This window comes from Lactuca saligna, chromosome 2, assembly GCF_052625555.1.
Source record: "Lactuca saligna cultivar CGN05327 chromosome 2, ASM5262555v1, whole genome shotgun sequence".
Classification (NCBI taxonomy): Eukaryota; Viridiplantae; Streptophyta; class Magnoliopsida; order Asterales; family Asteraceae; genus Lactuca; species Lactuca saligna.
Window position 1 is genome coordinate 29,840,480 of NC_136418.1, and position 72,089 is coordinate 29,912,568.

Here is a 72,089-nt window from a genome sequence, read left to right on the forward strand (position 1 = left end):
AAGGATTGGCTTTAGATCTACAATTGGTGGTACTTTTCAGAGTATTAGGAGGTAAGAAGTCATTACCTTCACTCTTTTGCATAAAGTGTTACCTTTGTTATGAGAATTGGGGCTTTTATGGCATGATCAGGAGTCATTTCGAGTTAGAAGTCTAGATCTGAAGTTGCTACTTCAGATCTTGGTGTCTTTCAGCCTAAAGAACCATAAATTATCAGTCTTGGGGGTGTTAGTGAAGCATGCTTTTCTAGAACCCTAGCCCTAGAGTGTTTTGGGCTTTTAGCCTCTAGGTTTCACGTAAAGTTTGCAACTTTACGAGGGGGGTAGACTGTAGATGAGTGGAGCTATGGTTTGGAGCCCCTGCATGGCTCGAAAAGCCACTGTATGGTTTGAGATCTGAAGAGACTCGGCGATTTTTATGAACTTGAGCATGGACTCGGCGAGTTGGAAGAGCAACTCGGCGAGTCTGTCGAAGATTGCCTAGGACTCGGCGAGTCTGGTCGCATAACCTCAACCCTTTCCGGGTTAAGACTTAGATCGGTGAGTTGAATGGTGACTCAGTGAGTTGGGCAGGATAGGACTCAGAGATCGTTTAAATCAACAAGTCTTGGGGTGACTCGGCGATTTGAGTCGTATTATGGGAGTTTCGGAATTCATGGACTTGACGAGTCTTGGGGTGACTCAGCGAGTAGAGTCAGTCAAGTTTATCTTATGATTATCAGTTAGTAGAATAGCATGCTAGATTAGGACTGAGGATCCAGAGAGGATGCCTTATGTGCCTGTTATATGTGCTTTGAGCTAGATGATAGTGTTGATTAGAAAGTAGTAGGATAGCCTGTTTAGGTTATGCCTGAGTTTATGAGCTTATGTTGCATGCTAGTACAGATTCTTGATATGAGATTATGATTTCTTGAGTATGTTATGGTTAGATTTTCCCTTGTCTAAATTCTGCTTGCTTTGTGCATTGTGGGAATTCTGAGTGATGGGAGTTAGCCATTAGGTGAATACGTCACGTCACATGTGATCAGGGTTGAATAATCTCAGAGTGCTAGATTTGGCCCTATTGCGCAGCTCTTGTCTGAGTCCAACCGTTGTAGGGACGAGACTTTTACTCGAAGGATTATCTGAGCCTCATCACATGTGATGGTATTCAGGTGATGGCGAATTGGCATCGCAAAGAGGCCTTCAGCAGCAGAGGACTGGTTTGGGTGGAGTCAAAGGTTCCCTAGGGTAAGCCTAGGATAAGTTAGTGCTGAGAGCAATAGTAGTAGAAAAAGGGACCTGGTGGAGTCGAAGTAGTTCTTGAGGAAAGTACGGATAGATGTGGAAGGTAGTATGGGCCGTACTATTGAAAGCAGAGGATCTGTACTCGATTCAAGAAATGTCGAGATGAGATCGGGAAACTTATAGTGTGTACGTATGGTCCCTCAGTAGTGATGAGTATTCTTATAGTTATTGTGATATGTTTTCAGCATGGTGACATTGCGAGAGAGACCAGTGGGCAGATCAGGCGCCGAAGAGGGATCAGGCTCGGGTTCAAGGGTCGAGCAGCACGAGGAGCGGATGAGGGAGTTAATATCAGCAGAGGTTATGTGCAGTATCCTAAATCAGACTCCTCTGATCTTTGGCACGGTCAAGGAGGGTATACTGGAGAACTTGGATGAGAGTCTGGGAGCCTTTCGTACCAAGATAATAGCTTTGATGGAAGCACATACTATGACATTCCGAGAGTTTAGAGCTTGCGGAGCACCGGATTATCATGGGGCTAGGGACCCCATCGCTAGCAGCAGGTGGTTGGCCGATGTTGCCAACGCATTCTGTACGAGCAGATGTCTCGAGTGGGAAAAGGTCAGACTCACCTCCTATCTTCTGAAGGACAGAGCGAGGGATTGGTCGGAGGAGGTTGGTCATGCCATTGGTGATGATGACGCGTTGGATGCGATGACTTGGAACGATTTCTCAGACAGGTTTAGGGCTGAGTTTTCACCGATTATTGAGGTGCATAAGTTGGCACAGGAGTTTCAAGATTTGACACAGACTACTGAGACTGTGGTGGAGATCAACGCCAAGTTCAAGGAGAGAGCCCTCCTTGTTCTGCAGTATGTCGCGAACGAGGAGATAAAGAAGACCCGATATCATGAGATGTTGAGGGCTGACATCAGGGAGTTCGTGAGCAGGTCCGACTGTAAGATGCTGGAAGATATGATTTCTCGAGCTAGAGAGAGGGAGATTGATTTGGAGCAGATCCGGAAAAGGAAGCCGGATGAGGTTCGGGTAGCCACAGGTTCGGGCAAAAGGCCCAAAGGGTCAAATTCGAGATCAAGGGATTACAAGAGTCGCAGCCGATGAGGGAGGTGCGGCAGGATGCACGAGGGTGCGTGTAGGAGTGGTAGTGGTGGATATTCGGGCTGCTTCAAGTGCGGCCGGACTGGTCATCTTAGCAGGGATTGTACTGCTACCACCACATAGGGATCAGACTTGATATGTTTCCACTGCAGTCAGTGGGGCCACAAGAAGGCCCAGTGCCCCAGTTTGTTTTTGGCAGGACGGGTGATATCACCTGCCCCTGCAACCCTGAGGATCATAGATAGTCGTCAGGGCCTAGCAGAGGCGCCTGCGGTAGGAGGCAGGGCTTTTCAGATGACTACCATGGAGATGCGAGCATCTCCGGACGTTACAGGTGTGTGTTTTCCGTTTTCTGTTTTCTTTATTCATGATTATATTGCTATGGTTCTGCATCATTATTGGTATAAGTATTTTAGAATTGTGTGGCTTGCTTGTGATTTAGTTATATGCCATCTGCATACCTTGAATACTAAATGGTAGTTAGGGGTTGTGCCCTATGGAAGCAGGTTACTTAGGGTACAGTAACTATAGCATGCTTATGAGGACTCAGTAGTGTCCCGCTAGATTCAGGAAGGTGTCATCGAGTAACGGATCAGTTAGACCTCTAGCTATGGAAATCTTGGTTCTTCAGCAGATTGATTGCGGTATAGTAGAGAAGATTGGGAATTCATCTCAAGAATTGAGCAGTGAGGTATAAGCAGGATCAAAGTGGGGGAGAGCCCTCCGAGTGTACAAGGGTAAGAGCGCGCAGATCTAGAATGAGTACACGACCTCAGAGAAGGAAAAGAAGTAGCACAATGATTGAGTGGTTGAGGAGTTCAGCGTTGGGAGTTTGGGAGACTTCCCAATAGTTGGTTCATGTATTCGAGATGGTTAGTATCTGGTTGGAATTTCAGGATGAAGGATCGTTCGCAGAACATAAAAGAGTTTGGATGAGGATCTTGAGAACGGTTAGCATGGGATGCTTTCGTGCTAGTAGTCAGTGGCAGAGACAACATATAGAGCATGTTACGGCGGCAGGAGAGCCGAATCATTTTGCATCAGCAAGCCAGAGGCGGAAGGTGTTGTAAAACTACGGGGTAGCCGTAGCTTTCACTAGCAGTCAGTAAGTATGGAAGGTGTTGTAAGACTACAGGTAAGTCGTAGCATTCCGTAGCAGCTTAGTTAGCGGAGTTGGAGCGAGGCCCTTACTTCCTAATGATCCAGGTAGGATTTAGGAATGAGTAGTGGGTGAGAATTGTATGGAGCTTGCCTGCATAGCCCTAGAGAGGTGAGACCTTAGGAGAGGCCGCTCCAGGATGTAGTTGGGTAGGACCCGTGGGCGAGGCCCGTATGAGAGTAGCATTATAGGTGAGACCTGAGAGTAGGGTTGCTTAGTGGTGTAGTTGGGTGGAACCCGTGGGCGAGGCCCGTGAGTTTTAGTAGCACAGGTGGGACCTGGTAAGGACCTTAAGGTCGAGTTAGGGGGGATCGAGGATCCCAAGACTTGTAGCGCCAGAGTGGCAGAGTAAAGAGGGTAGTATTAGATAGCCTAAGTTTCCTCGAAAGTCGTTAGGAGCGACTATAAGTTCGTGTTGGAGCTAGCAACCGGTGGGAGCCGGTAATCCAGATAGTGATAGATCAGTAGGGACCGGGGTGGTCTCGGTTCATCCGGAAGGTGGATAAGGGATAACGAAAATTTTTAGTCAGCGGCAGTGATGGTAAGTAGTCTATGGTGGAATGTAGTTAGTTGACCGAGGGGTGCTCAACACTAAGTTAATAGTAGTGAGAAGTGTCCAGTGGATACTGGCGGTAATGACCCATACTGGAAGTAGTGAGAGTAATGGAGTTGGTGAAGGATAGGACCTTCACAGTGACAAATGAAGTAGTTGGTTATGGAACGTTGCCTTAGAAAGGTTAGAAATCGCAAAAGGAAAAGGGGGGGTGAATCCTTAGGGTGTCCAACATAAGTACTCGGGGAGTACCAGAAGGTTTGTCAGTTGAGTAAGTTGTGTTCCCAGAATGTTCAGGGTCAGGATTGACCCGAGATTATTATCCACAAGGATTAATGTTAGTCTGAATAATCGGGCAGAAGGCCAGCGAAGGTAGTCAGCGAGTGTTAGGTCTACCAAGCAGAGTGTTGGAAGCAGATTGGAGGACGTTGGACCGTAGAGAAACTTCAAGGACGAAGTTTAGTTTAAGTGGGGGAGAGTTGTAACACTCATAATCAAAAAGACCAAGAAAGGAAAGGAAAACCCTAAGTCAAAGGGGTCAATTCGTCGAGTCCAGGGTGGAACTCGACGAGTCCGAGCGGGATTCGAGTCGATGAGTAATTGACTGACTCGACGAGTCAGAAAGTGGACTCGGCGAGTCCGGTCTGGATTAGGAAACCCTAATTCCGGGGTTTGTGCACTATATAAACATCTCATTCTCTCCCTTATGGTTCTCTATAGCCCCTCTAATCCAGAACTCGAAACCCTAAAACTCCATTTTAGCACATTCAAGCTTTCTTGCCATTTTGGGTGAATTGAAGGAAGAAGGAGGAGGGGAACCTTTGGTGATTCAAGGATTGGCTTTAGATCTAGAATTGGTGGTGCTTTTTAGAGCATTAGGAGGTAAGAAGTCGTTACCTTCACTCTTTTTCATAAAGTGTTACCTTTGTTATGAGAATTGGGGCTTTTATGGCATGATCAGGAGTCATTTCGAGTTAGAAGTCTAGATCTGAAGTTGCTACTTCAGATCTTGGTGTCTTTCGGCCTAAAGAACCATAAATTATCAGTCTTGGGGGTGTTGGTGAAGCATTCTTTTCTAGAACCCTAGCCCTAGAGTGTTTTGGGCTTTTAGCCTCTAGGTTTCACGTAAAGTTTGCAACTTTACGAGGGGGGTAGACTGTAGATGAGTGGAGCTATGGTTTGGAGCCCCTGCATGGCTCGAAAAGCCACTGTATGGTTTGAGATCTGAAGAGACTCGGCCAGTCACATGGGTGTACTCAGCGAGTTTAATGAAGTTGAGCATGGACTCGGCGAGTTGGAAGAACCACTCGGCGAGTCTGTCGAAGATTGCCGAGGACTCGACGAGTCTATTCTTGGACTCGGCGAGTCTGGTCGCAGAACCTCAACCCTTTCCGGGTTAAGATTTAGATCGGTGAGTTGAATGCTGACTCAGTGAGCTGTACAAGATGGGACTCAGAGATCATTGAACTCGACGAGTCTTGGGGTGACTCGGCGAGTCGAGTCGTATTATGAGAGTTTCGGTATTCATGGACTCGACGAGTCTTGGGGTGACTCGGCGAGTAGAGTCAGTCAACAAGGTTGACTTGGATCGGGACTTTGACATTGGAAAGAGTGGACTTAGACGGTTTCTAAGAGTTCAGTTTGGGACTAAGTGTTGTATGATATTGATATTGATAGCTCGAGGAGCTAGTGGAGCAGCGATTCAGAGAATTATCGGTCAGCAGTCAGAGGGTTATCATCAAAAGTTCAGTAGTGCAGGTGAGTTTCCCTTTGTGTGAATGGGTCTAAGGCCATAATACCGGCCCATGTAGTTATGAGTAGGAAGACCCGAGGGTTAGCCCTAGGCACTGTTTGCTAGTATGATATTCTGGACCAAGGTCCAATATCGGGCGGGTGCCCAAGGGTTGGTTTGCATGATAGAGTATACTTGTTGTCTATGTGATGCATGTATGTGCTTGGTATGAAGGTGAGTGTGGGCGAGGTCCCGTATCTCACCAATAGCAGAGTATGGACGGTGTTCCATATCTCATTAGTAGCAGAGCAGGTGCGAAGCCCAACACAGGCGATGCCTAAGGACAAGAATGCAGTAGGGTATGTTCAGTTATGTGTTATATGATATTTTGTACTATATGTGGTTAGCAGGCGAGGCCCAGAGACAGGCAGGGCCTAAAAGAAACAGATTTGTATCCGAGCGGGGCTCGAAGCAAGGTGGGGCCTGCAGCGGCGAGGCTGTTGTAGCGGGAGGGGCCCGAGGTAGGGGGCGATGCCCGAAATAGTGGGCGTGGCCCATTATATGTTGTATGTGTTTGTGCAGGGTATGTGGTAGGTTGGGGAACTCACTAAGCTTCGTGCTTACGGTTTTCAATTTTGGTTTCAGGTACTTCCGGTAACGGAGGGAAGATCCCGGGATGATCGCATGGCACACACCATTGATTAGTCAGCGTGGGATGTTTTACTCTGATAATGAAATATGTTTTGAAATTAATACTCTGAATTCATGTTATGACTTATGATAATGATTTAAAGAAAAATTTTTGGTACGGATTTTTGGGATGTTACACTCACCTAATTCCTCTTGCATTGTAATTATCCAATCAGGCTCCAGAAGAGCTTATTTTGTAGTTCTAGGTTTGACCGAAGACAAGAAAGTTGCATAATGACAATGATTAGTTAAGTATGTAAAGGAACGAGTTTTAATACTTGTAGATGGATGTCACACCCCGAAAAGCGAAGGCGGAAACATTTTCGGGGCGGATTCCACGTTAGGTATCAAATCCAATGCACATAGTAAGTAAAGTAAACAACCATTACATTACGTATAGAATTTACATTTGTTTCAAAAGTAAAGTTATACAAGTGATATACATATGCATCATAATAACAAAAGTAAAGACGAGATCTTCAGTATGCTCCGTCTTCTCCAAAAGGATCGCTGGGTACCTGTCTATCGCTGACCTGAGAATACAAGCGGTTTGAAAATCAGCATAAAGCTGGTGAGTTCATAAAATGTTTGTTTTTTTGAAAATGTACTAGTTTCCTTTAGTTTTCCGAAAAAGGTTTGTTATCCAAGAAAATCCCATATTTTCTTATGTAAAGTTAGTTTAGTTATCATTTGTTACCAATTCGATTACGTGTTTTATTTTACCCCAGGAAAATCCCATATTTTCCTAATAGTTTAGTTACCCATTCTTTTCTAAATTTTGTTTACGAGTTGTTATCTTATCCCAGGAAAATCCCATATTTTCCTAAATGTAAGCTCGGTTGAATATCACAAAGTATAGTTTAATACACAAAACTATATATTGAAAATCATGGGATCACAATCCCGAACGAGATATAAGATAGGTTGATACATATGAAAATACAGATTGAAGACCATGGGACTACCATCCCGGACTAGATACAAGATAATGTGATATATATGAAAATATAGATTGGAAACCATGGGATTACTACCCCGGACAAGATATAGATTTAAACCATGGGATTATCATCCCGTACTTGATATAGATCGAAATCATGGGATTACTATCCCGAAATAGATATAGATTGAAATCATGGGATCACTATCCCGGACAAGATATAAGTGTAAACCATGGGATTACTATCCCGTAATAGATATAGATCCAAAACCATGGGATTTCTATCCCGTATAAGATATAGTTAAAAACCGTGGGACTAACATCCCGTACAAGTTATAGATACGTTATAAAAAGTAGATATGGTTTCGAAACAAAGTCAAAACCAAACCCAAAATGATACTGTGAACAAACTTATATTAATATGTGTTGTGAGTCGGGTAACCATGCTGATACAACAAAGAGACCTCCTTGACGCTTGTCAGACGTCGAATGATATCCAGAAATTTGTCACCCCAGGCGTGCCCGCCTAACTGTAGCTAGCAGTTAAGGTGTGGGATTGTCAGTCCCGAATAGATCTATTCACAAATTGCTGGCTCTCCCTCCAGGAGACTCTGGTTACACTTCCGGGGAGGATTTACTGATCATCCATAAAGGGTAGTGACAAACTCACAAGGTAGTACTAAACCATTCACAGGGTTCTCATATGATTTCAAACATACAAAAGATTATGGAACATAATACAGTGAATATAGATACATACAATGAAACTATCTGGCAATACATTGAAACGATACGAAGATAAACTGAATCAGACATAGTTTATCTAATAATTTTTTATACATATTAGTACATGATAAAACGAACACTAAAGAACCCCAAATTATTCCCATAATAATTTGATTAGTTTGGTTATTTTCTTAACTAAAATCCATTTAGTTGTAGTTGATATATCATCCCTTATGCTCAGCATAATACATAAGGGGTAAAGGTATTTATAAATTTTCCAGATATTATTTGAAACACATCAATGTTATGTTTTGAAAACAGTTATAGTTTGCTTGTATTCCCCCCCCCCCCCCCCCTGAAAACATTGAAAAACAGTGCAAATGGGTAGGGTATGAACTCACCGGACGAGAAATGTGACGATTTCGAATGCTAAACGTTGGTTCGAGGCTTGCAAACATACGAGATTCCTATGTAAAATGAAAAGATACACATTTGTATCTAATTAGAACTTATATTACTTAATTGTTAGGGACAAACACTTTTAGTCGCGGAAACACCCCATTTCAAGTGTTTGGAAGGACCCGAGTGGCGTTTAAGGACGTGTAATGATGTGAGGGACTTGGGAAATGAGTTTACTCCCCAAGAGTAAACTCCCTAATGGAGTTTTCGGCCATAACACCCATTCCCCATGAGTTTACGGCCGTAAACTCATGGTGGGGTGGTTTATGGTCCAAATTGGCTAGAAACACTTAGGGGAAAATTTCTAGGGTTTGCTTTAAGGCTTGGAATTGATTAAATTCATCAAATAAGACCAGTTAAGGGAGTTTATGGCCTTAGCATGGAGCTTACGGCCATAAACTCCTATGAACCCTTGAATAAGTGTTTTAATGACTCCAAATAAATCACATGTGATTCCTAAAATTGTTCCAAGGCCTTTCATGAATTTTTAAGGGACTTTTGATGTGTTTTTGGAGTTTATGGCCCATGAGACCCCCTCATGGCCGTGAACTCTCCTAGGGTGAGTTTGGTTGTGTTTAAAGCCCCTAAACTATTTTTGGTTGGTTCTATGATTTATTCCAAGGCTTTTGGTGGTGTTGGATGGCTTTCTAACACCTTGAAAATGAGTTTACACCCATGGTTGAGGAGTTTACGACCCAAGCTCATGCCTTGGCCGTAAACTCATATAAATCCCCCAAAATTTATGTTTAAAGTGTTCTAAGTCCATTACCACATTTCTAAAAGTCATATCTAGGTCTAGTTTGAGTCATGGAAGGGTTTAAGGGCTTAAAAACCCTTTAAATAGGTGTTTACGGCCTAGGCTCCTTCCAGGGCCGTAAACTCATATACAAGGCTCTAAATTATAGTTTAAGGCATTCTAGGTCCATTCCATAAAGTCATCTAGCCATATCTAAGGTCCAATTGTGGTTTGGAAGGGTTTTGTTGCTCCAAAAACCCCCCCATTTAGTTGAGTTTACGGCCTAGGACTATTCTAGGGCCGTAAACTCATAATAATGGTCCTAATCCATTGTTTAAACTCGAATTTGAAGGCTAGAGAGGTTGCATAACAAGTTATGGAATATACCTCAAAGATTTGGAGCCTTAAATTGATGATTTGGACCCTTAAACTTGGATTTAGGAGAGAGGTTAGAGAGAGAATAAAGAGAGGAAGCAAAAGATTCAAATGGATGTTTAAACATGTTTATATATGTCCTAAAACTTGGATACAGTGGAATTCTACCCGATACCGGCATTAAACAGAGCTTTAGGTTGCACCCGATTAAGTTTCCGTCACCCGGCGGGGACGTTTCTAAACTTTTTGAAATAAACATTTTTGGGCTAATTTCATGAGTTCCTAAATGGTTTGGACACTCATTGGATTATTATAAACATATAAATTTAAATAATTTAACCCAAAACGAAAACGGAACAGATTGACAAACGGCGAATTTTTACGGGTAGAATGGGTTTTTGACGATGGAAAACTTCGGGTTGTTACAATATCCCCCGTTAGAGGGAATTTCGTCCCGAAATTCAAAGATTAAGATATAGATCATCAATTGGAATGAGATATGGATGGATTTGTTGCCTCGGATCTTCACGTTCTCAAGTGGAATCCGGTCTCCACTGAGCGCTCCAGCGAACCCTCACTATCGGGATGTGTCTTTGTTTCATACATTAACTCTCTCAATCCATGATCTCAATCGGTTATCCCATGGAGGTTCCGAACCTTGATGACTTCGATCTCCTCAAAGGAATCGCTAGGGTTTCGTCGGGTAGGCACTTCTAAGGATTCGAGAGGTGAAGTACTGGATGTATGTTACTAAGTTCTGAGGGTAGCCGAAATTTGAAGATTGCGGAATCGATTCTACGAGGATCACGAAGGGTCTGATGGTTCTAGAAGAAATTTATGGATATGTGGGCGATAATAATCAATGGGACCCAAGAATCGACAGGTTTCTATGGGTATCTCTGGTGCCGACTAATTCCCTATCGCCTTAGTTGTTGGAAAGGTTCACGAGTATGACTGCTTTACTTAGCTATATGATCAAGGAGAATGATTTGACCGAAAGGGTACCATTACTAACCCGTAGTGATCATATTAATTCTTGGTCACCGCTTTGAACATGTCATTCTCACTGAGGTTCGGTCACGAGATAGATCCAGAGATTAGGCCGATGTGGAACTAAGCTATACGTTCGAAAGGAATTCTTGGGAATTATTCGAGAAAGACATTAAGGAAAAAGAGTTGTAGACTTCTCGTTTTCCGATGATCACAGGAACGAGGGATACGTGTCAATTCTTATCAAGAAAACTTTTCGATCTTTAAAGCATGAAATGATATGAAGGTTTGATGTCGAAGATCACGAGAGTCGGGTCGGGGAAAGATCTAGACAGGCGACCCTTTCGAATTCAAGGATAACAACATGAATAAAGCTCGGTCATTCCATGTCAAACATAGCATCAAAGCATTTCGTGAAAAATTTCCCATTTAATCGAATGGAATAGAATGATCCTTCGGACTAAGAATACAATCTATAGGTACGAAGTTAGTGTTCTCTATCTTGCTGGTTAGCCATCTTGACGGTATACATTTTCGATTACCAGCAAAAGATTAAGTTTAGACAGGTGTTCGAATAGATAGATAACAGGTTACCCTTTTTGGTACTGGAATCGAAAAGAGTTGCAGGTATAAGAGTTGTCAAAGAGGAGTATACCTGCGGTGACAGTGGGATCAGCGGTTGTAGCTGCTTTGGGGCAATTTCTTTTGAAGTGCCCTACTTCACCACAATTGTAGCAGGCTGGACTGATTCCCGCTCCGGATGATTGGTTCGTTGATTTGGCTGGTTTTTTGCAGGTTCGAGCAAGATGGCCCTTCTTGCCACAGTTGTCACAGATCCTTTCGCGGCATGGACCAGGAATGCGGTGATGGTAGCTGCACTTACTAGACCAAGGAAGGGTACCAGTGTATCCACTGGTGGTAGTTTGGGCTGTGGAACCAACAACCGAAACATCAATAGGGGCAGTAACAACATGGACTGCTACCGTTTGCTGTTTCTTAGAGGAACCTTGCATACTCTGGGCCTTTCGTTTGTTCCAGAATTTCTTTTTACTTCCACCTCCACTTGTGACTTGCTCAGGAGTAGTGGCTTCCTCATCAGAGTTGTCTTCGTGATCGATTAGGATTTGTGCAAGACACTTAGCGCTATCGTAGGTGTCTGGATTTGCAGCCAAGACATTCCCTTTTGTTGGCTGGGTCAACCCCCAAATGAACCTCTCAATCTTTTTACTCTCCGGGGTGACCATTCCCGGGCAGAGTAACGACAGATCATCGAATCTTGAGGTATAAGCGGTTATGTCGGAACCCTTCATCTTAAGGTTCCAGAGTTCGTGTTCTAGCTTCTGTATTTCGCCCCGAGGGAAATACTCTGCAAGCAGAAGCTCCTTCATAGCTTCCCAACCCATAGCATTTGCTACAGGTAGAGTTAAGGACTTGACTCGGCCGTTCCACCAAGTCAGGGCTTTGTCAAGGAAGGTGCAGGCGGCGAACTTTAATTTGTCAGACTCCAAACAGGCACATATTTCGAAGATTGATTCGATTTTCTCGAACCATCGAGTTAGGGAAATGACACCTCCAGTGCCATCGAAGGATGTGGGTTTCGCGTTCATGAAGTCTTTATAGGAACCCCCTCTTCGGTGTTCCTGGCTGTCTTCTGGGTTTTGGGGCTGGGGACCACCTCCGGAGCCACCGGGATTCATTTGTGACATGGCTGCCACCATTGCGGCAGTCAGAACTGTCTGAAGTGATGTGAGATCAAATTGAGGAGGAGGTGGTGGCGGAGGAGGATTGTCGTTGTTCTTCGAGCTAGATCTCTTTCTTGGAGGCATCTTGATCTAAAAAGATCAGGAAAGAGAGGATCATAAGTCCTCTGAATTGAATCAAGAGATATAGAATAGTGGATATCTCATCAAGACAGATATAACATTATATCAAGCGATAAAGCAGGAAAGAGTTATCAAGGCAGAACATTTTATCGCTAGAGGAATGATAAAGTAACAACGCGTATGCGGGGATTTTCTACGAAGGATTGGCTCGAGAAATACTCCTATAGTATTTCTTGTCTCGTTGCAACGACGACTCATTGTTTGGGTATTGGGTAAGTTTTAGGCATGCCGCACACCACAGTCACTTCCAAGCACATGTTGGTCGTGTCTCGAATGAATATAGTTGGCCAGGCTATATTGATCCTAGACACAAATACATAACTGCCCAGGTTTAACTGCAGCACACAACACCAATTTACTTATGTTTTTTTCTACTTGTAGTTACGGATCACGATGGTTCGGTATACTTGTATACTTTTGAAAATACTTGTAGTTCGAAGTTACTTTTAATTCAGAGCACTTAGGCCCTTTAGTGTTTATAGTTTTCTACCATGTAAGGTTTGGTATACTTCATTCACTATAAACAAGGGCTCTGATACCAATCTGTCACACCCCGAAACCCGAAGGCGGAAACATTTTCGGGGCGGACTCCACATTAAGTATCAAATCCAATGCACATAGTAAGTAAAGTAAACAACCATTACATTACATATAGAATTTACATCTGTTTCAAAAGTAAAGTTATACAAGTGATATACATATGCATCATAATAACAAAAGTAAAGACGAGATCTTCAGTATGCTCCATCTTCTCCAAAAGGATCGCTGGGTACCTGTCTATCGCTGACCTGAGAATACAAGCGGTTTGAAAATCAGCATAAAGCTGGTGAGTTCATAAAATGTTTGTTTTTTTGAAAATGTACTAGTTTCCTTTAGTTTTCCGAAAAAGGGTTGTTATCCAAGAAAATCCCATATTTTCTTATGTAAAGTTAGTTTAGTTATCATTTGTTACCAATTCGATTACGTGTTGTATTTTACCCCAGGAAAATCCCATATTTTCCTAATAGTTTAGTTACCCATTCTTTTCTAAATTTTGTTTACGAGTTGTTATCTTATCCCAGGAAAATCCCATATTTTCCTAAATGTAAGCTCGGTTGAATATCACAAAGTATAGTTTAATACACAAAACTATATATTGAAAATCATGGGATCACAATCCCGAACGAGATATAAGATAGGTTGATACATATGAAAATACAGATTGAAGACCATGGGACTACCATCCCGAACTAGATACAAGATAATGTGATATATATGAAAATATAGATTGGAAACCATGGGATTACTACCGCGGACAAGATATAGATTTAAACCATGGGATTATCATCCCGTACTTGATATAGATCGAAATCATGGGATTACTATCCCGAAATAGATATAGATTGAAATCATGGGATCACTATCCCGGAAAAGATATAAGTGTAAACCATGGGATTACTATCCCGTAATAGATATAGATCCAAAACCATGGGATTTCTATCCCGTATAAGATATAGTTAAAAACCGTGGGACTAACATCCCGTACAAGTTATAGATACGTTATAAAAAGTAGATATGGTTTCGAAACAAAGTCAAAACCAAACCCAAAACGATACTGTAAATAAACTTATATTAATATGTGTTGTGAGTCGGGTAACCATGCTGATAAAACAAAGAGACCTCCTTGACGCTTGTCAGACGTCGAATGATATCCAGAAATTTGTCACCCCAGGCGTGCCCGCCTAACTGTAGCTAGCAGTTAAGGTGTGGGATTGTCAGTCCCGAATAGATCTATTCACAAATTGTTGGCTCTCCCTCCAGGAGACTCTGGTTACACTTCCGGGGAGGATTTACTGATCATCCATAAAGGGTAGTGACAAACTCACAAGGTAGTACTAAACCATTCACAGGGTTCTCATATGATTTCAAGAAAAAGGAGTTCAAGTTGATTTTCAAGATGAAAAAGTTTTTTGCTCAATTGGAGTTCAAACCGATGATATTTTGGGTTCTTGTGATTCGTTTGAAGGAATGATTCCTTATCGGAAGCCGGTGATCCAAGAAATTCACAAGTATCAAACTCCAAAAGATTTGATTCAAATTCACAAAGTTGATGTTGTGAAAAGTGGGTTTGTTCATGAAGTCAAATCTTCAAGATGCAAAAAGATGAGAAAGAAAAAGAAGAAGAAGATGAATCGGAAGAACAAGCGGGTTTACTCACAAAAATCGTCAAATGTTGTGAAGCCAAAATCCGTGAAGCAAATTTGGGTTCCAAAGCAACAATCTCCAAAGTTTGCATTGAATTTGAAGTCAAAACCCAAATGTGTTGGTGGTTCTTTTGAAGATGTTCTTGGATCATTGAAGAACACGAAGAACGAGTTGTACATCTCGCATGGTGGGTGGTACAATGTTTGATTTGGAGATTTTCTCATTCCGACAAAAGAACCAAGATCTTCCAAATTTGATTCGTTCGTTGAAAATGGATCTCGATTCGTGAAAAAGGTAACTCAAATTCTCAAATGGATTCCAAAACATCCATGATTTTGATTCGTGCTTTGCGTTTTTCATTTTTGATCGATTTGTTTCGTTGGATCTAATCCGTTTCAACCTCATTGTTGATCCAATTATTTTTTTTTAGATCAAAATCCTAAAAATCAAAATCAAAATCAAAATCCAAAAATCTTTTTACTGTTCATTCAAAAAGTATAATGTTCGCATTCGGTTACTATTCATTTGATTTCTAAGCCCATGTGTTTTCATTTGAATCCAATAACATTGAGTCCACATATTTTTTTTAATCAGATTTCATTAAGAGTGGAGCCCAAAAAGACTGATTAAATCAGTTTGATTCATTGACTGTATTCTATTTCATCATACGTATAAACGAGTTGTACTTTCTCGTTTTTGTGTTCATCGTTCATGAATTCAACTTTCACTTCCTTGTTCATAATAATCGATTCAAGTTGATCAATATTTTTTTAATCATTTGTTTTGAGTATAAGATGCTTGATTGATATTTTTTTGTTCTTTTCACACTAATTTTACCGATATTGGTTTCGATTTTGGAAAGTTCGTATTGCTTGGATGATTGTTGAATCTTAATTTGAGTCTTAGTCGAAATTGAAGCTGTTATCAATGGAATTAAGTTCAAGTCAAGTATTAAGTTTGAATGATAATACCTGTTCTCGTTAGAATCGATCTGTGATTGTTCTCTTGGAATCGATTCAAAAGAGAAGTCAAACTTGAAAAAGTCAAAATCAGACTTTCAAGTGTTGCTTCAAGGGATTAAAGTCTAGATGTTTTCTTGGGTTTGATATTGATGAACAAAAAGCAAAGTCGACAACCTGGATTTTGGAATCGATTGATGAATCGATTCGACTTGGAAGATGATATTCGCAAGTTTAATATCTGTGAGTTTGATCGATATTAATTTTTGATAATCTGGGGACGAGAAAAAAATTAGATTGGGAATGAAATGCGAACAATCGAAAGATTAATAAATGAATAGAAGTCGATTGTTGATGTTTGAGATAGGATTCGCATGGTTGAAGGATTGAAAAAATTGTGTTCGCATGGTTGGAGTCGAAGAACTGAATCTATAAAATGCGAAGAGAATTTAATGTTGATATTTTGTTCGCATTTGGTGAGACAAGTATGTAGTTGATGATTTTTGGTTGGTTCGCATTTAAAATCAGTGGGTTTGCATCTGGGTTTCTCAAACAACTGAAATGCAAATCTCATACAACTGATTAATTTCTCAGTTAATGCGAATGAAGACAACTGAAATGCGAATGAACTCAAAGACGGATGGATACAAGATGCGAAGAAAGAGGCATGAATGAAAATGCGAAGTTTTTACTATATAAATGCGAATTGGGGAAGAAAGCTAATAGTTTCGCATTTGGTTCCTGATTTTTTCACGAAATGACCAAATTGACCCGACTTCGCATGTTTGGAGAACAAAAGGGAAGAAGATTCGAAAACAGTCCCTGGAGTTTCGCATTTTTGGAAATAAATACCCAACTTCGCAAATAGCAATAAAAGCTGAGAAATTGCAACATTTTCAGTTCTGGTCCTTGCAGTTTGTGCGAAATAATGCTTTATGCCCAGTTTCGCAAATGGGCTAGAGTTTCGCATATTTGACTGTTTTTCGCGCAACGGGTCCCTACAAGTTTCAGAAAGTGACAATTTCTACCCGGTTTTTGAAAAATCTTGCAACTTTCACTCAAAAAGTCAAAAATTTTCATAAAGTGAAAATTTTTTTGCGGCTTTTTCGTGATTGTTTTTCCGTGCAAGATTTTTGGTGATTCATTTTTGGTACACATCAAGGGGGAGTATTGTGAAGACTATTCCTCGGGCGCTTCTCAACCTTAGTGGGTTTTATAATCAATTTTTGATTATAAAAAGGGGGAGAATGATGGGTATTCGAAGCTTCTCGGGTTCGTCGAATATTCATTTGCAGATTTGAAGACCGGTGTTACTTCGAGGGGGAGTTTGGTCTTGATCGCGCTAGCTCGTTGGAGATTAAAGCCGGACATCCAATCCTAACTTTGAGGGGGAGAATGTTAGGGTGCAAAGTCATGCTTGGATGTAATGTTTTAGGCTTTCCTCTTTGTATGTGTAAATGGGTTGAGTCTTTTCCTATAAATAGGAAGTGAGTGACTCCTATTATGTAAGAGTCCATTTTGGAGTGTTAGACTAGAGAGAGAATTTGTATACAAGACCCATTTGTATAATCTTTCTAGATCTAATAAGAGCTTACAAAGATTTATTTACTCCTTGTGTTCTTGAATTTGTATGATGAATCACTAGATCATTGTAATTCTGCACATGCCATCAGAATCTACTTCACATCAGAGCTTACGGCCGTAAACTCCTATATACCCTTGAATAAGTGTTTTAATGACTCCAAATAAATCACATGTGATTCCTAAAATTGTTCCAAGGCCTTTCATGAATTTTTAAGGGACTTTTGATGTGTTTTTGGAGTTTACAGCCCATGAGACCCCCCTCATGGCCGTGAACTCTCCTAGGGTGAGTTTGGTTGTGTTTAAAGCCCCTAAACTATTTTTGGTTGGTTCTATGATTTATTCCAAGGCTTTTGGTGGTGTTGGATGGATTTCTAACACCTTAAAAATGAGTTTACACCCATGGTTGAGGAGTTTATGACCCAAGCTCATGCCTTGGCCGTAAACTCATATAAATCCCCCAAAATTTGTGTTTAAAGTGTTCTAAGTCCATTACCACATTTCTAAAAGTCATATCTAGGTCTAGTTTGAGTCATGGAAGGGTTTAAGGGCTTAAAAACCCTTTAAATAGGTGTTTACGGCCTAGGCTCCTTCCAGGGCCGTAAAATCATATACAAGGCTCTAAATTATAGTTTAAGGCATTCTAGGTCCATTCCATAAAGTCATCTAGCCATATCTAAGGTCCAATTGTGGTTTGGAAGGGTTTTGTTGCTCCAAAAACCCCATTTAGTTGAGTTTACGGCCTAGGACTATTCTAGGGCCGTAAACTCATAATAATGGTCCCAATCCATTGTTTAAACTCGAATTTGAAGGCTAGAGAGGTTGCATAACAAGTTATGGAATATACCTCAAAGATTTGGAGCCTTAAATTGATGATTTGGACCCTTAAACTTGGATTTAGGAGAGAGGTTAGAGAGAGAATAGAGAGAGGAAGCAAAAGCTTCAAATGGATGTTTAAACATGTTTATATATGTCCTAAAACTTGGATACGGTGGAATTCTACCCGATACCGGCATTAAACGGAGCTTTAGGTCGCACCCGATTAAGTTTCCGTCACCCGACGGGGACGTTTCTAAACTTTTTGAAATAAACATTTTTGGGCTAATTTCATGAGTTCCTAAATGGTTTGGACACTCATTGGATTATTATAAACATATAAATTTAAATAATTTAACCCAAAACGAAAACGGAACAGATTGACAAACGACGAATTTTTACGGGTAGAATGGGTTTTCAACGATGGAAAACTTCGGGTTGTTACAATGGGTTTTATTGATCTGGCCTGGTGGGTGATCTTTCGTCCAGATATATAGATGAGATTGATGATGGTCTACTACTGCACTTGAGGGAATACCTCTACTTCATAGGTGTCTTCGGTTCTATTTGAAGAAGGTATTTCCCCCATCGATTTGAGAGCACTCCGCGGATGAATCTTGGACTGTTGGAATTGGTTCTGCAGCTGATGATGGAAGTTCCCCTGGACTGAAGATAAGACTTCCCCCTAAACTGATTATGGTTCCCCCTGAACCAACAATGAGAGTTCCCATTGGACCGATGAGTGATTGATTATCCTTGGATCCACTTCGGTATCAATATTTTCAATTTCTTCGTCCTCGTAATCTTCATGAATATTTGATTGATTAATCATTTTGTGGATAGGTACCGAAACAACATCTTCAAGTAATGGAATCTCGATGGTTGTGACTTCCAAAGAATTTAAACTTTCCCCCCCAACCAGCAAGGTGGAACTATTGAACGAAGTTCCTTCATAAATGGTTGGTCCACATACTTCTAGGTGTTGTTGTTGTGCTACCGGAGATATCAATATCTTGAAAGATGTGCAGTCTCTGCGAGATCAAAGAGGTCATCATAGTTGATTTCAACTATGTTTAATGGACTCGAGGATGGTGGGATATCACTCTCTAAGATAAACTTTGTTTCGGTAAGGGGAGTCAGGTTGCAGACATAATAGTCATCGAATTTGACATCGAAACTTTCGACTATTATTCTTATTCGCCTTATAAGCACGCTATATGTAACCTTGTTGGTTAAGTAACCTCAGAAGATGCCTTCATTAGATTTTGATGCAAACTTATTAAGATGATCCTTGTTGTTGACCATAAAACACCTGCAACAAAAAAGGTAAAAGAAACGTACATTGGGTTTTCGATTGTTTAGACCTTCATAGGGAGTCTTGTTGAGGCATTTGTAGATGATACTTTGATTTTAAATAAAACATGCAGTTGCCACTACTTCAGCCCAAAAGTAGAGAGGTAAGTTGGCAAAGTTAAGCATCAATCTAGCATCTTCAACCAATGTTCTATTCCCCCTCTCCAGTAATCCATTCTACTGTGGTGTGTAGGGCGCTGAGAAGTTATGACTAATCCCTTTTGATACTAAAAAACAATTCAAGAGCTTATTAGTAAAATCTGTGCCATTATCACTTCTTATTCTTCTAACTGGAAGTTTGATCTGAAGCTCTATTTCTTTGATGAAGTTGATTAAGATCTGCGGTGTGTCTGATTTGACTCTTAGAAAGAAGACCCAAGTAAAACGGGTGTAGTCATCAACTATAACCTGAATGTATTTTTGTGATGAAGACTGACTACAATTGAAGGAGTGCAGAGATCTATATGAAGGAGATCTATAGGTTCAGTAATCGAGGAATCAATTATCAATGGATGAATTCCCTTGGTTTGTTTACCATATTTACACATTGGGCACAAAGTATCATTATTGAACTTTAGAATTGGTAGTCCTCAAACTAACTCTCCAGTCACCAAGTTGTTGATATATATTATAAATTAAGTTGTGCAAGCTTTCGATGCAATAACCAACTCACCTCGGACACTGCTTTTTACAAGAAACATAGCTGCGGTTTGCTGATGATTAGAGACACATCTAGTGGGTACATTTTCCATTTGGCTTTGGATTTGATGAAGCAAATTTTTTTGTCATTTTTGATGATATAGCAATACCCATTGTCAAACACTACTCTATGACCAACTTTCAAATATTAACCAACACTGATCAAGTAGTGTTTTAGACCTTCTACGTAAGTTACTCATTGGATTGAGAAGCTACTCATAGTTAAAACACCATATCCCCTGATTACCCCATTTGCATTGTTCCCGAAGGTAATGTGTCTGTCACTCCTAATCAGCTTGAAGTCACGAATGTATTATAACCTTCCAGTGATGTTCAAGGAGAAGGCGCTATCAATTAACCATTCTTCTTCATGGTCCTCCTTGCACATAGCCTACATGATCAGTTGGTTAGTTTGGGCACCCAAACTAGTTTGGATCCCGTGGTAACGTGGTAAACAATTATGTTAAGAGTATCCATGTAGGAGTCATGAAAAGATTTCTTTTTCCATACTTGTATGTGTCCATGATGTTCAACTTTATTTTGAACATTTTGAGGTTGGATTTAATGTTTCTCTTTTGATAGTGGATAAAAACACGAAGAGGGGTTCTTTTCATTAATCCACAGACCATACTTGGTCAACACTCTGTAGAGCATGGTCTTCTTCTTTGGAATGGTCCTTAGGTTGTGTTTTACCGAAGTGTCCATTGAGTTAGAAAAAGGCTTGTTAAAAGGCTTGGACGTAGGCTTTGGATTTTGATTGACGGAAGGGTTTTTGAAGAATGTGAAGTGTGTAAAATACCCTTGATTTTCGATTATTTTAAGGAGTTTTATGAAAATGACTTGACTCCTTTTTGAGAGGTTACAATGGTGTTGGTTTCAAAAGATTTTTTTCATTGTACATGCTTTTTTACATGATCCATCGACTGTAGTTTGATTTTGAAAAGTTTTTCCAGTGATGGTTTTTCGAAATTCCTTTTGTATGAAAACTTGGCCTGAGTTTTGAAAATTTTATTTCTTCAATCAGCTTCCTGCTTTTGAAGTTGGGATCTGACTTTATTTTTCAGATCCAATTTTGCTTCAACTTTTGGTGGAACAACATCATAAACATTTAACTGAGGTTTTTTGAAATTCTTTGATCTAGGTATTGACCTAGGAGTTAAATCATTAGAACTAGAGAGTTCATGATTTTGGAAGCATTATCCAAACTCAAATTTATCAATGGGCATTTCATGCTAAATAGGTTGAAGATTGGTCGTGAACTTGACTGGGGTCTGCGGTAACGAAGACTGGAGTGACATAGAGTAAGTTAAGGACTGATCTTTGTTGGGACTTGTCTTGGTTTCGGGTTCTTCCATAGCAGTTTCTTCGTCCACAACTGAACTAGACTGACAACTGGGACTAACTATACCGATGATGGGCAAGAAACTATCTAAATTTCCCAAGGATTCAGGATGAATCTCTTCAATGACACAATTGTTGCTTAGATCATGAAATCTACCGAATTGACATCGAATGTGTTCGGGAAAGATCTTGTCATTAACTGGATAATGAAAGGCTCGTTCTAGTGGGATATAGGGACGTTCAACATCAAATCGAGGAGGAGAGTTCTCGTTGGTAGAGTACCCATTGGACCATCCCCAATTATACATGTTATCAACAGTCCTGTTATTAACTATGTTTTCAATGGCCTCACTTTCATTAATCTGTTTTTCAATTAAATGATTCAAGCGTACAATTTCTTTTTAGGCAAGATCCTGTTGATTGAAAGCAGCATCTAACTGGGTTTCACTAAGTGTTCCAGCATCCTTTTCTAACAACAGATCTTTTTCTAACAAAATAACCTTAAGCTTTTTGTCTTTCAGTCTTCCTCTCACATGATATAGCTCTTGTGTCGCTATGTTCTTTTCATTTAAGGCCTTGTTGTAGTCTGGAAGGATGGAAACACATGTTTCATTAAGTCTTTCTAAATGAGGTTCACAATCATGCATGTTATAACCACTAGACTAAATCATAAATTTCACTTGTTCGATGATGCTTAGGGTCCCTTCCCTTGTCATGTAGCAGTAATCCCTCTGCAGGTTGGTAGATCCATCATTTTTACTTGCTGCTATCATGCATATCTTCCTTCTTTTCCTCTTATATTCATGCTCCTCGTCTTCATCACCCGAAGACCAAACCTAATGATCCCTTCAAACTTGGGTTACACATGCTCTTGTCTTTTCTTTCTCCCTATCCTCCATTTCTTGAGCCATTCTGAGATAGAATGCTTTGTCCTTTACCACATTTGCTTTACAGTGTCGTGCAAAGTGGTTTTCTTTGTGACACTTGTGACAGACCAAAACTCCATCCTTTTTGTCTTTGGTGGTAGCACCAGAGTCTTGTGATTTGTTGGTATGTGGGTTTTCCTTTATCTGGGTAGAATTCTGAGGCTGAGGATTGTGGTGAGGGTTTCTGAGATATCTTTGGTGGTTGTTCTGCGGGTTGAAGTTTCGGTTGAATGGTGGTTTATTGAACTGTTGGTTTTTGCGAAAAGTAGGTGGTGCGAGTCTGTTGAACTATTGATTGACGAGGGCAATGGCATTTTTAAATTCTTCCTCATCAACTAGCTTAACATATGCTTCATATAACTACAGAGAGTTTCCATATGATGGTTGGTATGATGACTCTCCGGGATAAGGATACTGAGGAGATTTGAGTGCAAACTGATGGGTTTGAGATATTAAAGCAAGTGATCCACCCAAGTCTACACATTCTTTTAACAACGTGGACTCTTGAGCCTAAAGTTCACCATAGAGTTTGAAAAGTGAAAGAGTTTGAATCTTCTTGTCTCCCTAAACTATCATCTTTATGGTCGTCCAGTATTTTCCTAGCCCATTTAGGAACTATAGGTTGGTTTCATGGTTTCTTTTGATAGTACCAACATTTGATAGCTTCATGATTATGAGGTCGAACCTTTTGAAGGAATCGTTAAGACTCTCATCAGGAAGAGCTTTTAAGTTGGTAATTTCGTTGAGGGTAGTAGTGAGTTTCTTTTCTTGAGCTTGTTCAGACCCTTGGTAGATATTTTTTAGTACATCCCAAATCTCTGTGGCAGATTCACAGTTGATGATGATGTCAAAGTTGCCTGAAGCAACACCACATGAAATTTCATAGAAGGCGATTGCATCATTCTCCGTCTTTTCGAGATCATCGTTGGTGGGTCTCTTCATAGCAGCTTGACCAACTCCAAGTCGTGCGGGAGCACTATCAATTATGATAGGAGTGAGAATAGGGATATGAGGTCATTCTTATATAGATATCCAAACATCTCTTCCGAGTCTCTTCAAATATCTTTCCATTCTTTGGGACCAATGATGATATTCACTTGCAACAAGTATTGGAGCTCTATTAGAATCTCCAACGCTGTTTGAAACGTTTAAAGAATAAGATTGTGCCATCTTTCCTTGTTTTTATAATGAGCTTTAGTGGTATAAAAGGCCTTTTAAATCAAAGTTTGTTGAAAGGAGTTAAAAGACAACCACTTTGGCTCTGATACCAATTGTTGAGAGAAAAACTTAATAAAAGTTAGTAACCAGATAATAAGTTGCAGAATAGTTAGTTAATCTCAATTAATATTGTTAGCTCAACAATAAAATTAAGTTAGATTGTGAAAATGTAAGGAAAGTAAATAGCAGCATGTTTATATAATAAGCATTAAACAAGTAGACACTTGGTTGAATCATATCTTGGTTTGCATGCAAACACAAGCTAGTATATGATGAACAACAAAAGTGAAGAGGGACTCGGTTTAAGTATCAGTAAGATAACTTGAGATATAGAGATGAAATATCTTATATCGATAAGCTCTGAATTGGTAAGTAAACATGAAGTGGGAAGCTCTATTTATGGAGTCCCAAAAGTTACACGAAAATAATAAACTAACATAAAGTATATGACTTTGGTGACCCTGAATGGTACATCGGATAATATTGTGATTACAAGAAAAGTCAGTAAATATGTAACTTATAACAGTCTTCATGTTGTGTTCGTCTGCAGGTCTTCTTCATGTCTCCGATTCCATATGATGACAAAACAGTCTCCAGGAAAGTCTTCTTCGATTCACAAGGCTTTGAGGTCTTGGGGTCCATCTTAGCTGAAGAGGGTCACTTTCTTGTTTCAACAGAATCTCTTATGGCTTGTTTCTCTTGATATTATGTTATATATTTGCAGGTATAATTTTATTGTCAAAATGTGAAGTCGTGCGTAATCTTTATAAGGATTAGAAGGATTCAGTGACTAATTATTTTTATAACTTTTTACGTTATAACGTAAGACACGGCTAATTTGTAACTATAAGTTGTAAACTATTGTTGTAGATATACTTGTCTCCTTGTTAGAACAATGCACACCATATGTTTATGTTAAAACCTTTATACCAAGAATTGCTATTATTTTTTGGGTGCACTTTTACATAAATACAACTGCATTATTTTGTTCCTGCATGCTTGTCCTAGTGTTAAAGATGTAAAATTGCATAACCGATATTCAAATTTAATTGAATATACAACTTTATACACAATTTTTTTTTATAGAAAACTCAAATACAAAATGACAAACCTAACAAACAAACAACTTGATGAATCGTTTCTATAAGTACATCCAAATATCAACAAATATGTATCTTTAGGAACATATAATACATCACAAAAATACAATGTGCTTAATTACATACAACCACATTTTACTTCATCTAGTTAATCAACACAAATGCAAGGAATAAGAACAATCCCAAAATCACTCGAGAGCTATATGCATAATGTGAAGAAGATAAATCTCTGGCAAAAACTTCATACACATTCCCAGACTCTTCATCTTTTACTTTGATGCTTGAAGAGCCTAAAATGACACAAAATCGGATGTTTAAAATTAGGGATAATTCGGTAATTTACATTTCTCAGTAATTAGTTTTCTTGTAGGTACTCTTGATCTGATTGTCGGATTTTGACTCTAGATAATCAAAATACCAATTTAATATTCATTTTACCCGAAAACTTAAAAATAGTAATGGACAGTTAATTAGGTAATTTTAATTTTTTCTAAATTTCTAGTTTTCTTTTAGCTACTCTTTACTTGAATATCGAATTTTGATCCTAGAGAATCAGAAAACCAACACTCAAACAATATTTTTCCGTATCTTCTAACTATCATAATCATATGTTTAAAGCTAGGGACAACTTGGTAATTTTACATATATCTCAATAATCAGTATTTTTATAGACATTCTTCACCTAATTATTGAATTTTAACCCTAGATAATAATAAAAAAGTTTATTAGTTTAGCCAAACATTTAAAACGTTATTGCAACTCCTTCCAATGATAATAGTTAAACACTTAAATTTAGGGACAATTAGGTAATTTTACATTTGGCAACAAAATAAATACATTAAGAGAAGTGTACTTACAATTATAATCGGTCCATCCAATGACCTGATTATCTATATCATACGTAACTAGTTTATCTGATAGAACAAGATCTGCATAAAGAAAAAAAATTGGAAATTTTCAATTTAGTCCCATTAATAACCCTTACTTCAAGTTATTTAATGCTACTCAAATATTTATAGAGTCCCTATTTGACTTCTGATAGTCAAAAGTTTCTATTTTGACTTCAAAAATAATAAGAAGTATGTTGATTGTTGTAGAAAGTACTAGCGAAAAATTTTAAATATAAAATGTATTAAAATGGCATGAATTTGAAGCTAAAATGAAATTTATATACACTCAATTTTAATTTGAACAAACTTGGGTTTGAATTTCAAAAGTCAAAAACCAAAGTAATTTTGAAAATTTCAAGTTAATTTCCATGCGTAATTTAATATAACTAATTGCCAATAAGTTAAATGTATAAAATAACCTTAAATAAAATAATAGTCTTGTGGACCAAAATGAATACTATGAAGAATTTCCAATATGAAAATGGGTAGATAAGCAAATTTAGCTAGGAATTATGTCAAAAGAGAAAGTGCTCAATGCAAGAAACAGAAACATAATTTCATTTATTTATTTATTATAGTAGCAATTTTTCTATTAAAATATTGTACTTTTAACTTTTTAATATTAAGGCATTGTTCTTTGAATTATCTACCTAATTCTAGAATTGTATGTCTAAATTTTTTCTTATAATTACTTAGATATTTTGAGAGTACAATGTTGTAATACGAAAAAAAATAAAAATATAATATTATAATAAAAAAATAATTGAAAATATGTCGCCTTTTCTTACATCACATTTTAGTTCCACAACGTGTTGTAAATCTACCAAAAGGGTTTAGAAATTGATTACAATATTCTTTTGTGGAACAAAATATATCTATTTATGATTTTATACTGAAACTTTTAAAACCTTTATCAAATACAAAAATTTAAGCGGCGAAAATAATTTAATTTATTATTTTATACTGAAACTTTATTATAAACTACCTCCCAATAAAGTTAGATCTCCTCCGTCCTTCCCTTGAACATTACTGTTCATAAAACCGATGCACCATTCGTCCTGAAAAGTGAAGATAATACAAATTGTTAATAAATTTTAAAATTCAAGGAATAAACAAGATTAGATTTTTATATAATAGAATAGAATTTATACCTCAACTGCAAAGAAGTATTGATGGGGCACAACTTTCAATGGGAGTTTGTTTGCAAAATGAAAAGTGATAACGGGAAATCCTTCATCGATGCTGCATTACGAGACAATAAGACGAGATAATAAGTCATTTTAGTCAAATTTGAAGTTAGGAAATCTTTGATAAAGTTCCAATATTTTGGATCGGTTTAAGATTTAATCCCAACATTTAATTTTTGAACAAAAAATCCTGATTTTCTAATTTTATAAAATAATATATCATTTTCTATTGAAAAACAAAAATAAAAATTGTTTCCTTAATTTTGACAAAATATAAAATAATCAAGACTTTTCTATTTAAAATTAAAAGTTGGGATTAAACCATAAACTTATCCACAATATTATGATTTTATCAAAGATTTTTCTTGAAGTTAAAGTAAAAAAGATAACTGTTAGAAATAACAATGTACTTTCATTGATTTGTTTATTTTAAGTTCTTTTTATTACAACATTGTACTTTGAAGAATCTCTTGTAACGGCTACAACAATGTCTTCTACATATTAAACAAATATTTAATACTATTATTTGTGTAGACTTTTTCAAGATATAATGTCCTAATAAGAAAAAAATTTGAAGTACAATGATACAAATGAGTAGAGTTTTCAAGGTACAAATGCAATAATAAGAAGAAATTGAAAGTGCAATGTTTTAATACAAGGGAATTAGAGAAAAATGTTATAACGACAAAATGAAACTACGTTGCTATTTCTTGAATATAGACATAAAATAAACAACTACTCTACCATTCAAAAGTCAAATGTGAATCTATTGAGGAAGGATGTGAAAGATAGTATGTGTACATGGAAACTAAACATTATATTGAATATATCTTCAAGATTTGTGATATTTCATTTAAATTTAATGAACTATATATGATTTTTTGAGCTAGTGCAGAAAGACAAACTTAATATAAAAATTTAGGAAAACGATGTTAACACTAAAATATTTATAAACTTTCCATCAATTATTTTTTCTTTCCATTTCCACAAGTGTGATGTCATGTATCATGGTCCTTGTTTCTTATTTGAGAAATTAAATATCCTACTATTTTTCTTCTTAATTATCTTTCTATTCATTTGAAATGATGATAAATATATTCAAATATAATTAATATTTTCCAAATATGACACTTGTAGGAATATTAATAGGAAGAAAATGTAGTAGGATATTTAATTTCTCTTCTTATTTCTTCATATACGTGTTTTCCGCATAAAGTGTTGTGTGGATATATGATGCTTAAAATTTTGAGAAAATCTCAACGATTTTAAGGAAATGAAAGAAAAAATAACAAAGGGAAATTTTTGTAGAACAGTAAGACTTAATAGGCTATTAAATCTTTATTTCTATATTAAGTTAGAAAAACCTATTATGTGAGCTATATAATAGTCTTTCCTTTTTTACTTGATGCAAATAGAATAACGATCGTAGCAAGAAAGTAAGACTTTATATATCAAGTCCTAATTTTTTAAAGATTTTGCCACATATTCCCAACTAAATTTAATTAAATGAAAAAAATAAGTGAATGAAAGAATTCATACTTGCCGGAGTACTTGTAACATTTAAAGAACTCCTCAACCGTGTGAGGCTTGTTGTTAGGTTGTGCGGCCATGATCTAGGTTAGAAGGATAACATCAATAATTATAAAGTAAAAGAAAATTATATAAATATAAGAAAATTAAATGATCTTAAAAGTGGAAGAAAATAGGGTATGCCTTTTCCATCAATTGCTTGTAAACATCATCTGGAAAATAAGCCAAAGTTGTACCACTATCGACAACAGCTCCTTCGTTCTTCATAAAGTCAAATATACTTGTTGGGAGTTTTAAATTATCACCGTTTACATCAATTGACTTCAATTCAATGTTATAATGGGTTCTACAAAGTATATATGTAACAAAGTCAAACCAATGTTATAATGGGTTCTACAAAGTATATATGTAACAACGTCAAACCAGGAGAAAACAATACAAAATAGTTTGCAATTGTAGTGACAGTGACAATGATTGAGATAGATTTTCGTCACGCCCAAAATGATACAACAATATGGGACATGAACTCATTTTTTATCTTATACACATAAACACACACACGTGGTCCCCTCTTCTCACTCCCTTCATTAAAAATAGGCCTAGAAGAGTATACTTAACCCCTAAAAGCATGTTTTCCAAAATATAGGGTGTGTTTTGCCAAAAGCATGTTTTCCAAAATATAGGGTGTGTTTTTGGCGAAAACTAGTTGATAGCATGTAGCTAGCAGTGGATAGCATGCAGCTGGTAGCTAGTAACGTTTTGTTAAAAGCTACATAAGATAGCTTTTACATTTGGAGTGTTCTGTAAAAACTAAATGCAAAAGGCTTGTACTGTCAAACAAGGCACTTTGTTCAACACAAAACGTTTTGTCAAACGCTAGAAGCTAAAAGTTGTCATACGCTTTCAAACGCTCCGTACCAAACACACCCTTAGGTACCGTTTGGTTTGCAGAATGTTTTGAAGGAATTAGAATCTGTTAAGGAATTGAAATCTGCCAAAAATTGCAATCTAATTCCATATAATGTTTGGTTGGCATGAATGAAATTTGAATTCAATTCCATAATGGAACTTAAATAATATGTAATGACAAAATTGCCTTTTTTTTTGCTCATTTTTACTTTGTTTTATAACTTATATGTAAAAATATATTATATAAATTATAAAATTAGTGAATGATGATGATAGTGGCAATGATGTTGACGGTGACAATAGTGGTGATGATGGCGACGGAGGTGATGGTGGGTAGTGTCGGAGTTGATGATGGTGGTGGGGGTAGTAATTGTAATGGTGATGGTGATGGTGCCAGTCATGAGTAGTGGTAGAGGTGAAAATGGTGGTGTTGGTGATGGTGGCGGAGGTGATGGCGATGGTGGTGGTAATGATTGTATGGTCGTAGTGGTGAGTGGTGGTGGAGGTGAAAGGTAGTGTCGTGGTATAGTGGAGACGGTGGTGGTGGTGGTGGGTGGTTATTGTGGTGATGGGTGGTAGTAGAGGTAGTGTGTATCGGGTGGTGATGGCGGTGATATGTGGTGGTGGTGGTTGTGGCAGAGGTGGATAGCGGTGGCAGTAGTCAATGGTGGTGGAGGTGACGGTGCTAGTGGGTGGAGGGTGGTGATAGCGGAGTTACCAATGATGGTGATGGTGGGTGGCAGTGGAGGTGATGGACCTGATGGTGGAGGTTGTGGTGTGTAGCGGTGGTGGTGGGTGATGGTGGCAGTGTTAATGGTGGTGGCTCAACAAGGGGGTTTCATATGTAGTGTTAAAAGTAAAATGAGTAATATAGTAAAATTCAACATTCTCACTATAAAGGAATTTTAATTCCTTAGGTTTTTTGGATGAAATTTATTTTCCCTCATTGGAAGGAAAATTTGACTCATTTAAGAATCCAATTCATTTTGAAAGCTTGAATCAAACATAGGAAAATGATGGAATTAGATTTCAATTCCTTCTCATTCCAATGGATTTCAGCGAACCAAAAGACGCGTTAGTCTCTGTAACCAAGCTACAACGGATATTTTATTGACTTTATAACATTTGTAATTTTGAAGGTCATTTATGTAATTTCACTCCGATAACATCGATTCTAGTTCAACAAAGAAAAATAAAGAAACATAACTTACTTGTCATCTAGAATTGGTGTCGTTTTTACTTTTGGCTCCACCACTTCTCCAATAGCAAAGATGCCACCACCTTTATTACCATCCAAGCAATGTGAAAAAGTTTTTTTTATCTTTTTAGATGAAGCAAGTTGTGAAAGCACCGAAGTTTTTGCCTGCCCAAATCCTATAATACCATCTAAAGCTTGTTCTGTTGAGCTTAGCTCCCCGGATTGTTTAGCTCCACAACTATCTTGGATCATAAAGTTATGCTTTTCGATTAAATGTTGTTTCAATAAATGTTTAAAAAAGATTTGACAAAAATAAATGAGTGGCAAAACATAGAATTGAACTTAATTGGAAAAATCTTATTTTCGTGACTTTCTGGTATTAAGTAATAGAACTCACATATATTTTATTGTCCCCGTTAAGTCGTTTTTACGCAAAAAAGAAATATCATTTTGTGGTAAGTAGATGCATTTTAATATTTTAGTATAAAATCATAAATCAAATAATTTTTGGTCCAATAAAAATATTGTAATCAATTTGTAAATTTTGCATCTACTTTATAGATTTTTTGGTTCCATTAACAATTCATTTAAGTCTTGTTTTTACAAAATTGGCAAAATATGGAGAAACACTTTACTTTTACAATTTTACCGATTTACACAATTTAATTATTTATAAAAGTGAGTAAATCATCGTGTTTTTTAACCGTTTAAAAGAAAGCATTTTTCCTTGTTATCGTTTTTCGATAATAGGGAAAAAACAAAAAATAACACTATGTATTATTTGTCTATCACTTCAACCACTAAACTATTACAATAATAATCATTAAAAAAATGGTATTTTTAGTGTGTCAAAAAAAATATAATGATTTAATCACTTAGTCGATAAAATGATGAAAATAATTTGTTGTGATTTTCTTTTTCCTTTAAAACTTTATGTTTTCTAATGCTTAAAGAAAACATAAAAACTCACCCAAATGTTACATTCCCATTCAAAATAGTCGTTTGACCATTTCCAGACACTTTGGCAAGATGTATATTATCACTAACAAAATATCCAGCAGTTGAACTCCCATCACCATATTTACATGCATATTGACAAGGCATTCCAGCCTTACAATCACTATTTTCAGGAGCATCAAATGTTTTTGTGCAAAATTCATCATCACAAGGAATCTTTTTGGAAGTACAAGAGCCCTCTGGATCATAAAGTAATAGGGGTACCTATTGATAATAGCATGGTGACAGTTTTTAATTGAACAAGAATTTGTAATTCAAATGTAATGTGTTGTTTAGTTTTAGTTAATCTGGTAAACTATATATGGGTGTTTCTTTTTCATTTAAAGTAGGAAAAACGATTTAATAGAGAAAAACCGGGAAATGAGACTCTCCCCATTAAGTCTTGACGTTTACCAATTTAATTTCGAGTTAAATGAAATTAATAGCAACATACTTTGATTTATTTGTATACTATAGCATCCTATTTTAAAATCTTTTGTACTACAAAATTGCACTTAAAATTTTTTTTAAGGCATTGTACATTGAAAAATCTCTCCCGTTATAGCATTATATTTCTTTTCTTATTATGATATTATATTTAGAAAAATCTACCTGATTACGAAAGTAAAATGTGCTTTGTATTTGGATGCTCTTGTTATAATTTGGGTAGATTAGAAATGAAAGTCAGATGCTATGATAAACAAATCAATGAAAATAAAATACGTTGCTATTTTTTTGAATTTAGCACTTTAATTTTTCCTTCCATTTCCCCAAGTGTGCCTTCATTTTCTCAAATATTTTTTTTTTAAATCATTTATTTATCCAACCAATACTTTCAAAAAAAATGTTGCCTTAAATTGATACATACGCCAAGGTCACTTCTTGTTGGGCATGTATCACATTCTATACAATTCACCCATAGAAGGTCACTCCCAGTATCGACTTGCACGTGATAAGGATTTGGTGGTTCTCCGAGTGTAATCTTAGTGTAATACAAACTGCAATTGCAAAACATACAACATAATCAACAACGTGAATTGAATTATATAAAACAATAGATGCAAGAAATAACAAAGTGTTCTCATTGATTTGTTTATTATAGCATCATACTTTTATTTAAATACAAAACAATGTTCACTATTATAATAAACAAGCAATTCAAAGTGCAATGCCATATAACTGGATAGATTTTTCAAAATACGATGTATTAATAAGAAAATAAATAAAAGTACAATGCTATAATAAAGAATATGAAAGTAGGATGGTCTAATACACCAATATATGAAAGTACATTGTTGTTTTGTTGAAAAATAAATCGACTAAAGAATGGTGAATTTGGTAGGATTAGTATATATGCTCGATTAAACAAACAAATATACTAATAACTATAACTAATAAGCAACATACTCAAGGATGCATATTAAACAAACATATATGTATATCTATTTTCCATATGTGCGAATAATGTTATAAATTATATCATCGCATTCAATACAATATGCATTATGACAATCGGCAATTCACAATTATGAATTGAACTTTGAGAGGAAAACGAACAATTCAAATAATGAATTAGTTCAACATTAATCCAAGAGAATTATTAAATAACCAGATTATTGTATGAGAGAGAGAGAGAGAGAGAGAACTAACGCGGCGGAGGTGGGGCTGCGGTCGCCACCAATAGGGAGGTCAGCAGCGGCAAGTAATCTCCCATGGCGTTGGGTGTCGTGAGATTTGAGTTGATTCAAAGAAAATTTTTTGTTAAATTTATGTTGAACCTGGAAAACCATATTGGCTGATGCTAAATTACACAATTGAAGAAGAACAACAACAAACCCAATCACCAAAACAACTCCTCTTCTATTGAGATCCATATCTCAAAATCAATATCAAAATCAAAATATATGTAATCTTCAAATGGGATTTATTGAAATCGAAAAACTTAACCTATTCGTGTGTGTGTTTTTTTATTTGAATGTTGTATATTCTCTCCTATTATTCAAAGCATATAATCAGAACGAAGGAAAGAATGAAGAAAAAGAAACCACCTCGGTTTTGACCGGCTTTGAAGAAGCAGAAGAGAGAAAGGGCGCGCGGCTTTAACGGCAAACAGACGATCCCAACGTTTTAGCTTTGCTGGCAAGTGGCAAGGTGGTGGAGATCGATAAACATTTTTGGTTCACATTTGACTTTGCTTTAGGTTTTTTAATTTGTCTCATGTGATCCTTATACTTCTGCATTATCATAAATTCGGTCCTTTTAGTTGTTTTCATTGGGAATTTTTTTAATGAAACTTTTATATTAGATAACAATGGTATCATATTATACATATATATCATTAAATATAGTTATTATGGTAATCATATAAATTGTTGATTGACCAATTTATAAAATGTTTACTTATGTTGTGGGTTGAGTTTTCGGTTTGATTCAAGATCCTCAAGATCATTTTCATCTCTCACATTAGGGTTTATCTTCATCTATAAATACATGTGATGAGGAGCAAATCAAGATATACTGACATTACATAAACAAATTTGTGAGTCTCATTATGAGGGTTCTTAAAGTGGTCTTGAGATCAACTAAAAAACTCAATCCTAATTCTTCAGATCCAAAGATCATAATGAAATTAGGTATGCAATCATCCTTTTATGTTTAAGTTTTCCTTTAATCAAATTCGAGATTAAAGATTCAAAGTTTATGCTTTCACGTTTATGTTCTGGTTATCAAAATAACCAACATTTTATGGTTAATTTTTTGGGTTGTTGCATGGTTATCATAATAGGAAATTCATTTGTTGCATCAAATTAAGAGTTCGAATCAATAGACTAGTATTTGCATTTTGCAATCATAAGTTTTTTTTAATATCTATATATAATATATAGGCTAAATCACGATGATCCAAGATAGTAATACATCTTTACTATATTAATTTGATGTTTTTATAATAAAAAAAACAAAATTGCAGAAAACGGGTTCAAATACCAAAATCATTGGTTCGAGAAATGTTAAAACAAGTTTTATAACCCATCATAATGGTTCTTTGGATTTTGAACTAATATCTAATTTTTGAACTAAGTGTTGCTTTTTTTTCTAATGATATTTGTTTGTTGTTCCAAAAAATCTAATTTAACATTGAAAAGAAACATAAGAATTATTAGTTGGGAAAAATAACTTAGGAGGCTAACTACCTCTTATCCGTGTTCACATATTAGCAACTTCTTCTTTTTTGTACATAATAAAGCAACTAACTTGTTTTAACTGTTTAAATTACACAAATATTACCGGCTATACCTGTTTTAACAGGTAACTCAAACGGAAAATGACTTAGGAAGGTAACTACCTCTTATCCGTGTTCACATATTGGCAACTTCTTATTTTTTGTACATAAGAAAACAACTAACTTGTTTTAACTGTGTAACATCCCAAAAATCCTGACCAAAAATTGTGTTTTTAATTTAATACTAAAACCATAATTGTCAAACCATTAATTTAATACTCCGGCATCGGGCCCCGCCTGGCATCGAGCCCCGCTCGATATACATATCTGCATCTCTTAGGCCCCGCATGTCTACGGGCCTCGCCCGCTAAACACATACAATCATATAACATGCTAACACATAAAGAAACATACTCTACTGTATCCCTGTCCTAAGAAACATACTCTGCTAATAATGAGATACGGAACATCGCTCGTAGTCAACAAGTATAATCTAACATACAAGTATCACACAGACAACAAGTATAATCTAGCAAACAATGCCTAGGGCTAACCCCTGGGTCTTCCTACTCATAGACTATATGGGCTGGCATTGTGGCATTAGACCCATTCATACAGTGAGGAAACTCACCTTGCACCACTGAAGCCCTGTCTGGAATTAGCTGAGTACGGACGAAGTTCCGTATCTCATTATTAGCAAAGTATGTTTCTTAGGATAGGGATACAGGAGAGTATGTTTCTTTATGTGTTAGCATGTTATATGATTGTATGTGTTTAGCGGGCGGGGCCCGGAGACAGGCGAGACCTAAGAGAGACATATTTGTATACCGAGCGGGGCTCGATGTCAGGCGGGGTCTGATGTCGGGCGAGGCCCAATACCGGAGTATTAAATTAATGGTTTGACAATTATGGTTTTAATATTAAATTAAAAACGAAAATTTTGGTCATGATTTTTGGAATGTTACATAGTTAAAACAAGTTAGTTGCTTTTTTATGTACAAAAAATAAGAAGTTGCCAATATGTGAACATTGATAAAAGATAGTTACCCTCCTAAGTCATTTTCCCTTTGAGTGACCGGTTAAAACAGGTATTAGTCAGTAATATTGGTGTAATCTAAACAGTTAAAACAAGTTAGTTGTTTTATTATGTACAAAAAAGAAGAAGTTGCCAATATGTGAACACTAATAAGAGGTAGTTACCCTCCTAAGTCATTTTCCCTTATTAGTTGATATATCTTAGAAGGTTCTTTTAGTTTATTGGAAACTAGTTGTTATTAAAAAAAGTTGAATATTTTAAATTTGTAAGAAAATAAGAAAAATAATGATTTATTATAATGGAAATGTTTTTTATCTTTTAAATTCAAACAAATAATTTAAATAAAAAAACTATTGAGTTTTAATTTTAGGAATTTTGAAATTAAAATGTAAGTTTATTACTGAAATTAATATCCATTTATTATTACATTTATTGCAATTATTATATTAAAATATTATGTGGATTTAATAAAAATAAAAACTTATAAAATGACATGTAAAAAAAAATAATTAATTTATTAGAGAAGATAGATAGTAGATGAACAATTTTTTGAGACATGGATTTTTTTTTTCGGAGGTCCCGTGTGCCATATCGAATTGAGAGTTGGAAAGAAACCGATTAACAAAAATTATAGAGTAAATTACAGTTTTGGTCCCTGAGATTTGATCATATTTTCACTTTCGATCCAACTTTTGAAAATTTGACAAGATGCATCCATTTGGTTTAAAAAAATTGCACTACTCATCCTCAGTCTATTTAAAAAGACTATTTTACCATTACTTTTATATTTTTGTTTTTCTTTTCTCTTTATATATATATATATATATATATATATATATATATATATATATATATATATATATATACACACACACACACACTAACTGTTTACCCGCGCAAAGCGTCGGGTACGAATCAACAAAATGACATAAAATATTTGTTAAACAAAATGACGAACAGATAGAGATTTCTTATACCTGGGTTAGGATTAAACGTAAGATATTTTTGGGATTATTCGATTTTAATAGAAAGAAAAACAAAGGAGGAGGTAGCGAGCATGAGAGAGAACCAAGGTTTTGCGGTCAATGACAAGGCATTCATGATAGACGAATGCTACATCAATGCGCCTCTTCCAGTTTATATGAAATGCTTTATAACGTGGATCGTATTAGACCGATTCAAATGGATATGAAGAACAGTTGGTCAAACTTTGACCCATTCAAAATATTATCATCATCTTATTTGATTTTTTCATTATTATTAACAGATTCAGTATTTAGCGATTCAATTGGATATGAGGAACACTTGGTCAAAGTTTGACCCATTCAAAATCTTATCATCATCATCTTATTTAACTTTTTCATAAATGTTGACCGGATAAAATTTAGTATTTACCGATTCAATTGGATATGTGGAACACTTGGTCAAACTATGACCCATTGAAAATCTTATCGTCATCATCTTATTTGACTTTTTTCATAAATGTTGATCGGATAAGATTTAGTATTTACCGATTCAATTGGATATGATGAACACTTGTTCAAACTTTGACCCATTCAAAATCTTATCATCATCATCTTATTTGACTTTTTCATAAATGTTAACCGGATAAGATTTAGTATTTACCGATTCAATTGGATATGATGCACACTTTGACCCATTCAAAATCTTATCATCATCATCTTATTTGACTTTTTCATATTTAACCCATTCAATTTGAAGATAAGCTTAGAAGACCTATTCAAAATCTGTCTTTGATCAGATAAGATTTATTATTCTCCGATGCATAAAATTATTGTATGTGATGCTTAAAAGCTTGTACCTCTTAAAATTCAGCAAAATCTAGTAAATGCTTTTTAAGGTATATATATATATATATATATATATATATATATATATATTTGATAAAACCGTCTATGAGATGTGATTATCCTCTCTTACTTAGCGTATGAATGTATTGTTTCGTATGTACAAGAACATACTTCAAAGTGTTCGCTTCAAACAAGTTATACTAGTCTCTTTTTTTTTAAAATCAATTCTTTGTATCAAGTTTGTCAAGATCAAGATTAAGATGCAGATAGTGAAATCAAATTTAACTTGATGTTGATTAAGATGCTGATAATGGAATCAACTTTAACTTTTCGAGCATGAATCATGATTTTTGTTGCTTCAAACCGTAAAAATTAAGAATAAAACATCTTACCTAGAAAAAAAAATCAATTTGATCATATATAACGACATAAGATCACAAAGGGATTATTATGAGTGCATTATGTCTAATTCGAAATGAATTGATGAAATAGTGATGCTTAAAATGTCTTCTTGCAACTTGCGATGTTCGATTACAAGTTGAACAAACGAAATTTTGAGACTCAACTATATAATAAAGTATAGAGGTGAGATCGGGATCATAATGTGATTTAGAGGGGGTGTTTAGCGTAGCTTTTAACAGCCAAAAGTTTTTTTTGAAAAAGAAAAAAAGTAAAAGATGTTTGACAAAATTAGTTTTAAAAAATTACTTTTGGAGTTTTTATACAAAGAAACTTTTTGGAAAAGTTAGAAAATCCTGACTTTTTGTAACTTTTCCAAAAATGATTTTTGGGCTTTAAAAAGTTAAGCCAAACACCCCCTAGATAGTGTTTCACTTGTAGGGTCTTAAAATCTTAAGATCTTAAATGTTGTCAATTTTTGAGACTCGGGCTAAGATTGATAATTCAACTATATATGTCTTCTTGCAACTTGCGATGTTCGATTACAAGTTGAACAGACGAATTTTTGAGACTCAACTTATAATAAAGTACAGAGGTGAGATCGGGATCATAATGTGATTTAGGAGGGGTGTTTAGCTTAGTTTTTCACAGCCAAAAGTCCTTTTTGAAAAAGAAAAAAAAACAAAAGATGTTTGACAAAATTAGTTTTAAAAAGTTACTTTTGGAGTTTTTATACAAGGAAACTTTTTGGAAAAGTCAGAAAATCCTGACTTTTTATAACTTTTCCAAAAATAACTTTTGTGCTTTAAAAAGTTAAGCCAAACACCCCCTAAATAGTGTTTCACTTGTAGGATCTTAAAATCTTAAGATCTTAAATGTTGTCAATTTTTGAGACTCGGGCTAAGATTGATAATTCACGTAAGATCAAGATCAACAACCATGCTTTGTATTATGTAGAAAAGCATTAATATATAACATACTAGATTAAATATTATCCTATCAAATTAAAACTTACATAGATTAAAGTGGAATAACACCCTCATTTCTTAAACATTATACACAAATGTACCATAATCATGTATATATCAACTTGATCTAACCTCCTCGATTGCACCAACTAATTTATCAATCTTAGCCCCTGTAACCTCTTTTACAACCTTATTATCTTTGAGAATCTTGAAAGTAGGAACCACTTTTATTCCTAACTCTTTTGCCAATGCCTGTTATTCATCAATCGATATTCACAATATTCAGTATATGTGTGATGGGTCTTGGTTTATATCCTTTAGTTTATCATTTTTTAAAACAGTATTGATAGATTTTCAAAATCCTTAAAAAAAAAAAAAAAAAAAATCATTCCCGAAGGAATGGTATGTTATTCCTTTGATTTTTGTTTAAGTTAGTTGAAAAGCTAGCTGATAACTGAAAAGCTAGTTGCTAGCTAATAATCTAGTTGCTAGCTTATAAGCTAGGTGATAAAAAATAACGTTTGGTAAAAACTAGCTGAAAGGTATAAAATGGCGTAAAAGGACATTTAGAAGAAAAGGTTTTTATAAATAATTAAGGGTATATCTGGAAAATTTTAAAAAAAAACTCCTGGAAAGCTACTCAAAGTAGCTTTTTAAAAAGTTAGTTTATCAGCTACTTTTTGGTTTGTCAAACATGACAATTTTAGAAAACTCAAAAAATAAGTTAGCTTAACAAGTAGCTGTGGTGCGCCAAACATAACCTTAGGCTGATGTAGCTTTTTAATGACGCGAATTTTTTTGAAAAAATAAATCAATATTTTAATTTAAGTAAAATTTTGTTTTTCTAAATAACTAAATGATAGTATTTGTGTTTTAACTTGTTTGAGTTTTGAATAAGCTTTTATTATCTTTTAAATTTTTTATTTTTTTAAATATATTGTTTGTTAACTATCATTATTATTATATAGTATTTCATAGGGTTAAAATTATACATTATATTTACATATAACATAAAATATTTACATGTTCACCATGTCAAAAAAGCTACTGTGTTTCAAAGCTTTTTCACATTGCTTGTAAATTTACAAGCACAATGTATGCATTTTGGTATGATAAATGATGAGCATCAAAAAGCTTATTTTGGATCAGTTAAAAACTGACCCTGTTATCTTGATTGCAGTCAAGCTTTAGGAAGACCACATCAAGGTACTTCTCAGCTAATTGTTTGTATTTTGGAGCAATCACCTTGCAAGGACCACACCTGTTTAAGTTTCACGAAGAATTAAATCCACAAAACACCTTAATTTCGCAAGCAATCGAGTAGAAAAAATCACTATGTTACACGATTCAATTGTATAAATACAAAAGAGTGATGTTGAATGAATGAATTTAAACAACAAATTTTGCATAATTTCGAGATATCAAAATTGAATCAGTGGTTGATAATAATGAGAACGAGAGTACGAGACCTTAATTTTTTGAAGTTTACTTTACTGGATCTAGAGGATAAGATGATAAGAACAGTAATTCAATTTTAGGAAAGAAAGAGTACGAATTTGAATTTGAGTTTAAGCTGATTTACTAACCATTGAGTGTACATATCGAGAACGACCATCTTATCACCGGCGGCATTGACCAGAGGCCAAAACGTGTCTTGACTAACCTCCGTCACCTGGCCGACAACCACCGTGGGACCGGCGGTTTCCAAACTCGATCTCACCGTCAACGACGAGCTCAATCCTTTCCTGTTTCCGTTTTTCTTATTTGCAATCATCAGAGACGTAAACTGATGAATGTCTCCGGCGACGATGGATTGTTTTGCGAAACATGACGGCAATGAGCTAATCGACGACGATGTCGATGGAATTGGCCGGCAGATTTGATGAATTTGCAACGCCATTGTAGGCTTGGAGCAAGTGCGTGTAGTATCGGAGTGTGTGTGTGTGGGTGAGAAATGTGCAAGTATTTGAAAGCTTTGGAAGGAAAACTTGATCGTACGATTGAGATGTGAAAGGACGAAAATATCCTTGACATTGATTTGTTTGATGCGAATATCTTGAGGGCAATTCTGTGATGTTTTTCTTTGTGAGAAATTTCTTGTGGCTAAAATGCATCGTCAATAATGATATGCTAGATAGTAAATAGTATATTCTTAAATAACATGTTAATATTTATCAAGGGGTATATAGGCATATGGGGACCAATTGCAAGAGAAAAGCCCAAAAAGGAAAAAAAGATAAAACTATCAAAAGTGGCAACCCATTTGGCTGACAAGCCTTTGGTAGCAACCAATTGTAAAGAAAGTTAATTAAAAACAAAAATGGTGCTACTAATTAATTAAAAGAAAAATAATAATAATATCATATATTTAATAATTAATTTATCCATATTTATGTGGGTGTGTTGTTATTAAATGGTAAAAAAAGGTTTAAAAATAAGAAAATAATATTTTAAAGAAAAATAATAATAATATTTTATATTTAATAATTAATTTATCCACATTTATGTGGGTGTGTTGTTATTAAATGGTAAAAAAAAGGTTTAAAAATAAGAAAATAATATTTTAAAGAAAAATAATAATAATATCATATATTTAATAATTAATTTATCCATATTTATGTGGGTGTGTTGTTATTAAATGGTAAAAAAAGGTTTAAAAATAAGAAAATAATATTTTAATAAAATATTTGTTTGTTGTTGATTGCTGATAAACATAGGTAATTATTCTTAAAATCTATTATTTTTAAATCAATAAAGAAAACTATTTTTACAACATTTTTTAATACATCATTTTATTTTTGAAAGTTTTTTAATATTAGACATGTATCCTCATTTGTTTGAAACGTTTCATAAAATCTTCTTCTATAGTTTTTTTTGTTTAAAAAAGTCATTCATTTGTTATACCAAACAAAAAAGTCATTCATTTGTTATACCTCTAGGCTCCACTGTTATTCAAGTGATTTAGATAGAGGTAAATGGGAAATCAGTAAAAATAAAGAGCATAGTTTTAATGGAGGATATTTAGGGTATTCACACCGATTAGTTGTTGCAATTGATTAGTTGTTGCAATAAAGTGCTTATAAGAATGTAGGATGGAACCTTTAGAAGAGATTTAGACTCTAGAAATTCTAGCAAGCATTGGGGTTATTTTTATTATCTTGGTGTTATATTGAGTTTTTAATCAATATAATTAAGCTTTTTACTATTGTTTTTTATTTTAATTTAAGATCTAGTTCATAGCAATATCAATATCATACTTCACATTCATGTTATTACATCATTTATATAGCTAAAAGAGTAAAAATCAAATCAAATAAAATGTTATAATTTTAATTTACATATTTAATAAACTATATTAATTTGTAAAAATAATAAATTTATAAATACACAATATATCATTATGTCACAACTAACATTTTGGCTAGGAAATTATGTATGTATGTAATCAATTCTTGATGTATCTTGTAACTTCAAGTTTAAGGTTATATATATTACTCATTCAAAAACAACTATTCAAATCAAAAACTCACTCGTGAAGCCCAAAACCTAATTCTATACATTTCATACACTCTACTTGGGGCTGTAACCCTAATTTCCCGGTTCAAACATTTATTGGGCCGGGAATCATTTATTGGGCCTAATGGGCCAATAAACCCACAACTTGGTTATTTTGGGCTAAGAATCCTCATTTGGGCCCTAAATGGACCCATATTCATGAAATTATAGCATATTGGGCTTAAAATGTCTTATTTGGTTTTCATGGGCCTTGTTGGGCTGAAAACCATCTCTTTTGATCATAATGGGCCCAAAACCCATTTCCTTTTATTATATTGGGCCGTAAATACCAATGTGGGCCCAATGGGCCAAAAACTTCCTTATTGTACAATTTCGGGTATATTCAATACTAGCCCAAACATCCAAAAATTCTCACCATTCCCTATCCAATTCTTGACCCATACATATGTATGTAAAAAAAAGAGAGAAATTCATAAGATCCAAGACTTAACACTTAATCTTTATTCATAAGTAATCCATGCAATTACCTCACATGTTTCCAAGGTTAAGTACCGTAATAACCATTCCGTTCTTCTTCTTTTTATTCTCGGCCAAAGGAGAAAAATATCCACTCTCCATTCAAACTTCCAAACACACTAAGACACCTCTCTAAATCCTAAAGAATTCTCACTTTTCTTCCAAACTTTCGTGTGTGCTTGTGCGTGTGTTCAAGAATATTTCATCAAGGTTCATCATTTTGGTAGGATACTCTCTATTCAAGTGTTTAACTTCATCATAAGACAAATCTTTCACTCATTAGCACTCCAAACCGTGATTCATGCTCTTGGAATCTCCTAGAATTCAAAGATCTCATCAAGGAGTAAGCTAGGCCAAAAAATCCTTCAAACTCTTCACGAAAACCGAATCCAACACCCCAAAGTGAGTTGATACCCCTTATTTTTGGTTTTTACTATGTTTTGGGGGAGGATACATGTTGCTTTATGTTAGATCTATGTGTTTGTGCATGTTTATGTGTGTTTTTCCATGTTATATGTTGAGACTAAGTGTTAAATCTTCATAAATGTCGAAAGATCTACAAAATTTTGGTGATGTTTGTAAATCAAAACACTTTATGCAACTTGTCATGATAATGAAAGAGATTAAACATGTTATGGATGTTTGAAACTATTTAAAAATCATTTAAGGGGCCATTTTTGACAAATAAAAAAAAAAGGTGAAGCCTTTAGGGCATTCACGGTTTTTCAAGGACCAAAAGAGTCATCTTTATATAAAAATGAGTCTTAAAGATATTTATGGTTTTAAAAGGGCCAAAAGTGTTAATTTTCACAAAATGGGCTTATCATTGGGCCTTCACAGTTTCATGGGCTTAATTTGTAAACTTTCGACTTTTTGGGTTAAATTTTCATTTTAAACAAATTTGATCCAAAAATGTAAATTTTTGGTTATATGGGCTGAAAATGTAAATTTTATTAATCTTGGGAAGGTTAAGTTTCTATACATTTGGGCTGTAAAGGTAAAATTTTCATCAAAAAGGGCTGAAAATGTAATTCTAACAAAAAGTGGGCTAAAATGATATTTTATTTAAAATAAGCCCTTAAATGTAAACTTTTGGTCTTAAAGGACCTAAAGTGTCATTTATACCAAAAATGTGCCCTAATTGTAAATTTTCGGTTTTATGGACCAAAAATGTCATTATTAAAAAAAGTGGGTATTTTATGTCATTTTGGTAAATAATTGAATTTAAATAACCAACGTAATAATAAACGGACTAAGTACGTCAATTACACTTTTAATTGGGCCTGGAATATACATTACATGTTTATTGGGTATTTGTGGTCCATTTACATTCTTATTGGGCCTAGAATATACATTACATGTTTATTAGGCCTTTGTGGTCCATTTACATGCTTACTGGGCCTGGAATATACATTACATGTTTATTGGGCCTTTGTGGTCCATTTACATGCTTGTTGTGCCTAGTAAACTTAAACATACTCTGAAACATTATTTATTGCGTTACATAGTGTAATACAATGTTCGCGTAAATTCAGTTAAGGCTCTTGTGAGACATTTCATTCATCCGTACCTATCTAGTGTACAACCTTAAGCCTTTAGTTATAACCAAAGTCTTCTTGAGGGAGAGCGAGAGTTTGTGTATAGATCTATACGGGGTTGACTCCCCTACACCTGAGTTGTTCGCTACAATTACACTAGGCCAGTCTAGGGTGACAAACCTTACCTTAAACAAGTCGGCACCTAAAAATGTCATGACAGGCGAAGCAGTCATTATCAAGTATGGTTATAACGACTCACATAGAGATTAACTCCACTGTAAAATTTACAAAATACATATACAGTTTTGATCATACGAAAAAATACATACATACATTGGTATCCGGTCTTAGGGTTTTAAAACCACAACACTTTTATAAATAGAAAATATCAGAATTTCCTGGGAAAACATACAATTATACGATACCTTCTACTTACAACAGAAAATATAGGATTTTCTGGAACACTCTTTTTATACACGTTCAAAACAGAAAACACACATGCTTTACACAAGATTTGATACAAAACTTTCAAACCATTGTACATAAAATATCGGATTTTCTAGTGTTTACTAAATGATACAAAACCTTTCATTCAAACATGCTTATGAACTCACCAATGTTATATATGTTGACGTTTTCAAAATAACTTGTATTCTCAGGAAATCGTTAAGCAAGTGGACATCAAGAACATGTGGATTTTTGTTGCAATTTGTTGCTATCATACACTTTATATTTTTGGGATGTAACTTTTATAAACAAGTACAATGATGTAAACTCAGTACTGTTGTAATATTGTATGTGTGATGATGATGTCTCGTTTTAATTATATACACTGTGATGATATTAGAAGACAAAATCACCCAACCTCCGGACGTTTTCGCCGTTTCTCCGGTTCGGGGTGTGACACATTAAGTGAGTAATGAAATGTTAATAAAATGAAAGGATAGAAAGTAGAGAATAGATAAATAAGTGGTTGATAAATATTAAGTGATTAGTATGACAGTAAAAGAAAATATGCACTAAATAATAATATATCGTAAATCAACTATCATTAATCATATACTTATAATTTTCTACTGTTATTTTTCCTATCTAGATTATTAAATATTTCTTATATGCATGAAGTTATTCTAAATATAAAAAAATCTAATAAATACATCAAAAACCTTCACCTAGTGACTTATTTTCCATGTTGTGTTTCGTACGTCATAACTAGGTTGCTCCTTTTATATTTTGGAATTTTTGCTAAGAAAAATTGGCATTGTAGCACAATCAAGTTTCGTTGTTATCACGCATGGACCAATTATGTATTTTTTTCGCTCATTTACCATTAACGTTTCAATTTACATTTCAAATGTGTAATTATATGACCTGGTGTGGGAATTAGCAAGTTAATTACGTGAAAGGTTGGAAAGAAAACAAAATGTAAACATATGATAGTTATTTAACTGACTAATTCCCACATCATAAAATGGCACATCTGAAAGGTAAATTAAAAAGTTAATGGGTCGTAACAAAAAGAAAGTGGGTTGCAACAACAAAAAAAAAATTTGGATGCATAAACAATAGGAGTAATCGGACAAAGAGCATTCTTAGAGTCCAAAAATCCAAGGTTGGAAAGAACCCTAAATGTGGCATTTGTAAGGGGGAGGAAATAACAAAAGAGCTTGGACTTTGGGAAGTCCCTCTAAGATAGCAATCAAGAGAAAGAGAGAGATAGAGAGAGAGAGAGAGAGAGAGTTGTTAGTAGGGATGTTATTTAGTCCGAACTAGACCAAAATTGAATAAATCAAAAATCAAATAAGCCTCAAACTAAGAACCAACAACAAGATCGAATACCAATATTCGGTTCCAACCGGTTCCACTCCGAATTGATTCTATTAAAAAATATTTATCTTAGAAGGTGTTCGGAACCAGAACCAGACCGAAACCAAAAACCGAATAAGCCTTAAAACTAAGAATCGAAAATCATACCGAATAACACTATTCGGTTCCACCGCTTTTGGTTCCGTTTCGGTTCAATTTTTAAGTTAAAAAACTCATCCCTGGTTGTTAGTAAAGTAGAGAGGTAGGTAAATTTTTATTAATGTTAGTGTTATATGTTTATTTAATTAACTAATATTGTGTAGCTAGGTCAATGACTATAAAGGTTGGAATGGTTGAGAGTAGGGCATGAACGATTCAAAGGCATGATTTTGGGAAAAATCATGTGTCACGACGTGACCAACCAAATGAAGATCGTGTTTATGGGGGATAATCACGACATGACATGTAGGTGGTCACGACGTGACAAGGATTGCAGCCCAAGCCCATTATCTTTTAGGGTTTCCTTCGTGTTTAAGAAACCCTAAACTCGGATTTAGGATTCAATTTCTAGCCTCCATCACTCTCAAACCTCAAAAAACCCTAAACCTAATTCCTTTTGATGGTTTTGGCTTATTTTGGTGGTTTTAGTACTCTTTAAAGGAAGTACAAGGAGAACTAGTGCAAGGATCAAGCAAGCAACACCTTCTCATCTTTGATATCACCTTCTGGACCATTTGTAAGGATTCAATCTTCTACCTTTATGTTTTATTCTCGTAAATCTAAGTTTTTCTAATCCTTTTTTATTCATGGTTTTGATTTGAGCGAATGGATGGAATAAAGTTGGCAACTTTATGGTCCTCCTGAGTCCCTAGAGCATCATATCTTATAGATCTAAGAATTGGATGTGATTTGTGAACCTTACATGTGTTTTAGGTCATTTTCTTGGATTTTAACCTAGTATGGGTGTAGAACATGCATGTCCATAAAGTTGTCATTTTTATGAACCTATGGAATCCCTTAAAGCTTTCTTGAAAGTTAGAGTTGAAGACTTAATGGATTAAGGACTCAAACTACTAAGGTGTTGCCTCATACGGTAATTGTGACGTGACATAGAGAATGTCACGACGTGACAATGGTGGATCCTTTGTCTATATTGTCATGTTGTGTTCATTACATAAACAAGGAGGGTTTACGTCGTGGTGTTCGCTGAGTGAGTTGTCTGTGACCGAGTTGGCTGAATTGGAGTTAGATCGAGTTGGAATCAGGCTGAGTGTGTTCTCACAACGTGACCACGGGTTGGTAACAACGTAAGAGTCAACTGTTGCTATTGTTGGTAGTTGAATTTGACTTTGACCATTGATTTTTTAGCATGGTTGACTTTTAGTTAAATTGTTGGATTTAGGGTATAAGCTAAGGTTGGACCTTGTATGTTTTGTTAGGTGTGTTGTAGCACCAGTTACATGGCATTAAAATGTGGTTTAGCTAATTTCATGAGTCAGGTGAGTCTTCTCACTATATTGTATAGGATGCTAGCTATCTTTGTGACTCATGCATTGATATGTTGGGTTGGGCCGATTAATATGTTGGGTTAGGCCTATTGATATGTTAGGTCGGGCCCATTGATATGTTGGGTTGGGCCCATTGTATTGTTGAGTTAGGCTCACCGATATGTTGAGCTGGGCCCATTGATGTGTTGGGTTGGGCCTATTGTATGGTATGTGGTATTTTGGGGAACTCACTAAGCTTTGTGTTAACAATTTGTGGTTTAAATATTTTTAGGTACTTCTATTTTCAAAAGGAAGAGCACGACTTGATCCCGCAACATCCCCTTGATTTTATTCTGCATTGTTATTTGGTTTTACTTTGATGTTGAGATTCTTTATACTATGATTGGCTTGTAACAGTTTTTTTTTTTTTTTTTTTTTTTTTTTTTTTTTTTTTTTTTGGTGTTTGAAAATTTGAAAATTTTACTACTATTTTTGCAACGTTACAGGTGAGGGTGGTGAAGATCATTTTGAACAACAACATAAAAATGAGGATCAATCTCAACAACAAGATGATGAGGATCATTTTGAACAACAATAACATGACGAGGTGTGAGAAGCCGGAAATAAGATTGAGGTGGTGTAGGAGGTGAAGCAAGTCAAGGAGTTGAAGCGAGTGAAGCATGTCAGGGAGGTCAAGTGTTCACAATGATCATAAATAAAAAAAAATACTTCTTTATTTCAAAAAAACTTAGAACAAAAAAAAGATCGGAGCTCACTATTGAGTTTAAACAATTCCGAAAACTTTGTGTCGGGTTTTATGGGTCCATGAAATCCTTTCAGGTGCGATTAAATCACATATGTATATCTTCACATTCACATCCTCACTTAGGTACTGTTTGTTTTTTGAAAAAAAAACATTTTCAAACCTCTTATTGCTGAGCGGCGCAGCACATGTGCAACACTTTTCATCTCGCAGTTATTTGTTTTTCAGAAGTCTTCGGATTAAAAAATATTTGTGCGTGTTCTTCTCGGCGCAACACTTGTTTTGTCTCTTCCTACCTCTTCCAACCTCTTCTTCTTCTTTTTTTCTTGCTAAAATATTGATTATATATTGCTGAAATCTTATTTCACTTTTTTTTTTTCGTTTTTTCTTTTTTGTTTATTCATGTTGAAATTTTTTTCCCTTTTTTTATATTGAATAATAATAATTTGTTGGTGAAATATCATTATTTTATGTTAAAATATTTTTATTTTTTGTTAAAATATCATTATTTTTTGCTGAATGTCATAAATTCTTGCCGAAATGTCATAAAGTGTTAAATTTTTAGTATTAAAAAACTATTTTCGGTTTATAAAATAAGTTTATTTTAATTTTTTAATATCTGCAGCAGCATGCAGATGTTAAAAAAACAAACATTCTTCTTATTACAATCTGCAGCCGTTTGGTCTATTTCTTCTATTGTAGAGGGTTGCAGAGGTTGTCCACAGATTTTATAGAATTTTGCTTAAAAAAACAAATAACGAGTTTTTGATCATAATAGGGTGGGTGGAAAAAATATCTACCATTTTAATGTTCTTTCAAAACTATTTACCATTTTAGTGATTTTCTCCTTTTTCTTTTATTTTTTAGTTTCCTTTTCAGTTTTTTTTTTTTTAATTTAAATATCTTATTTTTCTTTTTTCCTTTTTTATTCCTCCTTTTTATTGTTTTTCTCATTTTCTTTACTTTTTAGTTTCTTTTCAGCTTTTTTTTTTTAATTTAAATATCTTTTTTTTTCTTTTTTATTCCACATTTTTATTATATATATATATATATATATATATATATATATATATATATATATATATATATATATATATATGACAACTTTCATTTTAGTTTTTTTATCCTTTTTTTACTGTTTTTTTAAATATATGTTTTCTTTATTTGTTTTTTTTTGTATTATTTAAATATCTGATTTTCTTATACAACCTTTTTACTATCAAATTTTAGCCTCAACATTAAAAAATCATAAAAAACCACCACTATAATCAAATTTTAAGGTGCAAAAATTCCAACATTCACATACAATTTTTTTGAGTTTTCGACCATAATAGGGTGGATGGAAAAAATATTTACCATTTTAGTGTTCTTTTAAAACTATTTACCATTTTAGTGTTTTTCTTCTTTTTCTTTATTTTTTAGTTTCCTTTTCAGTTTTTTTTTTTTAAATTTAAATATCTTATTTTTCTGTTTTTCTTTTTTATTCCACTTTTTATTGTTTTTCTCATTTTTCTTTACTTTTAGTTTCTTTTCAGTTTTTTTTTTAAATTTAAATATCTTATTTATTTTTCTTTTTTATTCCACCTTTATATATATATATATATATATATATATATATATATATATATATATATATATATATATATATATATATATATATAAAAATGACAACTTTCATTTTAGTTTTTTTTTATCCTTTTTTACTGTTTTTTAAATATATGTTTTTTTTATTTAATTTTTTCTGTTTTATTTAAATATCCGATTTTCTTATACAACCTTTTTACCATCAAATTTTAGCCTCAACATTAAAAAATCATCAAAAACCACCACTATAATCAAATTTTAAGGTGCAAAAATTCCAACATTCACATACAATGTTTTTAAAGTGAAAAAAAATCTCAACATTGTTGTTACAAAAACCATTGTAGGTGAATGTCACCACAAAAAAATCCAACATTGTTTATTACAAAAAGAAAAACATCACAATTAGTTTCATATTGAACCGGTAAAAAATCATTACCTGTAAAAAATATATATATTGTTTTTTAAATTACCTTGACATAGACGGACATCTATTAAGTGGATGACTCTCCAACCATTCTCGAGCACGTGGATTTAACGGGACATAATCGAAAACGATGTCCGTCTATACCAAGGTAATTTAAAAAAATAATATTTTTATGGTATTTGTTATAGTTATTCTCTTGTTATTATTATTTTTTTTACAAGTAATAATTTTTTACCGGTTCAAGATGAAGCTAATTGTGATGTTTTTCTTTTTGTAATAAACAATGTTGGGGTTTTTTTTTGTGATGTTTTTTTTTTGTAAGGAACAATGTTGAGATTTTTTTCACTTTAAAAAAATTGTATGTGAATGTTGGAATTTTTGCACCTTAAAATTTGATTATAGTGGTGGTTTTTTATGATTTTTTAATGTTGAGACTAAAATTTGATAGTAAAAAGGTTGTATAAGAAAATCAGATATTTAAATAATACAGAAAAAAAACAAATAAAGAAAACATATATTTAAAAAAACAGTAAAAAAAGGATAAAAAAACTAAAATGAAAGTTGTCATATATATATATATATATATATATATATATATATATATATATATATATATATATATATATATATATATATATATATATATATAATAAAAATGTGGAATAAAAAAGAAAAAAAAAAGATATTTAAATTAAAAAAAAAAGCTGAAAAGAAACTAAAAAGTAAAGAAAATGAGAAAAACAGTAAAAAGGAGGAATAAAAAAGGAAAAAAGAAAAATAAGATATTTAAATTAAAAAAAAAAAAAACTGAAAAGGAAACTAAAAAATAAAAGAAAAAAGAGAAAATCACTAAAATGGTAAATAGTTTTGAAAGAACACTAAAATGGTAAATATTTTTTCCACCCACCCTATTATGGTCAAAAACTCCAATTTTTTTAAAGTGAAAAAATCTCAACATTGTTCCTTACAAAAAAAAACATCACAAAAAAAAACCCCAACATTGTTTATTACAAAAAGAAAAACATCACAATTAGCTTCATCTTGAACCGGTAAAAAATTATTACTTGTAAAAAAAATAATAATAACAAGAGAATAACTATAACAAATACCATAAAAATATTATTTTTTTAAATTACCTTGGTATAGACGGACATCGTTTTCAATTATGTCCCGTTAAATCCACGTGCTCGAGAATGGTTGGAGAGTCATCCACTTAATAGATGTCCGTCTATGTCAAGGTAATTTAAAAAACAATATATATATTTTTTACAGGTAATGATTTTTTACCGGTTCAATATGAAACTAATTGTGATGTTTTTCTTTTTGTAATAAACAATGTTGGATTTTTTTGTGGTGACATTCACCTACAATGTTTTTTGTAAGAAACAATGTTGATATTTTTTTTTCACTTTAAAAACATTGTATGTGAATGTTGGAATTTTTGCATCTTAAAATTTGATTATAGTGGTGGTTTTTGATGATTTTTTAATGTTGAGGCTAAAATTAAGGTTGTATAAGAAAATCGGATATTTAAATAAAACAGAAAAAATTAAATAAAAAAAACATATATTTAAAAAACAGTAAAAAAGGATAAAAAAAAAACTAAAATGAAAGTTGTCATTTATATATATATATATATATATATATATATATATATATATATATATATATATATATATATATATATATATAAAGGTGGAATAAAAAAGAAAAATAAATAAGATATTTAAATTTAAAAAAAAACTGAAAAGAAACTAAAAGTAAAGAAAAATAAGAAAAACAATAAAAAGTGGAATAAAAAAGAAAAACAGAAAAATAAGATATTTAAATTTAAAAAAAAAAAAAAAAAAAAAAAAAAAAAAAAAAAAAAAAAAAAACTGAAAAGAAAACTAAAAAATAAAGAAAAAGAAGAAAAACATTAAAATGGTAAATAGTTTTAAAAGAACACTAAAATGGTAAATATTTTTTCCATCCACGAAAACTCACAAATAACACCTTACTTGTTGAGTTGTACAAGCGAGAATATGACATTGGGATCAGGGTTAATAGGATTGTATTGTACAAGCCAAATAAGTAAATAAGGATGAAATGAATGTATCGATTCAGGTTCAATTCAAAAAGTTAATGCATTGTAATAATATTGTTTTTGTAAATAACACCTAAACAGCAAGCTGTAATTCAAAAAATAATAATAATAAATAACATTAATTCGAAAAAATTTAATATTCAAATGTGATTGCAAATTAACCCAACCCCACCCTTCCTCATGTCAACAATATATTAACAAAAATCTCATGTCGCATATACTAAAAAATAGGATATTAACTAATATAATCATTCATGAATGAGCTTATCTTTATATAAAGTTATAAACTACCTTTTTACCATTTGAAAAAAATAACACCATATCCGAAATATGATCATTTAAGGTTATCCAAAATATGATCATTTAAGGCTATTTAATACCAACTTTATGTCATATTTTTCTAAAAAAAATATTTTGACTCAAATTTTAGGTTTAGGACAAAGAACATTTCAAGAACATTTCGACATTTCAAGAACATACTAAATATCCAATGAAAATTTCAGAAAATTTGAGAATTTTTTTTTTTTTTTTACTGAAATCTAAACAAATAAATAAATAAATAAATAAAAATAAGCAAATCGAAAATAGTTACAGGTACATATGATGTGATATTTTGTTGAAGAAAAAAAAATGATATTAGACATTTTAAAAGGCTATGCGATAAATAGTTTTTGAAAAATATTTGTTACAAATTCTAAAAAAAATAAAAATAAAAAAAATAATACATCTTATGTACTTATTTAAATCCAACATGGGAAATGATAGTAGGGATGTCAACGGGTGCAATGGAACAAAGAGTGCATTCCCCGTCCGTGAAATTTCCCAATTCCCCGTTCCTATCCCCACCCCTAAAATGTCCAGCCTTCCTATCTCCGCCCCCACCTCCGAATCCCCCTTATCACCCCACCCAGCCCCCGATTGATTTTGGGTTAAAAAAAGTTATTTGGGTTAAAAAAAACTATTTTTTAAGTAACAAATAATTATTTATAGCTAAATCTACATGTTAAAATTAAACAAATTATAACATCTTAAAAACATTATACTAACAACTTAAAAACATGTTTTTTATTGAATTTTAAAAACTCAAAATCATATTATTATTTATTATATTTATATAATTAATGTGTAAATATATGTATAATTATTAACACGAACCCCATAAAAGTTTCGAGACGGGATTGCCCACCCCCACCCCTGCCCCCAAAATTAAAACGGATGTTAACCTTGACCCTATCTCCGTTTCCACCCTCATTTTTTTTTAATAAATACCCCCAAACGGAAACTGAATCCCACGAGACTTTTTGACATCACTAAATGATAGTTATTTTCTCAAATGCTCAAAAGTTACGTCATTTCTGATCTTCCGATAGGAATGTGGTCATTATTATGATGGTCTAATGATGATCATTTTGTGTATGAAGCATTTCAAAAGGGAGGTGACTCAATATCAAACCCTACATGCTTCAATTTTGTTATGGTCCACCATTAAAAAATATAGATTGGTATATGGTCCATGGATCCTTTTCAAAGGAACAATAATTGGAGAAACATGATATGATGGGATGGTAATGAAACGGAACTAATATATAAACATACCATGCCTTCTCATTAAATGTCAATGTCATATACATGTATAATAGATAAGACATGGGTCAAATCCATATCATAGGTACTATCACTTGTTTTTTTCTACTATCTCTTACACACAACATCACAACATTATAAATTTTTTATACTTACTTTATACAACGAGTATAAAGAGAGCATCCATGTCTTCGTAAAAATGATCATATCATCGGTACTATCACTTGTTTTTTTCTACTAAATCTTACACACAACATCACAACATTATACATTTTTTATACTTACTTTATACAACGAGTATAAAGAGAGCATCCATGTCTTCGTAAAAATGTAAAAATGATAGTCTCAGTCCCAATCCCAGTTCTAATTTTCTTAAATTACTTTATACGTCCCCGTCCCCGTCCCCATCACCGTCCCCGTTCGTAAAAATGAGACTACCGTTCGTAAAAATGATAGTCTCAGTCTCAGTCTCAGTCCCAGTTTTTTAAAATTACTGTATACGTCTCAGTCCCAGTTTTTTAAAACTACTATCTACGTCTACGTCCCAGAACCAGAACCAGAAGATGGAAATTGCAGAATGTAAGATAGTAATATGTGTTTCTTATTACACGATAATGCAGAAATTCATGATTTTTAAGGTACAATAAAATCCTAGGGATTGAAAACACGAAGATAAACATTCGATGAAAAAGAATAGGTAAGCTATAAGCTACTCTTCTTTGTACCTCTTTTCAACTTCCTCCATTGTTTGAATCTCCTTGTGGTACTTGCAAACACGATAGACACACCTGCATCACATCACATTCATATACATATTGTCAAAAGAAGCATTTTGTTGCATAAAATACAAAAGAACACGGTATTCTTTCACCATTTTATCGATTTAACCACTGAACTATTATTTTCTTTATGATTAGTATAATTATAGTTCCTAAATCAGTGACTAAAAAAGAAAATATATATAGGTTGGTTCCTAAATCAATAATAAATAATAGTTTAGTGGTTACATAGGTAAAAATAATACTTCAGTGGCTAAATCAATAAAAAAAAAGTTCAGGGGCTATACAGTAAAAAAGAAGTATATAATTATTTAATTATTACAGAAAATAGTTAAACGGCTAAATCAATATAAGATTTTTGAACACTTACCAGTAAAGAAGACAAGCTGCACAACACAGAATAATATTCCTCTGAGACTTGTATATCTGCAACAACAGTTTATATCATCAATACACAATTTTAATGCCCTTCTTTTCTAGATCAATTTTAACACTTTGAAAACATACAAAAATAATCGAATATTTTTTAACATCATTTATCTAGAAAACACTTCATTTGTGAAAGTGTTTGAATTGGAGAAAACCACAAATCAAATATACTATAGACTAAATGATTAAGATGAATATATTTCAATGAAAAATCACCCAACTTGAATTCTTAAATGTATGTTTTTATACTAAAAAGCTTCTGAAAAGGTGTAGTATGTTCATAAAACAAGAACTTTTACCAATGGCATGATTACTGGTTATACAAGTGAGGTGATTTCACATATAGCTTAAAACAAGATGAAAATGCTTTATGTGTAACACCACAAGCCATAACATTATACAATATTGACATGATTACTGACTTCAGTAGATCAAGATGAAGGTTCTTTGAAAATTCAACCATTTGAAGAGACGAATCACTTTCATAAACGAAGAACAAATCACAATCATAAGTCCTCACTACTCTCAAGATCTATCGCAAAGCGAAAGCTTGAAATTAGTACCTGATTGGCTAATTCCAACCAAATATGTTCGCCAGATGCAATAAATTCTATATAGATGTTAAAAACCCCAAATGAACGATCACATGTTAGGGTTTACAAGAACAATTACCGATTTCTCGTATCGATCTCTCTCAGCAGCAGTACAAGCCTCACCAGAACACATCAACCTGTGCTCGTTCTTCCAGTAGATATCTGGAACATCATTAGTCATAAAAATTAGATCGATTACGAAAGTAAGAATCAATATCTAATTAAGAGCGCAGAAGAGATAATAAGAAAACCTAGAAGCTGAAAACTAGCAAAGGGGACGATGAACATGGAGGGCTGTAAAATGAGAGAAATTAGAGAGACGAGAGTAGACTTCACAGCCTTGGGAGAAGGTAAAGTTATCAAGACGGCCATTACTGCCTCCGCAGCAACAACATAAGTCAAAATCATCCATTGCAACCCCATTTTTGTTCTCTGCTGTGCTACCCAGTGATATGAGATCGGTTGTTTGTTCCTGATTTTAGGGTTTTGCAGACCTTACTTGTCGACCAAGGTGGACGAAGAAGGTATTTGGCACGTGTAACGCGGCACCTACAATGAATGTCGATAGACTTTGATAACTTTTAGAAAAAACTTGGTTAGCATTGAATTTTGAATTTTTGGTACAAAAAAATTTAGCCTAACCTAAGGTCTAAAATTTTTATTTTGTGGTAACTTTGGTCCAAAAGTTTTCCCTCTTAATAGGTTTGACTTGTCAAGTGTATTTTGATCATTCCCTCATTTATTCCCTTTATTTATTTAATAAATGAGAGTATGTATTCCTTTACTGTCATACGGATGATATCAAGCCTCCTTCGCATTTATAGTCCCTAATTATTTGTTATTCGATTCACTTTTTTCATCATTGAGTAAGGATCAATAACCCTAATCCTATTTCCAGGTTGTGAGCTTCGATCAGGCGAATTTCTCAGTGAATGTATATACCAATGTGGAACGTAAGATTGTCAAACAAATCATTCAACGCAAGGGTGACATATGGTATGTATTTTGGTTTTTGCTCACTATGTTGTATTTTTATGTGAAGCCATATAAAATTTGTTTTTGTTCTTGTTTTTATTATGGACACCATATACAATGTTTACCATCAAGTTACATCATGCGGGTGAGTTCACAAAGTTTTAATGTTGATAGAATTGTTGTGTATGTTGTTTGGTGGATATAGAAGAGTTTTATGTTCATGAAATGGATATCGTCATAAAAGGATCATGATACTCAATTCCACTGGTTATCTACTATCCTTTTCAACTGTCCAAGGGAGACATGCATTTTGGACTACATACCCTAGGAAATGATGATGATGTTTGTAATCTTTCCCAATATGTGAAGGAGCATAAAATTATAAGGGTTTACATTGAACATGGTATGAAAATTTTGCTTACTTACTTTATGGCTCCTAAATCTGTATTATATATATATATATATATATATATATATATATATATATATATATATATATATATATATATATAGAAATTGAGGAACATGAAACCCATGCAACTAATAACCAATCCTTTGATATGCCACATAGATATAATATACATCCCCTGTTTTACATAATGGTATGTCAACTTCACTAAAACAAGTTGGAATTGTAGGCAATGAAGTTGATGTAGCTTTGTCATTATCCCCTAAGTATAATATGAAAGGGGGTTGGATCAAGGACAAAGCTTTGTCATCATGTAGTAAGAAATTGGTCATGGATGATGTTGGTAATGTTAGGCTTGATGAGGATAAGGATCATGCAGCTAATAACTTTGATAAAGGGGTTTAATGAATTTAATGAGGCAGTTAATGACTTTAATATTGGGTTTTACCAACAGATTTTACAGTCTAATTTTGAAGTTGATAAGGTAGTCAATAAAGAGAATGAAGATCATGAAAGGGAAGAATTGAATGAATCAATAAAGTTAGTGACAATGTAGATCATGAGGTCAATTAAGTTAATGACAATGTAGATATAAGGGATTATGAAATGCATGTTGCAATTGAAGATGAAGGTAAGGCTAAGAGTGAAAGAGAAAGTGATGAAAAGTGAGGATAATGAAGACAGTCACTTCTAAGTGGATGAAAAGAACATAATCCCTGAAGTAGAAGTAGATATGAATGATTTTTACATGAGTATTAATCTTGAAGCAAAATTTATGGAAAAAAAGAGTAACAAATCCTAGAGATAATGAGAGTGATGACGACCCTGAAGATTTGGATGTAATTGATAATAATCAATGGGAGTCAATGGATGAGGATTCTCATATGGAAGCGAAGAATAAAGTTACTAAAACAACTGGGGAATGAGACAAGGTGCTCCAAAGGAGAGATATGTAAAGTAACTTTTACGTTATGACAAAATATAAAAGTAAAAATGAGTTAAAGGAAAAGATATGATTGCATGTATTAGAAACCAAGAGTAATATATTCTTTAAAAAATGAAAAAAAAAAATGGTTAAGGGTTGTCTGTTAAGGGACTGTAAGGTTATAGGCCAACAATAGATGGTAGTTGGTTTATAAAAAATACAATCATGAATACAAATATTAAAAATTGGATCTCCAACTACAAAGTTCACTGCTAAGCAAATAACAGACCAGGTTGAATCCAACCCAACAATCCCAATGAAAGCTATACAAGATCAATTGCAAAAGGAGTATCAAGTGTGATTCTATACACACAAGGTATTCAAGGCTAAATTTAATGTAAGAAAGCAACTTATATCTATAAGGTAGAGCCTATTAAAGGTCGACCAATATGGCCTATAAGTGAATATCCTATTAAAATCCCCCCCCCCCCCCCCCCCCCCCCCCCTAATCAACATGGGAGTCCCGTAAAAAGGAGAAAGCAATATAAGGAGGAGAGAAGCCAGAAGAAAATGGACCTAATCTTAGTAGTCTGTAGAGTTAAATGGACTTTAGGAATTAAATCATTGAATTAAATAGACTTTGCACGTTTAGTCTCTATTAAGTTTTAAGCAGAGGTCCATACGATTTCAATTTATTATGTGGATAAGGCATGTTATATGAGTTTATTACAATTTGACGAGTACAACACCGTCAACCCTAGGTTCCAACATTCAGCATCACCAACCCAAAGCGTAGGTTGTTTCCCTTTTTCAAATCAATGTTTACTCCTCTACCACCACCTCACGCGTACCCCTCTTCCTTTTTATCTCTCTATTCGTCACCACCATTGGCCACCTTTAGTTTCTCCTGTGCCATGTTTCCTCTCTCACCGTTAACCTTCAACGACCCTTCGGTTTGATCGGTTGGCCACCACTAGGTTTGTCAATATCTTAAGTATTTTCTCTTTTTTTTTTTGTCATTACGGATCTTTAACAAATACTCATGTGATGAATTTAGTTATCGGTTATACGATTCTTGCCCATCATCTACCTTCTTTAACCCAATGAACCACCGACATCATGCCTTTGTCTACACCTTAACATTTGACCTACAAGTTAAAAATAATAATAATAATAATAATAATAATAATAATAATAAACTTCTATCGCTAGAGACCTACAACCAACTCAAGTCTACATGTTTCTCTAGATTTTGCCTTTTTTTTTAAAGTTTGCAATAGTTCGGGGATCTAGAAAGTATTAACTCTAGTTTATGTGGAACTAAACATTTTTCCTAATTTTTGTGCTTTTGATTTTGATATTGATGTCGACTACAATATTGGAATCTAAAACTACACAAATAACCATATTTTACAATGAAATATAACTTTTGTAGAAATGACCACACTGCAGTGCACCAATAAGAAAGGGTGATCAAGAAGACAAAAAGGGTGGTTAGGGTAGTGGGTAGGGGTGGGTTTGGGTTGCATTGGAATTTTATAATTTAATATTAATCCAAAATTGTAAATAAGTAAAAAAGTAAATATATTAAAAAATAATAATAATAATAATAAGGATATAAAAAACATTTTACATGCCATAATGACCAACCATGCAAGAAATTGAAACTCGTAAGCAGCTTAGTGTGTGACTTTGTTAACCACAAGAACTAATGGTGGAATTTTATCTTAATAATAATAATAGTTCAATGGCTATATCAATAAAATAGTAAAACTAGGTCATGCTTTTCTTTATTTTTCAAAGAACCTCAAAAAATGTTTTTTATATATGTATTGGTTCGCTCACTACGAAAAATAAATAATTAAGCAATAAAACGATGAAAATACAAAGGTTTTTCTGTATTTTACCCAATAAACAAAACCAATAGTTTATTCATATACAACAAAATTAAGTATTTAAATGATACAACACAAACCTATCCCCAATCTACAAATGGAAGAGGTGGATATCCACCTTCTGGTGGCGGTCTTAACGATGGAGGTAAATTTCCAAGCATAACACCCATCCTATCTACTACCATGCCGCCTGCAAACACAAGGTATACAAAATAAATTTAGGGTTTAAGGTTTAGGGTTCAGCCTGTGTGGCATAGCCTACAGAACAATGACTAATGTCAATGACACAGAAACTACAATTCTTCATTCTAACAACAAAAGTTAGAGCAACTCGCTCTTGAGCTCTAGTTGGTGCAAAAGACGTGAATGCCCTCCTCATCCTCAGTCAAAATAGCCCTAGAAACCATGTCTTTACTACCCAATTTCAGTTGGGTCTACATTCTTGAGGGGTTATGTATGTATGTATGTATGTGTGTCTACATGCATATGCGTATACATATACATACATACATATGTATGTGTATTTATCCCTAGAAAAGAAAGGTGATCACACAAAATTTTGCAGCATAGTTTGCATAGAAGGACAAAATACACAAAAACACAACATAGTTATACAACTTTATACGATTAAAGCCTTCAACTGTTTTTGTAATGATTAAATGCATACAACACTATAAAAGTATGTAAATGTTACCAATTGCGATAAAAATAAGTTTTTTTTTTTTTTTTCTCAGCTAACAGTTGATTAGCAATACTTGCCTGAGAGTGAGGATCTTTCAATGGACTGACTCCCTGGGAAACTTGGCAATTGAGTTTCAATGCTATTTGTAACTGAAGAGGAGATTAGATTCAATATTACAATTAAAAAGGTTCAAATCTAATGCTATGTACTACTAAACTTGTTTATTTTACTAGAGCAATAGACAATGGGGAGTAAATATTTAAAAGAAACCCTATAAAGGAACAAGTATTCACCTGCAAAACCCTGCATGTTCATGTTTGGAAGGTTTTGATTGGGATGAACATATTTACATGAATCACCATATGGGCATGAACCCTGCAAATAGAAAGTTGGAATTCATTAAAATACCAAGAGAAAGTGAAACTAAAAACAATCAATGAATGAACGTGATGATGATGATGATGATACAAGTATTGTTAAAGTGTAGGGCTACAATGTTTCATTAGGTGAACGTTTTTTTTCTCAATATCTGGAAATCTATATATCAATTTCTATGAGTATGAAACTTTTTACAATAATGAATGTGTAAATCTCGATTAATATCATTAAAGAAACGCTGCTAGCATGTCGCCACCAGAAATTTCATTCATGGTACTTTCACATTATGAAATTAACCCAAAAAGAACTAAACGCCGATTTGAAAGTTCATAAAATCTGTGGAAAACAAAGGAGCGAAGCGATTACCGTTCGGATGAAGCGATTGCAGAGTCCAGCAGTTGATGATTGTAGGGATACTTGATTGGGATCTGTAAATTAGAAGAAAACATAAAGTCGTATAATACGAGAGAGAGAGAGAGAGAGAGAGAGAGAGAGAGAGAGACCTCGTGGTATGGAGGCGTACCAGAGAGCTTTGGCTTTCTGGTGGAGAAGGCCCTGAAGGTGGCGTTTCCGGTGGAAAGGGGTGTCCTGAAACTGCTTATCGCAGTAGTCACAGTAGTACTTACCCAACGGCATTCCTCTCCTTTGTTTCCCCTCCGGCCAAACCCCACAAAAATAAAAAGAAACCGTATTTCTTATTAAAGAAAAAAAAAAAAAACTGCAAATTTGGTCATGATATGATGGTGTAGTATTCGGCCCTCGTGGTCCAGGATTCGGATCGAACCCGAAATTGAAATATTATACAAAAATAAATCCAAACCAAATGTATATGTTGGTCCTTGTTCCGGTTTTCCATGTCAAAAATGATAAATATATGTATATAGATTAAATCTATATACAACTAAGCATATGGATCCAAAAAAAATAACATAACCAAAAGTCGACCGGAATCGAACCAAGAGGACCGAGAACTCTTTGCATCAAAACCGTAATTCAAGAAATTGGAAAAACAAATATTAAATCAGAAAGTTTATTTGGTGTTGGTCATTCGTTTATAGTCGGGTTTCAGTTGAGGTCGTTTTTTTGGTCTTGTATGATCATCCTATGCAACACATATATTGTCCCTGCCATTTAAGATTTTGATCTGTCGATCCCTCTCTCTTCCACCGCCAACTTCAATCTTATCCCATTACTCACTACCTCCTCTACTTACCGCTTCTATTCCTCGGTTAAAATTTCCATCATAGCTCCCCAAATCCATTGAACCTTCATAAAAAAACATAGAAATAAGTCAAAAAACAAATAATTGTTGAGTTGTTGAAAACTAGACAAAATCCGGTTGGAAATGTATAAACATATAGAAATAAGTCAAAGAACACATAATTGTTGAGTTGTTGAAAGCTACGCAACACACACCCTGACCATGTCATTTAAGACTTTGATTCGTCAATCCCTCTCTCTTCCACCTCCAACTCCAATCTCATCCACTGATGACTCCCTCCTCTACCTATCACTTCCATTACTCGGTCAAAATTTCCATCATAGCTCTCCAAATCCATCGAACCTTCATAAAAAACATAGAAATAAGTCAAAGAACAAATAATTGTGAGTTGTTGAAAACTAGAAAAGATCCGGTTGGAAATGCAAAAACTTATGTCCCCCCCCCCCCCCCCTCCCACCCCATTAAAAATTTTCATGAACATCCTCTGATACCAAAAAAATTCCTAAACATGCTCTGATACCAATTTTTTCCTAAACATGTTTTAATACCAAAATTAACAACATGAAAAAATTAATAAAAATTATGATAGGATTATACTTGAATGATCCATTGGGATGATATTGATGATGGATTGTTTAGATTAATTTTATGTATGGGCTGGATAGGGCTCTGCTATTCAAAAATTGAATAATTATTTCAACAAAGAGCTCTACTATTCAGAAATACAACAACTATTCTAATAGAGGAAGAACTTTGAGATTCAACTCAAGTCTTAAACACTCAAAACATCTTATTTATTCCATACGGGCAAAGACCCTATTTATAGGCTCAAGAGAGCCGATTACATAATTGAATTGCAATCATATGATTGCAAGACGACAAACATATTTACAATATATTCCCCTATACTATGGAGGAGTAGACACTTTATGTTACATCTCACGTCACATTCTATATATGACACTTACATATTGATACATGCCATGTAACCTATCAACATATGACGTATACTCTATCGATAACGACAAATGAGAGACATTACAAATAAAATAAATTACAATCCCTTCCACAACGAAATGGTCTTTAATAATGTCTTTAATAATAATGGAGCGATGTGTCATTACGTGTCTCATTCCTCCCGCCACCGAAAGGACATATATGTTTTAAAATAATGGTTGCTTCGGTCATGGCTGACGGTAGTCTTCCATGAATGGTGATTCTTCCATGTACGGATGCTTTTGTTCTTGTTTGAACTATTGTTGTGTAACACCCATAAAATTCAAGCCAAATTTAAACTTTTCAAAAACACTTTAGATCAATAGTTATTACAACTTTGTTTCCAAAATAGTCTATATCAGAGTTTTCCCAGAAATCATAACAAATGATGAGGAGCTGTACAATCACGCCTTTGCCTTGTCGTGGTCCCCCGATGTACCTAAAATAATAAACTGAATCTGTAAGCCCGAAAGTTTAGTGAGTTCCCCCAAAATACCAATGTCATACATATATAACCATATCATATAAACATACAAGCAAACAAATACAACATGTATAATAAGCCATCAGTCTAACTGGATCGACTCCCGGTCCTTAGTCTATCTGGACCGCTCTTCGAGCCCTCAGTACGTGTTGGATAAGGTGTCTAAGTCCATAACTTATTTGGTACATACTTGACCCGACCCGGCATGGTCCATTTGGGTTGCATCTCATCCAAACTATTTATGGATAATTTTATGAGAGTTATACACATATGGTTATTAATATATTATAAGTTATAATATATTAATATGAGATTATGTTATTTAATTAGTTTTAGCCTTAAATTAATTATGAATTAATTTAGATATTAAAAGGAAGACTAATTAGATTATGGGCTATTGGTTTTATATAGTGTGGGCTAATGCTCTTTTGTTAATGGGCTAGGCTTATATGGAAGTCCATGGATGATCCATGGAGCTTTTAATCCATGGATCCTTGGAAAGGAAAGGTCATGGGTTATTAGGGTTTCACCCTAACCATGCGTACTATATAAGCATGCTTATGGAGCATGAAATGGAGCCTAAGTGTAACTAGTGAACTAGTGTGTGTGCTTGTGTGTGGCCGAAAATACAAGTGTGTATTCTCTCTCAAAGTTTTCCAAGAGTTTGTGGTGTTTTGTGATTCCATTTGAGGCATTCACACTATTGGTGCTTGGCCCTCAAACTCCTCAAGAACCAAACTCATCAAAAAGGTATGTAATCTCTTCTAACTCTTTATGTTGAAATGTTCCCAATGCCATGTTAGATAGGTTATAAACCTTGGAAAATTATTATTTTGCATGTATTTAGACAAACATAGATCCAAGGTTTATTAGGGTTGCATGCACACTTAGGAAGTGTTAGATTGCTCAAAACCCAACAGTACGTCTGGACCGCCCTCATCGGGGCCTTCAGCCTATCCGGACCGCTTGATGAGCCTTCAGTCTGACTATATTTTCCCAGCCCGGGCTTGCAGTCTGCCCGGTCCGCCCATGGTGTCTTGGCCTACTGCACACAACAGGACCTGCCTCAACCCTTTCCCCAAACCAATTAACATGTGCACATAAATATCATACACTAGCATGCAATAACAGAGAGTCATACAGATCTAATCGATCTCTAACATAGACACCATTCTACAACCAGGATATCAATCAAACAGATTACTAGCATAGCAACCATCCTAGTACAGGGTGTAATCTAATATAGCAACCATCCTAAACCATGATGTAATCTAATATAGCAACCATCCCAAACCAGGATGTAAATCATAAAGGGTCGGCCTTGGTGTCATAGACCATGTTGATATAGTGAGGAGAACTCACCTTGCAATGTCGGACTGAACCACGAAATCATGCTCCCGAAACACTGCCCCAAACTCCAACACCTATAACCATCAATGATCCAATTCATAAATATTCGCGTACCAATTATCCTCAAAAGTCAAAACGGTTAAACCTTGATCAAAGTCAAAGTCAACTATCAAGGTCAACGGTCCATGTTGACCTCAACTCATCGGGTACCATCAGCTACTCGCCAAGTTCCTAACATAACTTTCCAACTCGCCGAGTCACCATGCCACTCGCCGAGTTATTCATCCAACCCGTCGAGTTCATAACCATCTTCATACGACTCGTCGAGTCTATCAGTCCTTCATCCATACAGATGCTTTTTAAGCCATGCTAAGGCTCCATACTGCAGATCCAAGTTCCCAAGGCATGCTTATCACGTAAAGTTGCAAACTTTACATGCATGCAATGCTCTAATGACTCAAAATGCCAAAACCAAGCTTGAAATGGGGTTTTACACTTAAGGAGGAGTTCATGCTTGCCAATGCTGATAACTTTATGGACTTACAAATCAAAGAGAGATTAGATCTGAAGTTACAACTTCAGATCCGAGCTCATGCCCAAGAATAGATTCATAACCAAGCCAAGAAGCCCTAACTTCATCCAAAGAGATCTAGAAAGGAATGAGGTCAAGATCATGAATTTATACCTCAAATGAAGCTAGCTGAGATATACTTCAGACCCACAAACGTTCTTGCCTCCAACTTGTTGATCTTCAAGTTTCTTGCATCAAGGTCTTCTTTCCAAGCTTAAAATTTACACTAATAAGGAGCACACACACGAATTAGGGTTTCTGGACTCTCAAGAGGCTGCAAAAGAACTAAGGGGGGGCTAATGATCCCTTAAATAGGGTGTCAAACCCCAGAAATTAGGGTTTCACCCTCCAACTCCAACTCGTCGAGTCACTCTTCCGGCTCGGCGAGTTGGTCACTTAAACATGTGACCCAAACCCGCTGCTACTCGATGAGTCAGGCAACTAACTCGTCGAGTAGATCTTGAATTCATGAGAATTTATAACCATAAATTGGTATTCGAGAATCGGGGCATTACAATTCTCCCCCACTTGAACTAGACTTCGTCCTCGAAGTCTGCTACGACAAACATCCTCATATAGTGCTCCCGCACTCTGCCTCCGGCTCCCACGCCCACTCAGACCCTCAATGGTACTCCCATTGTACCTTTACCAAAAGTACCTCCTTGTCCCGCAGAACCTTCCCCTCTCTCCAGAATGGCCACAGGCCTCTCCATATAATCCAGGCGCTCACCGACCTGAATGTCATTTAACGATACTACCGCCTCCTGATCCATGGCGCACTTTCGCAAGTGAGAATCGCGAAAGGTCATGTGAATCCTAATTGAACCTTTTCATAAGGTCTATCCTTCATGCCACTCTGCCAACTTGACAAAATCATGATGATCCAAAGTATCAGAAACCTAACTTTCCCTTTTCCTGGAGCGAACACTCTTTGCTGACACGATAATGCATCCTTCAACTCTCAGAATATCATACATAATTAATCGACTAATGAATATGAACACTCATGCATGGACCAATCACCCTCAGGCTGGAATACCAGGCGAGCCTACGACGGCTCCAATCATCCTTAGGATGGAATACCCTTGTATCCCTCACATGTTTAGCCTAATCAACCCCCGGGTTGGAATACCCAACATATCAGACCCAATCAATCATAGGGTTCGGTCATCCTCAAGATGGAATGCCCTAGATTGGAATACCTCCATGAATATATCTTGGGTCTACTCATAACCAGAGGTCCAAGGATCTATCTTGTTGGATTAGTGTCTAAGTCCATAACTATTTTGGTATGTACTTGACCCGATGGTGCATGGTCCTTTTGGGTTGCCTTCACCAAAGCAACTTGATTGGAGAAATAAATAAAGAGAGAGAGGTTATTATGATTTATTAATATGTTATAAGAATAATATATTAAAGGAGAAATCATATTTGTTTAATTAATATTGGTCAATAATTAATTAGGAATTAATTTTGTGATCAAGTGTAATTAATTAAACTTGAGGGGCTGATTTGTAATTATGTGATAGTTACAAAATAAGGTAAGGATTATATTAAATATAGGGTGAACGAATTTAAGGAGATAATGCCTTAGAATTCGACTAGGATAAGGTTTCTAAGACTTATCTTATGGTTACTTGGTGGGCAAGCAACTAGATAAGGATAAGGACTAAAACCCTAATCTTTACACCTATATAAACCCCCTAAGGCTCATGAATTCGTCTAAGCCTTCCCAAGAAGTCCTAAGGATGAATTCCTACCTCTCTCCTCTCTCTTTATACCTTCTCCATTTGCTCTTGGTGTTTGTAAGCCATTAGAGGAGTGACACTTGTGACTCTAAGCCTTCCAAAGTCAATTCAAGGAGGAATTGGGATTGTTATTGCTACATAACAATCAAGGTAATATCTTAAACCTAATTATATGTTAATATCGATTTCCATATTCTAGAAATAGGGTTTATAGTCTTGGATTCAAAGCATGTACAATATAGAAACCTAGATCCAAGCATTAGGGTTTGTATGAGCACATAGGATGTCTTATGACCAAAAACCCATCAGTGGTATCAGAGCCTAGGATGGTTTCAATTGTATTGATGAATTGTATATCTAAAAAATTCGTTTTTTTGGTGTTCTAGAGGCTGGACTCGCCGAGTCCATAGCTGAACTCATCGAGTCCAGGGTGACTCGACGAGTCAACTCGTCAGATAGTGCTTATCTCAGGATTTCTTGCTGTTTTTGCTTATGGATAGTTACCTTATCATGTTAGATCAATATTAATCCGATTATATGATATATTTGACTATATTTTTGATCTAAATGAAGATATTTATCAATTAATAAGATAATTGTTTCCTTATAAGATAATTGATTAATTATTTTGAGTAAATTGATAAATTGTTTTGCGAGAAATCATTAAATAAATCAAATATGGATAATTATGTGATTAAATGTTAATTTAAAATTATTTGTTATTTGATCCTTGTTGTTATGAAAAGTTTCATATTTTCCCCTTTAGGTTTTATAGTTTAAATTTGAACCCAAAGGTTTTGAAGTTTTGAAATTTAAATAGTTAAAACCCTAATGTTTTGAAAAAGGTTTCAAAACTTGCCCTCAAGTTTTGGAATTTAAAAGTTGATTAAAAGTTGATTAGGAATGTTAAATTCTAAAACCCTAGTAATGTTTTGAAAAGTTCAAATAACCATTTAATTGAATTAAAAGTGTAATTGTTAAAGTTAACCACCTAATATTTTAAAAGTGTAAAATGCACCCTATACTATATATAACATTAAAAGTCTAACATTATATATATATATATATATATATATATATATATATGTATGTATGTATGAGTAAAAGTCAGTCTTACCGTTAGTAGGCCTCATTCACGAAGCTGGTCTATAAGGGGTGTTTAAGGAAATTGCCTATAAAATGGCGATTGAATGGGTATCCACTCTTACCCACCGCACTTTTGACTAGTGGAGGGTCGTTAGCCGAACGGGTAGGATAGGACGAAACCTTCCATTATAAGTATAATGAAATACAAAAGTAACTAAATGTTTTTACAAATTCCCAATCTTAGTTACTTAGGCAAAGTGAATTGATGTAATTCCATGAAATTACACTTTGTGCCCTTGCGAAGACGTTAGTGGAGCGTGTGTGGTTTACCGACACACTAAATGGTTCTAAGCAAAGGTAGCAAAGGGTGACTCAATGTTTGTCATAGTTCGGTGGAGCGTGTGTGGTTTACCGGCACATCGAATAGGTGACTGTAACATGTGAGGGCACCATGTAACTTTGCATGGTTATTCACACCCGCTTTGTGATCCTCAGCATCCCAGTCACAAACGAGAGGGGCATATCGAGATTTAAACATGCCATTGAAATGTTCAATGAATCTCAAAGGATCTAGGAGTTTTCATAGATTTAAAACTTAAATTTATTTTTCCGTTTTTCATGGTGGAAATTAGTGAATCGTCATTCACTTACCTTCAAATATTCTGCAACTAGATTACTGATGGGTTTGGGTCATAAGACATCCTATGTGCTCATACAAACCCTAATGCTTGGATCTAGGTTTCTCTATTGTACATGCTTTGAATCCAAGACTATAAACCCTAATTCTAGCATACAAGTAATCATATTAATATGTAATTAGGTTTAAGATCATACCTTGATTGTTATGTAGCAATAACAATCCCAATTCCTCCTTGAATTGACTTTGGAAGGCTTAGAGTCACAAGTGTCACTCCTCTAATGGTTCATAAACACCATAAGCAAGAGGATGAAGAGGAGAGAGGTTGGAGGCTACCAAAAACGTGTAGAAACCCTAGCAAGATTATTAGCCACGTTTTTGAGCCTTAAGGGGTCTTTATATAGTTGGGCTATTAGGGTTATCTAACAAGGAAACCCTAATTTGGATGCTTAAGCCCTAAGCAACCCATAGACTCCTTTTAATCAAGCCCTTGGACGATTTCCTTATGGGTTTCCCATTAGAATTCGTCCATCCCTTAATATAAGGCAATCCATGGCCCAAATTATAATTTATAATTATCTTATAATTACAATTCCAGTCCCTTAAGTTTAATTAATCTCTTTTAGTCACAAAACTAATTACCAATTAATTATTGACTAATATTAATTAAACAATATGATTTCTCCTTTAATATATTATTCTCATAATATATTAATAAATCATATTTAATCCTCTCTCTCCATAATTCATCCTATCAAGTTGCTTTGGTGAAGGCAACCCAAAAGGACCATGCACCATCGGGTCAAGTACATACCAAAATAGTTATGGACTTAGACACTAATCCAACAGTCTCCCACTTGGATAAGTCTAACAACTATTCTGCATATGACTTCAGATCCCGATCTGCAATCGTAGCTTTCCAAAGCCGCTGTCAACTCTGATCCTATTAGATACGCGTGTCCTTAGATAAGGGATCATATATTCCTCCATTCTAGATATCGTATGAGATATGATTTCAAATCATTCTCTTTGTATTATATCTCGATTTCCGATTTATGATGACAGACTAACTGAACAAATCAAATTAGCCCTAGCCCGGCCGAGCATTTACGTATGTCATCAGCAAACCATCGAGGGGCCCAAAGATATCGCTTTTATTCTTTGAATAAAAGGAACGGATAAACTTTGATACAATGCTTGCTTGCACTCACTAACCAAATTGCACACAACAATATGTTTTATAACACCAAGTTACTGATGCGTTTACATATTATCAATGTGCAACCGATTCGCAAGATACAACTCACACATCTCGGTTTCAAGAATATAAGATGTTATCGTCTCACTAATCACTCGAGATAGTGATCCAAGTAAGCGTGGGTTTAATCCAATGCTCAAATCATATTCATAAGTATTCATGAACGTTGCAGCAAACATTTGCTTATGTCTAATACTTTTCTAGACAATCCACACACCAATTCATGACAGTCTTCATTCATATCTACTTCCCACATATGAACGATTGTGGCCCGTTTGAATAATTCGATTATTCTTAATAAACTCAATTATTCTGGAAGTCAAAACATGCAAGGTGAAACACAAGAATAATACTAATCCCATATGGCCTCAAACCTTTGAGTATAAACAAAACACGTTTTATTTATCACCATATCGATTACTCATTATTTGTCGTTTCGGGTAATCAACTTCTTACATGAATTCCAACACTTGTCCCATGCTCCTAGCATGCACACAATGTTTACCTATGGTTCTTACTTTTGTGAAATAGACAAATTGAACACGTTTCCAATCCTTCTCATTTTACAACTCCAAATCCATTTTCTTAAGTGTAAGAATATCAAATTCTCGCTACTTATAGAATATGCTAGATTCTAACACTTTATGCAGCGATCGTTTCGTAATGTCACTGCACCAAGGTCACAAAGACTATTGCGAATGATATTACAAAGTCCTCTATCGGAGATTGTTACAAGACAATTCCTTAGATACGATGTCTCTCACTCAAAATACATTCCTTTGAACATCCTTTTGCATAAAGGTTTCTAATCTAAACATAGATTTTCAATATTTACTTCCCAATATGGACACGCTTCCATATTTTCCATATGACAACTAATTTCTTAATAGAATCTTATCTATTCGTAATGATGTCGATATTGTCCATCCAATATGGAAACATTTCCATAATTTCCAATACTATACTTCCAACTACTCACAAGCGACCAATCCTCGTCGAACTTTGGATTGTCCTTTGATAGTTGTTTAATTATTTTAGTCAAAACCGATTCTAGTCCCTTTTCCCTCTAAATGCGCTATACATTTGGAAAATTTTAGAATGGTCAAACATTAAATCATTTGCAATCGATCCTATACCCATAGCGTATGGGACACGACGCATAATGTTTTATTTGCTATGTTCTCAAAATTCGAATTGTGAAGAGGAATGCCGTAATCATAATCGAAACTTTAAGAACACACTATGTACCCTTGACTAAGTTTATTAACATTTCTCAACCTAATCCTTTAGATTTGAAATGAAGCATAATATTCTCTCCCTTAATTATAGCAAAACAACCTTTCAACTCTTACAACTTTGCAAACTATGACTCTTGTTTTCTATAATTAACATTGCCAACTATGCAATACTTGCCTTAATAATCATACAATCATAACATTTATGCTCCCACTATCATGATGA

The 72,089-nt window shown here is 34.5% G+C and overlaps 4 protein-coding genes across 4 annotated transcripts; all 4 read right to left on the reverse strand.

Moving 5' to 3' along the window:
* Positions 1 to 24,776: 24,776 nt before the first annotated feature.
* LOC145028824 (aspartic proteinase 36-like) lies at positions 24,777 to 33,527 on the reverse strand. Its single transcript, XM_078977551.1, has 10 exons — positions 33,124 to 33,527; positions 32,342 to 32,471; positions 31,448 to 31,698; positions 30,491 to 30,715; positions 28,554 to 28,716; positions 28,380 to 28,453; positions 26,805 to 26,895; positions 26,639 to 26,711; positions 25,621 to 25,692; positions 24,777 to 25,053 (listed from the first exon to the last, which is right to left on the reverse strand). Exons 1-10 carry the CDS (start codon positions 33,345 to 33,347, stop codon positions 24,908 to 24,910), a joined length of 1,449 nt encoding a protein of 482 aa, XP_078833677.1. The 5' UTR covers positions 33,348 to 33,527; the 3' UTR covers positions 24,777 to 24,907.
* Positions 33,528 to 38,863: 5,336 nt separating this feature from the next.
* On the reverse strand, positions 38,864 to 40,863 carry LOC145030828 (thioredoxin F-type, chloroplastic-like). Its single transcript, XM_078979251.1, has 3 exons — positions 40,494 to 40,863; positions 40,069 to 40,168; positions 38,864 to 39,159 (listed from the first exon to the last, which is right to left on the reverse strand). The coding sequence occupies exons 1-3, from the start codon at positions 40,805 to 40,807 to the stop codon at positions 39,025 to 39,027; spliced, it is 549 nt and encodes a 182-aa protein (XP_078835377.1). The 5' UTR covers positions 40,808 to 40,863; the 3' UTR covers positions 38,864 to 39,024.
* A 13,928-nt stretch (positions 40,864 to 54,791) lies between these two features.
* Positions 54,792 to 56,574, reverse strand: LOC145030829 (uncharacterized). Its single transcript, XM_078979252.1, has 4 exons — positions 56,264 to 56,574; positions 56,092 to 56,174; positions 55,361 to 55,416; positions 54,792 to 54,999 (listed from the first exon to the last, which is right to left on the reverse strand). The coding sequence occupies exons 1-4, from the start codon at positions 56,433 to 56,435 to the stop codon at positions 54,921 to 54,923; spliced, it is 390 nt and encodes a 129-aa protein (XP_078835378.1). The 5' UTR covers positions 56,436 to 56,574; the 3' UTR covers positions 54,792 to 54,920.
* A 3,624-nt stretch (positions 56,575 to 60,198) lies between these two features.
* Positions 60,199 to 61,983, reverse strand: LOC145030830 (C2H2 and C2HC zinc fingers superfamily protein). Its single transcript, XM_078979254.1, has 5 exons — positions 61,780 to 61,983; positions 61,643 to 61,704; positions 61,192 to 61,273; positions 60,976 to 61,047; positions 60,199 to 60,406 (listed from the first exon to the last, which is right to left on the reverse strand). Exons 1-5 carry the CDS (start codon positions 61,910 to 61,912, stop codon positions 60,297 to 60,299), a joined length of 459 nt encoding a protein of 152 aa, XP_078835380.1. The 5' UTR covers positions 61,913 to 61,983; the 3' UTR covers positions 60,199 to 60,296.
* Positions 61,984 to 72,089: the final 10,106 nt, after the last annotated feature.

What these genes read in the sequence shown, in the direction of transcription:
- LOC145030830 (XM_078979254.1), bottom strand. Translation starts at nt 61,912, where the DNA reads ATGCCGTTGGGTAAGTACTACTGTGACTACTGCGATAAGCAGTTTCAG. An exon ending in GAACATGCAGGGTTTTGCAG is followed by an intron (nt 61,048 to 61,191) that starts GTGAATACTTGT and finishes TCTCCTCTTCAG; the next exon opens with TTACAAATAGCATTGAAACT. An exon ending in TGAAAGATCCTCACTCTCAG is followed by an intron (nt 60,407 to 60,975) that starts GCAAGTATTGCT and finishes TTGTGTTTGCAG; the next exon opens with GCGGCATGGTAGTAGATAGG.
- LOC145030828 (XM_078979251.1), bottom strand. Translation starts at nt 40,807, where the DNA reads ATGGCGTTGCAAATTCATCAAATCTGCCGGCCAATTCCATCGACATCG. An exon ending in CTCGATATGTACACTCAATG is followed by an intron (nt 40,169 to 40,493) that starts GTTAGTAAATCA and finishes AAACTTAAACAG; the next exon opens with GTGTGGTCCTTGCAAGGTGA. An exon ending in ACTGCAATCAAGATAACAGG is followed by an intron (nt 39,160 to 40,068) that starts GTCAGTTTTTAA and finishes GATGAATAACAG; the next exon opens with GCATTGGCAAAAGAGTTAGG.
- LOC145028824 (XM_078977551.1), bottom strand. Translation starts at nt 33,347, where the DNA reads ATGGATCTCAATAGAAGAGGAGTTGTTTTGGTGATTGGGTTTGTTGTT. An exon ending in TGTTACAAGTACTCCGGCAA is followed by an intron (nt 26,896 to 28,379) that starts GTATGAATTCTT and finishes CTCGTAATGCAG; the next exon opens with CATCGATGAAGGATTTCCCG. An exon ending in AATACTTCTTTGCAGTTGAG is followed by an intron (nt 26,712 to 26,804) that starts GTATAAATTCTA and finishes TTCACTTTTCAG; the next exon opens with GACGAATGGTGCATCGGTTT.
- LOC145030829 (XM_078979252.1), bottom strand. Translation starts at nt 56,435, where the DNA reads ATGGGGTTGCAATGGATGATTTTGACTTATGTTGTTGCTGCGGAGGCA. An exon ending in TGCTAGTTTTCAGCTTCTAG is followed by an intron (nt 56,175 to 56,263) that starts GTTTTCTTATTA and finishes ATGATGTTCCAG; the next exon opens with ATATCTACTGGAAGAACGAG. An exon ending in GAGATCGATACGAGAAATCG is followed by an intron (nt 55,417 to 56,091) that starts GTAATTGTTCTT and finishes CTGTTGTTGCAG; the next exon opens with ATATACAAGTCTCAGAGGAA.